Source organism: Jatropha curcas, chromosome 2, assembly GCF_041381405.1.
Source record: "Jatropha curcas cultivar XTBG-Jc1 chromosome 2, XTBG_Jcur_1.0, whole genome shotgun sequence".
In the NCBI taxonomy this organism is placed as follows: Eukaryota; Viridiplantae; Streptophyta; class Magnoliopsida; order Malpighiales; family Euphorbiaceae; genus Jatropha; species Jatropha curcas.
The window spans coordinates 24,697,987-24,753,206 of record NC_143152.1 but is presented as its reverse complement, the minus strand read 5'-3'; the positions used below and the strand labels follow the sequence as shown (position 1 = coordinate 24,753,206).

Genomic DNA, 55,220 nt, shown 5'->3' with positions numbered 1-55,220 from the left:
TCATTGGTCATCTCTGCTTGGTGGTTCTTATGGAAGGGAAGGAATAATATGGTTTATAATGATTCTCCCTTGTCTGCTTCTGCTTTTGTTAAGTTGGCGACCAATATGGCTAGAGATTATCTGGCTTTCTCAAGCGTTTGCCCCAGTTTCACAGTTTCCCCTACTGTTAATACTTGGATTTCTTGGAGTTTGCCTCCCCACTCTTTTGTCAAAGTAAATACTGATGCTTCACTCCCTTACCTTGGAGGATCGGCTTTTGTTGGGGATCTGATAAGGGATGGTTGAGGTAGTTGGATTTCCAGTTTCACTGCTAATGTTGGTACTACAACAGTGCTTGGTGCTGAGTTGTGGGCTTTGCTTCCTGGGATCCGTTTGGCCATAAGTCGAGGCTTGACGCATGTTGTTTCGGAATCAGACAGTTTATTAGCCATCCAATTTCTTCAGGGTGTTTTATTCCTCCCGGCTCAATATCGTTCTTTAGCTGGACATATTCTTCTCTGTCTTCGCTCCTTATCTTAGTTTCATATTGCTCATATTTACTGTGAGGCAAATTCTTGTGCTGATTGATTGGCTCTCTAAGAATGCTGGATCTGCCCCTTCGAGTTTTCAAGTTCATGACACTCCTCCTGCTGGTCTCCGTCCATTGCTGCTTAATGATCTTTCTGGTATTGTGCAGGTTCGTTTGTGTTCTACCTAGTGTTGGCTAGCCTCTCCATTTTCACCAAAAAAAAAAAAAAAAAAAAATTGTTATATTATGACATTGTGCCAAGTAGGATGGATTTTGAGTATATAGCGGTTTATAAATTCAAATTGAAGTATATATATATGAAATTATGTTTCTAATACTATAAAAAATTAGATAATATAAAAGAAAATTTATATTCTTTCCATCCCATAATTCTAGTCCCATTTTCTTTTTTTATTTACCCCAAATTGTTATTTTTTTCCCTTTTTAAAAATGAATAATATTTAAAGTTTATTATATTTTACCTTTATTTAATACGCTTCCTTATCAATAAATAAATAGTCAAATTACTTATTGTCAAATAAATAAATAAATAAATATTTTACCCTTACCTGAATATTATTCCAGATTTGGTGTAGAGGTGTGCAAACTTTAGAAAAAGGAAAAAATATTTAAACTTATTATATTGTTTTAATTATAAATATAATATTAACTTTTATCTCATTTTGAAAAATCTCTCTTATTTGCACATAATTGACACTAAATTTATGAACCAAGACAAAATTGATAAAGACAAAAGTTCTGAACAAAATCATAAAAATTTTAATTTTTTTAGTGATTAAACCAATTAATATCATATTAGAGTCTTATACCTTAATTAATTAAATAATAGATTGTGTGTAAGTGCCATGTAGATATTAGAATGTCCTGGACTATAAGTTCTAGACTCCAATTGATGCTCGTTAATCTCAAATCAAGCCTATTCTTATCTGATATGAAGAAAGAAGAAAAAGAAGATGTTACAGCTGAAAAAGAAAACGAAAAAGAAAAAGAAAAAGCATAAGCTCCAACTTCAATTATTTTTCTTATCACTTTCTACCCTTTCCTTCTTTCAAGTTACAAGTTATTAAGTTAGTAAGTTTTTAGCAGTAAATAAGTTGTTAGGTCAAGTCTTAATTAGCTAGTAATTACTACACTTTTCCCGCCAACTATTTTTGTGTATAAAATCAAGATAGCTGCTTCACAACAAACACCAAATTCATTTTCTCCAAATTAATATGTGATATGATATCATAAGATTCGCTTATCTATACCTGATTTATAAGTCAATTTACATATCAAATTAATGAAAAATAATTTTGCATTGAAACGATTAATGAAAAATAATTTTTCATTAAAACGAAGGTGTTTTTTACAATTTACTGACAAAAAGAATAAAGTGAGAATGAATTTTAAAAGAACTTTGCTTTGATTGATTTGATCTACGTATGGACCCATAGGCTAAATATAGACAAGTGTAATTTTGGTATTAGAACAAGTCGGACCTAGTTCAATTATTCCTCAATTTATGGTGCTGCCACTTTGTATTACTTCAGTTAGCCTGGATGTCTAGTCCTAATAAGACCCATGTTTTTTTTAAATTTCAGGGGAGAAAGCTCAATCTGTTTCAAATGAAGGATTTTAAATTTTAAGTATCGACTGGATATCTTATCTCAGTTCCACTTAAATGGAGTATTAAGAATGCCATCTTGTTAAGATACCAAATCCATAAAGTGCATGTACATTAAGGCATAATTTAGTAGTAAGTGCATGTATGACCTGACAATACATCTAATTTCCAATTCGCCTCTCATATACTCAAAAATTCATAAAGTGCAAATAAAGGAGAAAAGCTAGTTAATTAATTAGTTTTCTTTTTTAAAATAAGTTGAGTACATCATGATATTACTATGAGAATAAGAAATATAAATATAGAAAATTGAAATATTCTCTTTGGAGATGTTATTGATCTTGGTAGAAGAGGTCAATCTTTCGAGTAAAAATTAGTCTATTTTCAAATAAAACGACAAAAGAAACTTTTCAATTGTTCGGAATATTATATTTTCAGAAACTTGTTACAACTTACACTCATAGAAGAGTTTAATATATTAAACTTAATTTAATGGAGGCACATACTGCATTACTAGGCTCCATTGGAAAAAAAAGCTTACCCGAACTTGAAGATCTAAAGTCTCCAACCACAAGCAACTAACAATCCATTTTGTATTTTGAACTATCAGAGAGATAAAAGATCCACATAGAATCTCTTCAATAATGAGGAACAATTCCATGAAATGAGAGAAATTAATAACCCAACTAAGAAGGTACCAAAACAATCAAGGTTTATCAAATATTACAAATATGAGAGATTAAATTCAAGTTTTATTACAAACGATCATTAGTTTAAAAATTATTAAAAAGAAAATTAAATTAAATAAAGAAAAACGGTAGAAAAAGACGGAAAGAAACCACAAAGGGACCGAAAGAAACCACCGCTAACCAAAAAAGATGGTTGATAGTGGTTTCGAAAATAAAATCTATAAAAACACCAAAAAAAGAGAGAGCCAGTGAGACGACTAAGGTTTTATAATATCAATTACACATTAACATTAGTTGGCCTAAGTCCAAATTATTCAAATAATATTAGAGCAGCTCAGGCCTAGTTCAATTATTCCATTTTAATATAATTATAATTATTAATGAAAAATATATTTAGAATTTTTTATATGAGATGCTATATAATTGTGAATATATTTTTGGTTTTATTGATCGATAAAATTATAAGTGTATTACATAGGTTCTCATCTTTATTTTTTTAAATATATTAGAAATAACTGAAAGTAAAGGAGTTTTTTTAGTGTTTTTAGGTAGCGTTTGTTGTTGTTTTTAGTTTTTCATTTAATTTTGATTTTTAGTAATAATTTTTCACTTTCGTTGGTACTCTTGATTAAGGCAGCTATCAGTATATAGTAATAGTAATAGTAACCCAAAAATGTTATGAACATATAGGGAAAAAGCTCATAAAAAAATCAGTTTCAAAAATAAAAAATAAAAAATCAGAAACAGTTTTCTGTTTCTTAAAAATAAAAATAAAAAACAAAAATAGTAACAAACAACCCCTTAGTCTTTTACATATATGTGTTATTCATAATATTATATCACTCGTCCTAATTGACCAATAATGAAAAAAGATTACAAAATAACGAAGAAACTTATTTACAGTCAAAAGTAAAGTGAATTTTAATTATATACTTATATGAATTTAAAGTCATATAAAAAATGTTTATATAATATGGAATATATTATTATGTATGTGTTGTGTTTGCATCAAAGAAAACGAAGAAGCAATATTAACTGCATTATTGATGAGAAAGTATGCAAAGGCATTCCCGGCGTTCGAAAATAACTTTTTAAGTAAATTTTAGTTAAAAGGTTAAACGTTATTTAAATGGTTATTCAGTAACACGTCGTCTAAATTAGATTTTAGAGAATAGGATAGTGTTTTGTAAAAAGTTAACTCATGTAATATTTATCTTTTAACGTTTAATGAAAAACTACTCAGATAGCTAACAGCTAAATGCTACTAAAACAATTAATAGTTATCAAAAGAACTAATTTTACCGAATAGATCAATTATCATTTACCAATTATATTTTGGGCCTATAATTGAATTAAACTCTTCTTGGAATGGCTACATTATATATTCAAGATCTCTCCTTATAATTTAATAGAAGACTAGAGAGGAAATTATAACTAGCTACAACACTTTTTTTTTTTTTTCCTAATTTAAACAATAATAAATAAAAAATAAAATTTCAGCAACAAGCCTCGTTGGTATCACAATCAATCCTTTTTGGTTATTTGGCCCAAGCCAATAGAATTAAAATTAAAAAAATTATTTATATTATTTTGAATAGTAAAATTAAAATTAAAATTAAAAGAGACCACAAAATAAATATGCATTTATTTTAAAATAAATAAATAAATTATGCATTTATTAAAAGGAAATAGAAAATCAAGAGCAAAAGAAGCAATAGCAGCCTTAAAAGCTTTCGAAAAGTCGGTTATTATTTTAAAATTGAATAGAAATGTAGAGAAAACTTTTTATGAACCAACAGAAAATAGAAAGCAAAAGTGTTCCTATTTCCTAAGATAAGCAGAAAGCGAAAACCAACACCACAAGCACCGTCCACTACTGACCTCAAATATCAAGAGAGAGTCTCCTTGTAAAGTAAAGGTGCACCGTCACCGTCATTAAACGGCGCCTTCTAAAAGAGGTAATATCTAGTGCAGGCTTCAACCCTTACATACCGACGAAACTTCCATGTGATGAGACGGTGAGTTGCGTTTCCATTTTCTTCTTCCTTTTTTTCTTTTTTAATTTTTTCTTTTCAAACAAACAGAAAATTGAGTTCTCTGTCTTCTCATGTCTGTTTCTTTTGACGGAATATAGGAGGAAAAAAAAAGAAGAAAAAAAATAGAAAATATTAACTTTTTATTTTTTCTAGAAAAAAATTAGAAAAAAAAAGAAAAGAAAATGTTGGTTGTTGACGATGGTGATGATTCGGTGGAAATGATCCGCACCATCGCCTCTGCTCCTACTTCCTCCTCTCGAATCCTCGATTCTTTCTCCAAAAGGTATTCCTTGAAGATCCCCTCCATTTTTGTTTGTTTCAGTTCTCTGTAGGTTTTATTAGTTTACAAGATTTTTCTATTTCTAAAAAAAATCATTGGAAAATTAATAATAATAACAATCAGTAATAAGGTAGCTAAGATATTTGATGGATTTGATGATTTGGGTTCAGAATTTTCCACCTGTGTTTGGCGGATTTCGGGAGATACTTGGGTTAGGCTTAGACATAGTGTTTCTTTAGCGGTTTACAAACCTCTTTCTATAAGAAAGGTAGAGATTGAAGATAGTTTTTTTTTTTTTTTTGGTTTTTAATTTTTTATAGGGTATTTCTATACTTTTATTATTAGAGTTATATATTGAGTAAAAAAAAAAAAAAACTTTTTTCTTCATTTGTTTGGTTTTTTCTAATTGAATTAGTTAATAAAAAAAAAGTTTGGGGGATATTGAATCTGTTCTTTGATTCTGTTTATTGGTTTTTAAGTTGTCTGATTGATAAATCTAGGGTTTTGATGGAGGAGTGATATTCTGGGAATTGATATATTAATGAGTGTGTTTATGAGGTTGTTCTTTTCTTGAATTTGGTTTCAATTTGGGTTATGGATATATTCAACCACCTACTACCAGCAATAAAACCCACCAAGCATATCAGCTGAAGCATGGGAGATTCTCTCTTCACAGCCTTGTCAATGGAGAATCATCATCCATCCACCCTCTTGTCCATGGATTCCAGTGCCTCCTCTCACGAAGAATTGGATTTAGAGATGAATCGTCAAATCGCACTTTCCCGTCCCCCTGATATCAATTTGCCACTGTCAGCTGAGCGTAGTCCGCCACCACAACAGCCGTGGAATTCAGACCCATGTGATATATTGGATGTTGGTCTTGGTCAGCAGGTTTATGAGACGGAGAGTTTCCTTAACATCCCCAAGGTTGGGAGGAAATGTGCCAAGCGAGTTGATAGTATTTGGGGTGCTTGGTTTTTCTTTAGTTTCTACTTTAAACCTGCTTTGAATGAGAAATCAAAAGCCAAGATTATCCACGAAAGCAATGTAGTTTCTGGGTTCGACAAATCTGACCTCAAGCTTGATGTTTTTATGGTTCAGCATGACATGGAGAACATGTACATGTGGGTTTTCAAGGAGAGGCCTGAGAATGCATTAGGTAAGATGCAGCTGAGAAGCTACATGAATGGTCATTCTCGCCAAGGGGAGCGTCCTTTCCCATTTAGTGTGGATAAGGGGTTTGTCCGATCACATAGAATGCAACGGAAGCATTATCGGGGACTGTCAAATCCTCAGTGTGTGCATGGAATCGAAGTTGTTCCCTCACCCAATCTAATGGGTCTTGATGAGGACGAGAAGAAAAGATGGATGGAACTTACAGGCAGGGATTTGAATTTTACAATCCCACCTGAAGCTAGTGATTTCGGTTCTTGGAGAAATCTTCCAAACACGGATTTTGAACTTGAGAGGCCACCTCCCCCCATAAAGAGCGTCTCTAATTCCCACTCAAAGAAGCTGCTAAATGTGTCTGGTCTTAACTTGTCAACTCAGCCATCCAACCATAGCAATGGTGCTGGGATGGACCTATCACCTGTCAGCAGCAAAAGGAGGAAGGACTTTTTCCCACATGGGAGTGATGATGATTGTTACTTGGCTATTAATCCTCCCTCTGATCAGATGGCAGATAGGGAACTTCACCAAAGTGAGCCACAATGGTTGCATGATTTCAGTGGGGTAATGAAGAATGTTTATGGGCCTGTGACAGCTGCTAAAACAATATATGAGGATGAAGAAAGTTACTTGATTATTATCAGCTTGCCATTTGTGGATCTGCAAAGAGTGAAGGTTGCTTGGAGAAATACCCTTACTCATGGTATAATTAAAGTATCCGGTGTGAGCACATCTGGCATGCCATTCATCAAGAGACATGACAGGACTTTCAAGCTAACAGATCCAACCTCCGAGCATTGCCCGCCTGGGGAGTTTATCAGAGAAATCCAACTTTCAACTAGAATTCCTGAAGATGCTAACATAGAAGCATATTATGATGGCCCGGGATCTGTGCTTGAGATTCTGGTGCCAAAACTTCGTGAAGGACCAGAAGAACATGAGGTTCGTGTTTGCCTTCGTCCTCACCTTGGTGGCAATGATCTCATGTTAACCTAAGATTAGGGCATTTATGGAGGTGAAAACTGCAGTAGTTGGAGCTTTATTGTTTTACTAACCATGTACCATACAGTGTATAATCTATGAAACAAAATGTGCGCCTTAGCTTTATCTCTTGCCATTTTTTTTCACTAATTGCCACGGTTTTTAGCTGTTCGTTGGTTGGCATTTGACTGTAACTTTTGTTGATTCTTGAAATTTATATATTTGATTTGACATTAATATAAAGCAATTAAACCTTGAATATCTTTGCAGAGAATTCAATATAATACTTTACTTTTGCAGTAGCTTTGAGTGATAATACATGAAGCTGTTGATATGGTGGATACTAAAGGTGTAGACTTTATTTGCTTTCTTTGTTTCTGTGTGGCCAATATTTGAATCAGAGCCTGATAAAGTTTCCATTTTTGATTCCGAGGCTTAGGAATTATCTTTTACAGATATACTTTTTTGGCTTTTGTTCAATTTCTGTTTGGAGGTGCAAAGAAAATTTACCATTTGTAGCTGGTAATGTGCAGGAAAAGCTGATAGATATTGTTTTTAGAGGTCAAGAAGAAGATGCTCATAATTGACATGAGATTGGAAATTGGCATTATTTTCCAATTGCACCAGGAAAAGAAATTGGAACTTCCAGCTATAAAACCATTTGAAGCATTCTTCGAGTTTTGGTGGGAATCATATGGAGCTTAGACGGAGAGCAACCAGAAGCAACAACATACAATTTTTTTTAACAAAAAAAAAAAAAGGCAAATTAAAATTGAAAATTTGAACTTTTCTTTGGAATATTGTGGAAGGACACTTGGAAATTTGCAACTTTTTTCCATATTACATTTACGAATGTGAATTGAGAATTGAATTGGTAATCAATTTGATACGTTTTAAATTTTTCTGTTGATGAAAAAATAATTAGAGTTTAACCTTTTCTTTAATCTTTTTTTTTTTTTTTTTTTACAATAATAATTTGATAAGCTGATAGATAATTGAATTTTGTTAATCAAAAAGTCAAAAACGACATACTATAAAGAAAAGAAACATTTTTCTTCCCAACTTACAAATTGCGACATCATATCTAGCTTAAACGGTGATTGGATGAGAAGGACTTCTAAAGTAGTTTCTTTATAGGTACAGACCAAGTCAACGACCGTGTCGTTTACGCGTGGCTTTGTGGGTAAAGATAGGCGGTCGCCACGCGTCTGCTGAGAAGCACAATGGCAATTACTTTCATTTGCCCACTTTTTGAATAAAGGTATTACCTACTTCACTGGACTGAATAATAATTATATTTTTTATTTCAAACGCAATATATATATATATATATATAAATAATTTATTAAATATATATATATATATATATTTAGTAAATTATAAAATTTAATTATTAGAAAAAAAAAGTGACTGAAATTATTATTATTATTATATATAAAGTCTCGTAGATATTTAAAAGAATTTAAATACTTAATTTTTATTTTTATAGAGATTTATTTATTTGGAAATATATAATTTAGAAAATCTATTAAAATATAATAATTAATTCATGATTGCATAAATATATTTAAATCATTTGAAATTTCACACTTAAATCCCTGCAAAAATAAACAAATTAACACTAAGGTAAACAAAATATAAAATAAAAATAAAAATGAAAAAACAAAACCGAGTAAACAACTCAAAAAAAGCAATGAAATGCCACAAATGTTTTTCTTTCAACCGACAATGAAGAAGTTAAAGTAAAAATTTAAGTTAAACTTTTAACTTATATAAAAAAGAAAAATGGACTAGTGAATAAAAAAGAGAATTTTGAACTTTCTATTTATATACGACGACATATAAATATCAAATTCTTAATCAGCAAAAAAAATAATTTTTAAAAGTTAAAATCACTAATTTCACATCAACTTAATTCTTTGAATTTTAAATCAAAATAAGAAAAACCGCATATATAGCCTTTTTTATGATAAATTCGATAGAATCATACAAATAATAAATTGAATTTAAAGACCTCATATATTATGAACTTGAAAATATTGAACTTAACATGAGAAGAAAAATTAAACTTGTATCTTTAAGATTTACTTAAAAATTGAAATCATAATTAAACAAATTAAAAGAAAAAAAATTACTCACGATCTTATCTATCGTTTTTAAATTATATTTTATAATCTATATTTTTAACACATGTTTTTTTAACAACTTTCAAATTATTAAATTTTTAAACTTTCAAATTATTAAATTTTTAAACGTATTATATTTGATTTGAAGTTTAGACTACATACAAATAAAAGTTAGTTTTTATATTTGTAAATTATGAAATTTAAAGATTGTATTGTTTTTTATCACATATTTGATTTCTACCAAAAAAATAACATATAATTTGAATTTGAAAATTAATAAAAAATTTTATATACATGTAAATTATGATAATCTAAAAAATATAATTGAAATAATTAAATTTTTTATATTACCATGATCGAATATAAAACTCACAAAAATAAAAGTCAATTCATTATGAATGAGAGAGAAAAAGTGGATAAAAAAAGAAAAATGTTCAAAAATTCACAAAAGCACATAAATCAAAATACTGAAAATCTATACAATCTCACTTTTTTTTTATAGAGAAAGCCATGGATTCTCCTTTATATTTTATAACATAATGATAATGATTTTTATTAGGGAGTAAGTTATAAACATAGTTAGATCCATGTCATCGGTGGCTCAAATGCAGGTTGATTTCACCTGCTGTTACTTTTTATAGAATAGTAAAATGATTTTGGAGAAAAAAAAAAAACAGAAGATGCAAAAGTATTTTAAAACGTATTTTATCACTTTAAAGGAACCGGAACAGAGCTAATCCTTTAAAAGCAATAATAATAATTATTGACAAGGCATCAAATGCCTTAAAAAAATTTAATCGGTAGACAATATTAAACTTGAAGCAGACTAATATCTGGTAAAATATAAAAATGGCTACAGAAACATCAGGCAAAAACTGTAATCATGATTTCCAAAAGATACATGGCTTTGAATAAAGTTATAATAGAGTTCAAAGCCCAAAAATCAGAGCATAAATCCAATAAACTTCATAAGCAGTTGTTTTAAAGAGACCAAATTAAACGCCTAAGATACTGCAAAAACACATTTAGTCAACTTCCTCAATCTTGGGGCCAGCACCGCTTGCACCAGCAGGAGCATCATCATCCATGGCAGCACCACCCATGTCACCTCCAGCACCCTGATACATTTTAGCAATGATTGGGTTACATATGCTCTCCAACTCCTTCATCTTGTCTTCAAACTCATCAGCCTCAGCTAGCTGGTTGCTGTCAAGCCATTGGATAGCAGCCTCAATTGCATCTTCTATTTTCTTCTTGTCAGCTGGAGAAAGCTTGGCACCAATCTTCTCATCCTTCACTGTGTTCCTCATATTGTACGAGTAATTTTCCAATGCATTCTTAGCCTCAACCTTCTTTTTGTGTTCTTCATCCTCAGACTTGTACTTTTCTGCCTCTTGAACCATCTTCTCGATCTCCTCCTTCGAGAGTCTTCCCTTGTCATTGGTAATGGTGATCTTGTTCTTCTGGCCAGTGGTCTTGTCCTCAGCAGACACATTCAAGATACCATTTGCATCAATGTCGAAGCACACTGTAATTTGTGGAACACCCCTGGGAGCAGGGGGAATGCCAGAGAGCTCGAATTTACCAAGCAAGTTGTTATCCCTTGTCCTTGTTCTTTCTCCTTCATATACCTGAATCAACACACCAGGCTGGTTGTCTGAGTAGGTAGAGAATACTTGTTCCTTCTTGGTGGGAATGGTAGTGTTCCTGGGAATCAACACTGTCATGACGCCACCAGCAGTTTCTAAACCAAGGGAAAGAGGAGTGACATCCAACAAAAGAAGGTCCTGAACTTTCTCATTACCCTCACCACTCAGGATAGCTGCTTGGACCGCAGCACCATAAGCAACAGCCTCATCAGGGTTGATGCTCTTGCAAAGTTCCTTTCCATTAAAGAAGTCCTGCAAAAGCTGCTGGACCTTAGGAATCCTAGTAGAACCACCAACAAGCACAGCATCGTGTACAGTGCTCTTGTCCATCTTGGCATCCCTCAAACACTTCTCAACTGGTTCCATACATTTTCTAAATAAATCCATGTTAAGTTCCTCAAATCTGGCTCGAGTGATGGTGGAGTAAAAGTCAATACCCTCATACAAGGAGTCAATTTCAATGGTGGTCTGTGCAGTTGATGAGAGAGTTCTCTTTGCCCTTTCACAGGATGTCCTGAGCCTCCTAAGGGCTCTGGGGTTTCCACTGATGTCCTTCTTGTGCTTTCTCTTGAACTCTTGGACAAAGTGGTTAACCATCCTATTATCAAAATCTTCACCACCAAGATGTGTATCTCCAGCTGTGGCTTTCACCTCAAATATACCCTCTTCAATTGTGAGTAGAGACACATCGAAAGTACCACCTCCAAGATCAAAAATCAAAACATTCTTTTCACCAACACTAGTGGCCTTCTTGTCAAGACCATAGGCAATAGCAGCAGCCGTGGGCTCATTTATAATACGCATCACATTAAGGCCAGCAATTACTCCAGCGTCTTTGGTAGCCTGACGCTGTGAGTCATTGAAGTAGGCAGGGACAGTAACCACAGCATTTTTCACTGTGGAACCAAGATAAGCCTCTGCAATCTCACGCATTTTTATAAGGACCATAGAAGAGATCTCTTCAGCAGCAAATTGCTTTTCCTCACCCTTGTATGAAACAACAATCATGGGCTTATCGCCAGGACCAGAAATGACCTTGAAAGGCCATAATTTGATGTCACTCTGAACAGAGGCATCAGTGAATCTCCTTCCAATCAACCTCTTTGCATCTGCAATATCAATTTTCATTTAGACAATTCGGCTTAAATTGAGCAGATAAATTGTAAATTACAATATAGATTGCGTAATAGTAAAAAAGATAGATTAAAAAGGCCTCCAAATATAAATAAATTTCAAACACTTGATTAAAGTAAAACAGGTAATTGCCGAAAAAAAAAAGAACTACAGTAACACAAATGGTGACCAAACAGTTGACTAAATGTGATTTGCTAAATTTCATCAGAGTTTTTCACTGTAGCACAAAGTTAAATTACCCATATTTTAATAGCAAAGTATAAATGGCTTCAAACACATTAACTTAACAATTAAAAAAAAAGGCTAGTAATAATCACCTTCATATCAAACTAATAGATTTCAATATACAAAGACATTTTCATTACAAGTTCACAAAAACAATATACAAACACAATATACAAACATTTCATTTGTGATCGCAACTCAATGAAAGGTTATACAATTTATTCAATAACAGATTTCCGCAATTAAAAAAGAACATATATAAACCCCATTATACATTTAACTGTGCACGTTTAAAACACACAGCTAAATACAGAGATGTCATTTAAAATATATGAAACAAAATAAACAAATTACTACCTACAAGGGCATATCAAGGCAATTGCTTATATAGATTCAGAAAACTAACCTAAGAGACAACAGATCTAATCTACCAAACAGATCTACAAGTCAGGAACAACAGATCTTACCAAAAACGGTGTTGATTGGATTCATGGCGACTTGATTCTTAGCAGCATCACCGATCAAGCGCTCCGTATCAGTAAAAGCAACATAAGATGGCGTCGTTCTGTTTCCTTGATCATTAGCAATGATCTCAACACGATCATGTTGCCATACACCAACACACGAGTATGTGGTACCGAGATCGATACCGATCGCCGGACCCTCTCCCTTTCCTGCCATTTACAAAGCGTTTTTTTTTCCCTTCTTTTTTGTTAAAAAATTCAAAGTGATGAAGAGAAAAAAACTAATAAGAACTAGGGTTTCAAGTGGGAGAAACGTGAACAAGAAGTGCTGTATATAGAGTTAGTGCTGAGCTTCGAGAATGTTCGAATTCTTCAGTTTAGGAGCCGTTAGATCCTTGGATATAATCGACGGTTTCGAATTGGTTCCTCATTTTGCGCGCCCGAAAGAAAAGGACTAACTTGTTTTTTGATTTGTTTTCACTCGTTCGACTTAATTCAATTTAAATAAAACGTGGGCCCTTTGTTTAGTTTGAAAATGTATTTAGACCGTTGGATGAAGTTAACGTATCAGATAAGAAAGCATTTTATTAAAGCGGTCGCACAGTGATTCGTCACCGTCAAGAGAGATTCTAATTTCCAAGAGAGTTATTAATTGAGGACCTTTTCTTTGCTGGCGGCCGACACGGACGCCACCATGCACGTGCTTTAAAGGTCAGAGAAAGAGGAAAGTAGACCATTTTGTTTGGCTGGCCCATGGCCTTTAAGCCATCATATCGTAGGCCTAAAGAGGGAAGGAGGCCTGTATCTAATTACAAAGAAGCTGGGCGGGCTATAAATTTATCTTGGGCTAAACAAAATATTCAAAATCGATCAAATCAAACTGACTCGTTACTCGCACAAGCAACTTGATTCATTCAAGAATTGGAAAACCAGCTATTCAGTTTGATTACGGTTTCATTTATATGTAATCTCTCGCTATTTTTCTTAATCTATCTGTAATCTATAGTATATTAATATAGCCCATTGTTCCGGTATAAATAGTCATTATTTGTTCCTCCACCGTGAGCGGAGCAGATTGGAATTGTTTGAGCAGTTCGTGATATATTTTCTTCACTTGTATTAATAGCACTTATTATTCATTCTTGATCATTCTGAAAAATTTAGAAGCCATTTGTTTCGGTTTTTGTTTTTGTTTTTGTTTTTTGGCTTTCAAAAATAAACAAAATGTATTTATTTTAAATTGTTTAATTTCTTTTCTAGCTTTTTTTTTTTCCTAAAAAATTGCTATAAATATTATTAATGCAAAGTAAGCATATTGGTGATTTAATTAAGAGGCGTATCCCCTCGAGTTATGAACGTAAAGGTTTTTAGTCCTTCCCACAAAGTGTACTTTCCAATATTAAATTTGTATTTTATCTTTACAAAAATTGAGATCGCTTACCACTCCAATCGACAAATTATTAAAAGCAATAACAAAAATATTAATTAAAGGCCGTTTATCTAAATTTGTTCCTCAAAATCAAAAGAGAGAGAGCTTTCTTTCCAACGGAATGAACTGTTTATTTTATGTTCTATGGGGCAATGGGTGGAAGACAAAGAATTGCAATGACTAACTAGCAATTTTAGATAAGTAAAGAGATGAAGTATATGTAATAAACTCAAAATTTATATCCTAAATTTAAAATCATAAATCTAAAGAAATGAAGTAAACAAGTGATAAACTCAAAATGTATATCCTAAATTAATTCAAAAAGTAATTTTGAATCAAATTAGACATCTAGCAAAAACCGAAGCACCAAATTGAATATTTATCTTTTATTTTCCTTTTTAATAGAAATTTCAAGTAAATTCCAAATTGAGCAATGCTAGTGATGCCTTTCCTGCAATAACTGCTATACCCAACTGGGATTAGGAAAATGAAAGGGCGACAACCAAAAAAGAGTATTTGCCACATCAATTCAACCTTATCAAGTTTGAAGCAAAGTTTTTGTGTGGTGCAGTTTGATTCCCAGAAAGAGAGACTCAGTAGATTTTATGAAAAGTATATAAAATCTTATCTTTGATATTTGATTTTTGTTTAACATCTAAAATGGAAAAGTGACAATAAAAATTCTCCAAGCTAAGGCCACCATTTGTTACGGCCGTTTGTTTTTAGTTTTTTTATTTATTAGAAATATGAAGTAGTTTTTAGTTTTGATTTTTTTTTTCTGAATTTTTTTTTTTGTTTATAATGTGAAAAATTCTTCCAATTATCAAATCTCTCCCTTATTAAGCCATGAAAGATTTTACTTAATAATAAAAATTCTAAAAATCTAAAATTTCAGACAAAATAACTAAAAATATTTCACAATTTAATTTTGAAATTTCAAAGTTATAGTAACTATTAATTGTTATGTTGAATATGCTAGATTATTTAATAATCTATATGTGACTCATGTGATTAAAGGGCTGGTTCTAATTAAGGTGGCCCAAGATGATGGTTATTGGGTTTAATGTATAAGAGCCAATTAGGGTTTTAATACCCTTTCTCTGCCTTATAAAAGGAAAAGAATCAACAGCTTAGTGAAAACACAGAAAAGAAAACAAAATAGAGAGTGTGAAGGCTGCCTCAAACACATACAGTGATAGCTTGTTTGAGAGAGCTCATAAAAGAAACTTTTGTAGCTGTTGATTATTCTCTGACCATTGAGAGAAAACTTACGGACAAAACGCCAGAGGAAGAAACGTAGATCTGCTGTTATGGAGAGAATCGAATTGCCGCAACGAGGTAACCCATAACATAGATCTGCTGTTATGGATCAAGGTACACTTCCGATTATTGTATATTATTGTCAAACAAATTCTATGAACAATAGATCTGGGCTATATTAAAGATTATTCAACATGTGGTATTAGAATCTGTACTTGTTCTAGATTTGTTTGATAGCGTTTTATTTGGCTTAATTAATGAAAATTAATTTCGTATTATGAAGTTGATTTATATGGTATAAGCGAAGCCAAAATTATAGAAATTTGAAAACTGTTTGTTTTCTTTATGCTCTATAAATTATTATGCTATTATTTATAGAGAATGGTTATGACATATTATTGAGTTATGTAGTTAAAGTTTTGAGATCTTAATTTAATCTCATAAAAGTTTTGCATAAATCAATGTTTAATGAATGGAAAACTTGTTAGTCACCAAAGTGGCATTGTTTGGATTGTTTTAGACATTGATTATGCAGTTTTCAATTGTTCATATTTGTGTGATGCCGTTATATGTCATGAAAGTTAAAATTGAACAATTGAGTTCGTTGATTATAATTTGTTAGGTTACCCAAAGGTAGACCATTAATTATAATCAATGGCATTAAAGAGACTTTTCATTGTACTAATTAATATGAATGTATATCCAAAGATAACATGCATATTGTATGGAGTATTATTGAATAGTTGAATGGAATAAAAAAAAAAAAAAGGTAACTGGATTCCACAAAGGAGCACGGGCGTGCTGTAATGAAGCACGGGCGTGCTTCTCTCTGACTTGCATAAAGGCTCGCAAGTTGCTTCACAATGAAAGTCTATTAAAGTATTTTTCGTCTTGGCATCATTATTGATTAAAGCTATGCATTTAAATATTACCCAAAGGTGAATCTAGATGCATAATTGAAGTTGTTATTGGTTTGAATCTATTTTATGTTTACTCAAAGCATTAACGTATGAGTATATATATAATGTTGCAGCTTCTTTTAACATGTTTGCTATAGGCACTGGGTTGATTAAGTTCAATGGATTGAACTATGCTGATTCGTCCGAACAAATACATTATCAGTTAGGAGTTTTGGACTTGGATTTGGCATTAGTCTCTGAAAAGCCAGCATCCATTACAGAGACCAGCACTGAAGCTGACAAGTCCCGTTATGAGGCTTGGGAGCGGTCTAACAGGCTGAGCTTGAACTTAATGAGGATGACAATGGCTGAAAATGTTAAGCCATCAATGCCCGTAACAGACAATGCTAGAGAGTACATACTGAAAATTAAGGATACTCCCAATCAGACATAGCTGACAAGTCCATCGTAGGATCCTTAATGAGTGAGTTAACGACCAAGAAGTTTGATTGGTCACAATCCATTCATGATCATGTGACAAGCATGCAGAATTTGGCAGCCAAACTGAAATCAATGGGAATGGATGTGAGTGAATCCTTTTTAGTTCAATTTATTATTAACTCACTTCCTCTTGAGTTTGGTCAGTTCCAGGTGAATTACAACACCCTTAAGGAAAAATGGAACATTCAGGAAATCAAGGCCATGTTGATACAAGAGGAAGGGAGATTAAAGAAATTGAAGGAACACTCTATCAATCTGACATTTCATAATGGAACTAGTAGCAGCAATAACAAATCAGGGAAGAAAGGCAATAAAAGGGACAGTTCCCCAATGAAGGTTAATGATGGCCAAATCCGTAAGGAATTGAAGTGCTACTTCTGTAGGAAGAATGGTCACTTCAAGAAGGACTGTCCTAAAAGGAAGATTTGGTTTGAAAAGAAAGGTATATTTTATATTTCAATATGTTTTGAATCAAATCTTATTGAAGTACCTAATAATACCTGGTGGTTAGATTCTGGTGCAACTACTCATGTGTCTCATATTATACAGGGATTTCTTTCGATGCAACCCATAAACGAAACTGAAAAGTTCCTCTTCATGGGAAACAGAATGAAGGCACAAATAAAAGGAATTGAGACTTATAGATTGATCCTGGACACTGGTTGTTATATGGATCTTGAAAAGTGTCTCTATGTTCCTGAATGTGCTAGAAATCTTGTTTCTGTAGGGAGGTTGGATAATGTTGGTTTCAGTTTTAAGATTTGTAATGGTGTTTTTTCATTATACAAACTTAAGTACTATTATGGTTCTGGTACTTTGATTGATGGTTTGTATCGTTTTAATCTTGATGCTGAATTTATTGAATCCCGGTTTAATGTTGAACACAATATAGGTATTAAACGTAGTGCACATAATGAATGTTCTACTTTCTTGTGGCATCAAAGGTTAGGTCACATATCCAAAGAAACGATTTTGAGGTTAGTGAAAGGTGGAATCTTACCTCAATTGGATTTCACTGATTGGGAAGTGTGTATAGATTACATTAAAGGTAAGCAAACTAAGCACACATTAAAGAATCCAGACACAAGAAGCAGTGAATTGCTTGAAATTGTACACACTGATATATGTGGCCCTTTTGATGTTCCCTCTTAGGGTGGTGAAAAAACATTTTATTACCTTTATCGATGATTTCTCATGGTACGGTTATGTATCTTTACTGCATGAAAAAACTCAATTAGTAGGTATCCTTGAGATATTCATTAATAAGGTAGAAAGTCAGTTAAATAGAAAAGTTAAAGTGGTGAGATCTGATAGAGGTGGTGAATATTATGGTAAATTTAATGAAAATGGACAATGTCCAGGTCCATTTGCAAAGTTCCTTGAAAGTCGTGGCATTTGTGCGCAATACATAATGTCAGGTACACCTCAACAGAATGATGTAGCTAAAAGGCGGAATCGTACTCTTATGGAAATGGTTAGGAGTATGCTAAATAATTGTACTGTACCTTTATCATTATGGATGCATGCATTAAAGACTGCAGTATATTTACTTAATAGGGTTCCTAGTAAGGTAGTTCCTAAGACCCCTTCTAAACTGTGGACGGGAAGGAAACCTAGTCTGAGGCATCTTTATGTTTGGGGTTGCCCAGCGGAAGTAAGGATATATAATCCACATGAAAAGAAGCTTGATGCTAGAACGGTTAGTGACTTTTTCATATGATATCCTAAAAAGTCAAAAGGGTACAGATTTTATTGTCCTAACCATAGTACGAGAATTGTTGAGTCTGGTAATGCTCGGTTTATTGAAAATGGCCAAATTAATGGGAGTAGTGAACCACGTAAGGTGAATGTGCAAGAGATTCAGATTGAAAATCCAACTCAGATGGATTTTCCTAATGTCTCTTCTTCGGTTGTTGTTCCACTTGTTGTATCACGGTTTAACAACATGGTTGAACAACAAAACAACATTCCGAACCCACAAAATGACCATGTAAATGATGAACCAACAAATAATGAACAATTCACGAATGATCAAGTGGTTTCACAAGAAATAGCATTACAAAGGTCATAAAGGCAAAGAAGACTAGCTATTTCTAGTGATTATGAGGTTTACTTGTGCATGAATGTGAATTGAGCATTGATAAAGATCCAGTCTCTTTTCAGACAGCCATGGAATGTGATAATTCTGAAAAGTGGTTTAATGCTATGAAGGAAGAAATGCAATCAATGAGTGATAATCAAGTCTGGGATTTAGTCGAGTTGCCTGAGGGGTCAAAACAAGTTGGTTGTAAATGGGTTTTTAAGACCAAACGGGACTCTAAGGGCAACATTGAAAGATATAAGGCCAGACTTGTTGCTAAAGGTTACACTCAGAAGGATGGCATTGATTATAAAGAGACTTTTTCTCCAGTTTCCAAAAAGGACTCTTTAAGAATTATTTTGGCTTTGGTGGCTCATTATGATCTAGAGATTCACCAAATGGATGTAAAGACAGCCTTTCTTAATGGTGACTTAGAGGAGCAAGTATATATGGACCAACCAGAGGGGTTTGTGGTCACAGGAAAGGAAAACTTGGTGTGCAAGTTAAAGAAGTCAATATATGGACTGATGCAAGCTTCCCGTCAATGGTATCTTAAGTTCAATAATACCATCACTTCATATGGTTTTATAGAAAACATTGTTGATCGGTGTATTTATATGAAAGTCAGTGGGAGAAAGCTCATTATATTAGTCCTATATGTTGATGACATTCTTCTTGCTGTGAATGATGTTGGGTTGTTGCATGATGTAAAGGGTTTTCTCTCTAAGAACTTTGAAATGAAAGATATGGGAGAGGCATCCTTTGTGATTGGAATAGAAATATTCCGTAATAGATCACAAGGACTATCACACCCGACTCTAATCTCTAGAGGAATTGTCCGCTTTGGTCACGAGGTTGTGCCCCGGCCTAATCCGACCAACACATACACCCGCCCTCACGGTTTTGTCCCGCAGGTGAAATGGGAAACTTCCCAGGAGGTCACCTATCTTGAGATTTCTGTTAAATGAGCACGCTTAACCCTGGAGTTCTTCCAACTCTTCAGCCACTCCACCAAAAGGCGCCTCTAATGATTAGTTTCTCCCTTTTCAAGATATGATTCGATTCATTCTAGTGTCCCGCATTCCACTACCCTAGCTAGCCTGCCATCTTTAGGATCGCTTTGCCGGGTCGGGATGTCACAAGGACTGTTAGGATTGTCTCAAAGAGCTTACATTGATAAGGTATTAGAGAGATTCATAATGGAAAAATGCTCCGCAGGAATAGTTCCAATTCAGAAAGGAGATAGGTTCAACGCAATGCAATGTCCTAAAAATGATTTGGAACATAAAGAGATAGAGTCTATTCCATATACATCAGTGGTTGGGAGCTTAATGTATGTTCAGACATGTACTCGACCGGATATTAGTTTCCCCATAGCAATGTTAGGGCGATATCAAAGTAATCCCGGGATGGACCATTGGAAAGCTGCAAAGCAAGTACTTAGGTATTTACAAGACACTAAGGATCATATACTCACTTATAGAAAGTCCAGCCATCTAGAAGTGGTGGGATACTCGGATTCAGACTATGCTAGTTGTGTAGATTCGAGAAAGTCTACATTTGGCTACTTGTTTCTTGTAGCTGGAGGAGCAGTATCATGGAAAAGTGGAAAGCAGTCTGTCATTGCTACTTCCACTATGGAGGCTCAATTTTTGGCATGTTTTGAGGCCACTGTTCATGCATTGTGGTTGCAGAACTTTGTCTCAGGTCTAGGCATTGTCGACAGTATAGCTAGACCGTTGAGAATTTACTGTGACAATTCCGCAGCTGTCTTCTTCTCTAAAAATGATAGGTACTCTAAGGGTGCAAAGCACATGGATTTGAAGTACCTATCTGTGAAAGAAGAATTGGAAAAACACAAAGTGTCAATTGAGCATATCGGTACTGATCTGATGATAGCGGATCCGCTAACTAAAAGCTTACCGCCCAAAATCTTCACTGGCCATGTTGATAGAATGGGCATTATAGATAAGTCCTTGTTAGCATGATATTCAGACTTGTGTCTATATATATATATACATATGGGTATTTTGCTCATATTATTGTGACACTTGGGAATTCAATTAAAGGTGTTTTTTTGCTTACTTATGTGTTATCCACATTATAGATGTATACAATAATGGTTTGAGTGAGATAATAATAACAGTTGATTGTAACAATGTATTGTTTGTTGAATAGTTTCTCCATTAAAGTTTTATGAATTGAAGTGGTCTGTGATATATGGAAGGAATCATGTCGTTTAATGACTTGTGAGCGCCATAATCCGATCATCTTAATTCTAATTAAGGTAAACATGATAGATTCAAGAAATGCACATGGGCCAAGTGGGAGATTGTAAGATTATTTAATAATCTATATGTGGCCCATGTGATTAAAGCTCTGGTTTTAATTAAGGTGGCCCAAGATGATAGTTATTGGGCTTAATGGATAAGAGCCAATTAGGGTTTTAATACCCTTCCTTTGCCTTATAAAAGGAAAAGGAATCGACAGCTTAGTGAAAACACAGAAAAGAAAACAAAATAGAGAGTGTGACGGCTACCTCAAACACATACGCTGATAGCTTGTTTGAGAGAGCTCATAAAAGAAACTCTCGTAGTTGTTGATTATTCTCTGACCATTGAGAGAAAACTTACGGACAAAAGGCCAAAGGAAGAAACGTAGATCTGCTGTTACAGAGAGAATCAAATTGCCGCAATGAGTTAACCCATAGCATAGATCTGCAGTTATGGATCAAGGTACGCTTGCGATTATTGTATATTCTTGTCAAACAAATTCTATGAACAATAGATCTGGGCTGTATTAAAGATTATTCAACAGAATAAAAATATAATATTTGAATATTATAATAAATAAATAATACTAAATTACATTAGATTTATATAGATAGAGAAAATAATAATAAATATAAAAATAATAGTAAATAGAGTAGAGATAGAAAAAAAATTGAGAATTTGAATAGAGATAAAAATATATGTTTGTATATTTTGGATAAATAAATGACATCATGGATAAATAAATAATATTAGATTTATATAGATAGATAAAAATAATAATAACAACAATAATTTTATGAGGATAAATCTTATAAAAAATGAAAAAAATGAGAAATGTAGAATTAAAAACAGAAAATACAATTCAGTAAACCGCAATTTATAGTTTCATAAAATTTATTTTTTATTTTAAGAACAATTTTTTTAAAAGCAAAGAAAAAAAATAAACAAGTTTAAACAAACAAGTTTTGTTTATTTTTTAAGGAAAAAAATGAAAACCAAGAAACTTAATCGAAAATAAACATCACCTAATTTTATGAAATTTCAATTCAATTCCATGTTTTAGGGTTTGGTAACCAAACTAAAATGTAGAATTCAATTTTGTAGAATTAGTTATAATTAAAATCAAATTTGGTGGAATTTGAAATAAATTTCATATAATTAACATAATATATTTGTAGGACTAAACTTATAACATGTACAGTAAATATTCTATATAATTATCGACTATTTACATTCTAATTATAGTAATTATCTAAAAAAATTCACATCTCTTCAAATTATTGAATATTTCAACTTTGAAATAAACCAATTAAATAAATTATTTAATTTAAAAAAACTAAAAATAAAAACAATAAAAAATTACACGTAAAAAAATAATACCAGATGTTTTAATATTAAATTTTTAATATCTAAGTCTATTATTATGCACTTACTAATGACATTATGTTTGTTATTAAGTAAACCTCCTTTATTGTCAGCATATGAATTAATTTTATATTGATTGTTAGAATTTTTTTAAATCAAATTTATTAATTAGTATATTATTAATTGGCTTTTATAGTTGATAATGATCCATTAAAATTATTAGACATAAGACTTTTTAATTTAATTAAAAATATTGTTTCTAAATATTATTGTCGGATTTTTTTTTAAAAAAAATTATTATTGAGGGTATTTAGAAAAATAAGTACAAATGAAATTCATATCAAATAACTATAAAATGGAATTTTATTAAATTCTGCATTTCAAGTTATACTAAATCAAACAACTCTAATAGAATTCAATTAAACATTATCATTAGTATTAGGCTATTCGCAATTTGCATCCAAAATTATGTCAGTTATAGAACTCAGCTATAAGCTTTTTGTTTCTTAAATTCAATAAATTTCAATTGTGATTTTGATTTTTGAAATTGTTTTTTTATAATAAAGTAATAATTTTTAATCCATAGAGAGTAGCATGAGTAGGTTTAAGTTTAGTTGAATAATTTCAATAAAGTCAAGAGTTTAATACACGTAAAAGTATTTATAAACAGTAATAGGCCATGAATTAAAATTAAAGAGGCTAGAATAATTTCAACAATTAAAGGAGAGCGAAATTAAAAAAAAAAAAAAAAAAAAACTATTTTAAAAGCTAAAGAAAAGATTTCAATTTTGAATGGAATAATTTTTTAAAAAAAATTTTGATTAAGGGGTGGGGGCCACCCATGGCCCCCCTCCCTCCATCATTCCTTAAGAGACTATCGTCGACTAATGTATAACGGTGATTTTAAACTAAAATTGATTGACGTACTAGAATAAATTCTGAATAAAATGTTTATTGCGAGTATTTTTTTCATTAATGAGGATTAAACCCTCGACTTCACTTAAATGAGAAGAGTGCCGAATCACTCATCTCAATACTCGTCGATCGAAAATTAATTTTTTTTTTAAATTCTTTGACTTCATGTTTATTCACATTCGAACAAGGGTTTAGTTTCTTTCTTTTTGTAAGTGTGAATAAAATTTTGTATTCACATTTTGCCCTAGTAGTCTGTTCTTATTTGTCATTCTTCACTTGGACTAGAGCAATGAGAATTAATATTGATATGAAAATGACCAGGACTTTCAGTCTAGTCTAGTATTTGCTTCTACCGTCATTAGTATTTTTTCCCCATCTAGACCTTCCTCCAAGATGACCTTAAATATTCCAGGGGCATTATTTTATTGTTGAATTCTAATTTTAATTGTTTTATTGTTAAATTTCAGTTGTCTAAAAATATATAATATTATCAAAATTTATGTAAAATCGGTTATCTGTAAAGTTCAGAATATATTTATATATTCAACCAAAGTAAATTAATGAATAATAAAAAAAAGTGATAAAAATAGACGAACAAACAAAAACTGTTTTAAAAAATTTACATATTCATTTTTAAATATTTAAATAAAACTATGTTATCTCTTAATGCGGTGGGCAACGCGGAGCAGCACTCTTCTAGAAGGAGATCTTAGCACTGGATTCCAGACACGAGTGTTTTTTCGTGGGTGTTCTTCGGCCAACTTTGGCTCCTCGCCTAATAATCCAATTAGATTAAGAATTTCTAAACTATAAATAGGATTGAAAACCACTTTAGTTCTTTTTATGGTTTAGTTTGTAAATTAATATGACAATATATCTAAATTTTCAAATGAAGGTGTCCGAATACAAAGGCGTTTTTAGGTGATTTTGTAACAAGTTCTATAATTCGAAGTATTTTTGTAGTTAAAGCTAAAATATTTACATAAAAAATTTTTTTTTTACATGAAATATCATAAATTTAAATTTTATAATAATTATACAACATGACACTATTGACAATATTATAATAATTTAAATTTTAATAATTTTTTTTAAAAAAAAAACTTCCTATGAAGTAATGAAAATTTTAATTTTATCCTTTAAAATAACAAATTTTTTTTTTTTTTATTTTGTCCCTTAACTTTTGAAAAAATTTTTAATCCCTCATCTTCAATTTCTGGCTCCATCAGTAAAAACCATCATCTTGGTAGAAATATAGAAAGACTTTTTCCTACTTTTAAATAAAGGTATCATTTGAACTAACAAAAAATTCCCTGAAAATTATTTACCATTAAGTAACTACTAATTATTACTATTACTTCTAACATTTTTTTTCACCCAACCCAAAAACCTTTATATAAAGCCTCACAATCCTAAATCTTTTTGTAAAATTTTAAGATGTCAGCAACAAAGGCAAGCGATCCAAGAAAAGCATTATGGCTCATGCGCCTAAGCTCCGCGTTAAGAACCTTACTTGCCTGCACCATCGTCGGTTGCACCACCCTCTACGGTCCTGCACCGCTCCGCCACTTTTTATCATACCCATCCATTTCTTATGTTACAACAATTCTAATTGTATCAGATTCTACACTCGGCGACACTCTTAGAGGCAGTTTCCATGCTTTATACGCTAGCATTCAAGCAATTATTCCTTCTATGTTAATTTTATGGGTTATCGGACCGGCTAGGTTCACTGTTGCGTTAGCAGCGGCGTCAGTGGCGATTACTTCCTTGGCGGTGGCTTTTCCGGCGTCAACTCCTTTGATGGCTAAGAGAATTGCATTTGCACAGATTGTGACCGTTTATGTTGGAGCAGTTATTTATGGTACAAGAACAGAGGGGGTGATGCACCCGCTTCATGTCGCTTCAAGTACGGCCTTGGGGGCTTTGGCTTCTGTATTGGCTCTGCTGCTTCCATATCCTCGGCTAGCTTACTGTGAGGTATTTAAATTAATTAATTTGCACCGGTCACGTGGCACTGAATGTTAAAATTTGACTAGTAAGAGACTATTCAGCAAAATTAGCTATTTTATTAACTGTTAGACAGCGTTTCATTAATATTAATAAAATGAGTAATATTAAATAATTTGATCTTTTAAACTCTAAATTAAAACTATTTACTGAACACCGTAAATAATTAAATATAGACATGAATCATATTGAAGCTGTAACTATTATAAAAATTAAATAATTAGGTTCCTATAGATAAAATTAAAAAAAGTGATGAAAATTGTAAAAATAATTCAAAATAATTAATTTTTTAATTTTCATTTAGACATTATAATTCATTATAATAATAATAGAAGCCTTTCTGTAATTTTCCTTATCCTATGGTACTCGATGACTGTGTAAAGAGCCCTCCATGCCAGGAGAGGAATAAATACTACAGTCTAAACTATTAGAGAGCTTTAGAATATTCTGAGCAAAACGTTCTAATTATCTTATTACACAGTGCTACAGAGGAGTATTTTTGTACTCCACAGCATCGTTGATAGTTGTGTTTGTTGGCAATAATGCCAGAGAATATTTCCTCTTGGTGACGCTGCTCATTTCTTTCTTTATGCTCTTCAAATTTTACAATTTTTAGGAACAATAATAATTAATTAATTAAATATCTAAAATACGCAAGACACTACGTTTCTAAGTTTAAGGATTCGATTTCTAGATGGCTGAGAGCTAATAGTAACGGCTAATAGTTGTTACTTGTGATTGTTTAGCATCCCTCCATTCATAAATATAAGTTAAATATAATTTGTTTAAGATTTTTGCACCGTGATTGAAAAAATAATTAAGTCCTCTAAATCATAAATTTAAACTACTTTTTATCCCCGTGTCATTAATAATACATGTATTTAATATATTATAAGATAAAATTAAAAAAAATTTATTAATTACTCTTTAATATTCTCGAAACGATTTATATTTACGAAAAGAGGAAGTAAAATTTAGCAATGATTGATTTATATTTATGAAAAGAGGAAGTACAATTTAGCAATGATTAATGTTGAATGTAAAATGACCATTATATAATTATTTTTAATCATGTGCATAAATATACCCATATACGTTGCAGAAAAAATCTAGCGACACTCCAAACTCTACAAGTGACCTATTATGTCCCTGAGGTTTTAAATTTTGCTAATATTGTATTCATCTCTATACTGGCAATAATATTTTTTCTGGTGTTTTTGCATTTACATGCATGATATTCACTTAAAGTGTGATTGGTATAATTTTTAGAACAATAATTTCACAATTTTCAACGTCTAATAAATATTTAATTGATTTAATTTTTATTTTAAAAACTTTAATTGATCTAATTTTAAAAGTTTGAGTATTCAATAAAATAATTTTTGCAAATTGAATTTTATAAATAAAAGTGTTCAATAGGTTCAAATAAAAGTTGAGGGTGCCACAAGATTTTTTACTTAAAATATATTGATGAATTTATGCATGGGACAATTATTTTCATATATTATCATGCATCATATATTTTTTATTTTTAAAGTGATATATTATTCTTCTGTTTTAATATATCATATAAACAATATATTGATTAAATTATTTAATAATTATTTTATTTTTAAATAATTATAAATAAAATAATCATATAAAAGTTTTTAATTTGAAAAAAAGAGGAGATTATCAATAATTCTTTTAATAATGTTAATATATTCCAACTATAATATGAATATAAATAAATTAGTAGCTGATACAAATCTCAAAATGAAGTTAATTGAGATTTTTATCAACTCCTTAGAGATATTGTTTAATACATCCTGTATTTATATATGTGCATTCTCTTTTTCATTCATCTATATGGATTGATGAATAGAAGGCATGTTATTTCTATAACACTCAAGTGTATTTGATAATTTTTCTATTTTAAAAAATTTGAAAGTTACAAAAAAAATAGAAAGAATATACTAGTTTAACTATAATAAATGAATCAAAATTTCATTTAGGAGCTTTTAGAATTTTTAATTCAAATGTATTTACTCTACATCTAATGTTTTTTTTTCTCTATTTATATTTACTTTTTTCATTTTTTACATAATTTTTTAACTGAACGGTTTGTCTTTTCCTTACACGCAAATTGAACGAAAAAATAAAAAGAAAACTCGTAGAAGCCTTAACACATGAATATATGTATATATATGCAGGTGAACAAAACATGCAGATTATACGTTGAGAATGCTTCAAAGAGAATTAACCTCTTTATGGAGGCCTTCAATGCCCAAGACAACCAAACTGCGAGACATTTCATTTCACAGGCAGAACTCTTATCAGAAACAGGAATCAAACACCTCCAAACCATAAAAAATGCTCAAGTCAGTCATACCTACATGTCTGTATTTTCCTAGATATAAAGCTTTCTCACAATTTCAGTTTGCTAATTCAAATCTGCATTTTCACAAACAGAGAGGTATCATCTGGGAAAAGCCGCAGATCAATTTCTCAAAGCCTAATTGCATCGACCCAGTTCAAGTTTTGCAGCAATTAGAAATACCAATAAAAGGAATGGAAATTGCTCTTACCTCTCGCTCTGCATTTCCTGTTAGTGTAATCAATGAAGGGCTTACAGAAGTATTACTGAGCATGAAAGGTAAAATAGGCTTAAAATTAGAGCAAGCAAAGTGTTTTGCACCTTTTGATGCAACAACAGAACCAGAGACAACGGGGGAATTTTCAGACAACCCTCTTTGGAGTCGCACAACTATTGCCGCGAACCACGAGGAATTGCCTGATTTCTTCTTCTTATACTGTATGGAACTTCTGCAATGGGACTCGCATATCAGTCGAAGTCCAGAATGCACTGTAAGGAACAAACAGAAAGTAGAAATTAATAATGGAAAAGATCAAGTAATTAAGGGTATCCTCCAAAGGATTTGGAAAGGCACCGGTATGATATTAAGCAGGGAAAGATGGATGTTTGCGGTCAAATGTTCACTTTCTCTGGGTTTTGCTGTTCTATTTGGACTGATATTTGATAAAGAAAACGCATACTGGTCAGGACTAACTATTGCCATTACTTTTGCGGAAGGAAGGGAACCTACATTTACGCTTGCAAATGCTCGTGCACAAGGGACTGCAATGGGGTCAGTCTACGGAATCCTGTGTTCGTTCATTTTCAGAAGATCTTTGGACTTGAGGTTCTTACTTCTTCTCCCTTGGATCATTTTCACCAGTTTTCTCAGGCATAGCAGAATGTATGGACAAGCCGGCGGGATTTCAGCTGTTACAGGAGCAATGTTAATCTTGGGCAGGCAAAATTATGGCTCTCCCAGCCAGTTTGCAATTGCAAGAATCACGGAGGCTTGCATTGGATTAATATGCTTCATTACAATAGAGATCCTACTGCAACCAGCAAGAGCAGCAACTCTCGCAAAAACTGAACTTGTCTGTAGTCTGAGGGCAATCAGAGATTGCATTGAGGATATTGCTCTTTTATCTGATAAAAGGAGCATTTCCTCATCACTTCCTCTAGATTTAAGAGAAAAGCAGAAGACTCTGGATTCTCGTATCAACCAAATGGAGAAATTCATTGTTGAAGCTGCATTAGAGCCTAATTTTTGGTTCTTGCCTTTTCATGATGTTTGTTATGATAAAGTCTTAAGATCTTTAAGAAAGATGCAAGACCTCTGGCTATTTTCAGCCTATAACACTGAGATTTTCTCAGAAATATCAGAAAAGTTAGGACTAGATTGGGAGGAGCTAGCAGAACATATTGAATATGATCTAGATCATTTTCAACGAAAGATTTGCCCTTCACTGAGATGCCTTGAAGAGTTGATCTCAATCAAGTCTATGGCAGCGCTTGAAAATGAGCGGCAGAAGAAAAGCATGACTCATGACATTGAATTGGGAAAATCAACAAAAATAAATGTGTCTACAAATCAGAGTCTAGAGGAGTTTGCAGTTCCAGAGATTGTGAATTCTTTCCTTGAAAATTCAAGGGAAATAGCTAGAAAGGTTAATGCGTCCAAAGGTGAGCAGAAGCTTAAGAGTTGGATGATACTTTGCTTAAATGGCCTAGGGTTCTGCATCAAGAATTTGCTCAGAGAGACGATAGAGATTGAGAAAGAAATAGACAAACTAATTGCATGGGAGAATCCCACAAGGCACATTAACTTTGCATGAAATTTACATTAAAATCAAGGTTCTGCATGCAAAACAGTATATCTCTACCACCATGTAATATCATAAATATGGGTCATATACAATGTAGTATTTTTTTGCTTTTTGTTTAGACAAAAAAAAAAGGATGGAAGTTCAAAGTTCCTTACCAGTGTTCACAGATTGCCCAAACAACCCAAGATACATTCTCATCACATAAGAAATCCTTAAAACTTTTCCTGGGAACATTATCTAGCAGTTCCAACAAACATGTTCAGAATTGCCTGCAACACCAAATGGGCATTGCCACCAGCACCAAGTCCATGACCAATAAGATACAAGTGGACCAGCATCTCATCTATCGTTATTATTTTTTCACACAATTTCGGAGAGTAGTATACAATCTGAGCTTGTGGATGTGAAGACTTAATAAGAAGTGAAGATAAGAAACTTATGAAAATAGCAGCAAAAAAATTACATCCATAGGTGCAACCAGCTGTTTTAACATAATCAAATTATATCCTTTGATGAAACATCTTGGTCCACATAACTAGCACATAGAATGTCTACCTACCATAATCATAACAAAAAGGGAAGAAACCTTAGTTTCCTTCATATTTAGGATCAGCCATCACATAATGATACGCTATTACCAGTACAAAAATAAAGATGCCAAGAAAATTGGCAAAGAATCCCAGGTCCTGATCATCAAACATCTGTAAAATCCAAAAATAACAACATAACTATCAGTATCATGCTCAAAATATCATACATTTAACAAAGTTAAAAAAAATTATGTCAATATAACTAGCAGTATTGGCTCCAAATAATTGGTTACCTCATACTCAAAACTACAATTCTACAACAGCAGACAAATAGACAGATTGCAACTGATTTACAAATTCACATGTCCTAAGGAACTCAAGAATATGAAGGGATACATGAAATACTTCAAAGCAAGGTTAATCAATTAAAAGCCCAATTAACAGGCACAAGAAATTAGGCTCCTTTCATTTTTATATTCTTTTTCCAAAAGGTTTTCACAAGAACATTAAAAAAACAGACTTTTCGATTCATTTCATTTGAATGGTAGTCACACAAACAACTTTGTTCCCAATAATTAGGCTATCAAATCTCTATAAAAAAGGGAAAATTTTGTAGAATTCAATTTCATTTTCATGTTTATTACATAAAAATGACAAACCCACTCTGATGAATTCAATTTTATACAAATTCAAAAAAAAAAAAAAAAAAAAAAAAAAACCATATTCTATCGTTTACAAATGAATTGAACTCTATATTTCAAGTTCATGAATTCTAGAATTTGATTTTCAAATTCTATAATGAAAATCCAAATACGTTCAGAAGCCAATTTCTTACGACAACAATTGATTTGTATATGTATATACCTATAAATCAATAACACTATAAGCCAGTTCAATGATTAGTTAATCGTGCAATAATTGAAATTATAATAATAAAAGCTAATCAATTTAAAGATTCAAACACGGATCGGAAACAATTATGAAATCTCTAATTGAGGACATCGAGAAATTAGCAAATGAAATCGAAGATCTAGAAACCTAGCTTTGTTTGATTCTTAAAATTTTGAGAGAGAAAAGAGAGTAGATTGAGAAGCTTACGGTGGCTCACAGCGCAAAATGGGAGAAGATCGCGGAATTTCAATCTCCGATGCAGTGAAACAGCTGAACTGAGCTCAAGAAGACTTCTAAGAGTCAAGACCGGTAGAAACTGCACTTAATATGAGCCATGAGGAGATCGCGAGAGAGAGCGAGTGACTGCAATGATGTCGTTTAGCTGATGCGGCGACGAGCAAAAGTCGTGTCGTAATTGCTTTAAGTAATAAAAACAATGTGGCTGCTGGGATTCGAGCCCAGGTCTCCACGGCCACAACGTGGAATTCTTACCACTAAACTACAGCCACCAAGTTGTGGTATTGTTTATTTTACAACTAAGTATATCTTAGCCATAAAAAAGATTAACAGCCACTAATGGTCCTCCTCTTAAAGCCTTCTGCACTTGATTGTGCCTGCATTTCAATTTGTAATTTAAAAATACTTCAACTTTAATTTTGTAATACTAAAAATGTCTTTCGACTAGCCGTATAACTTGGATCGGAATATTCCAATCCATTTCGAAATTTCAATCCAAATATTAATTTGGAATGGAATTTTGGATTATGAAATTTAAAATGAAATACATTTTTTAAAATATTGGTATATGAAATATGGAATGGACATTAATTTCATATTTCAATTCATATACCGAATTTTTATTTTATTATACTTTAATTTATAATTACATATTTTAAAATAAAAATATTAAATTAAAGATAAAATAAAATATTTTAATTCTTCATATTTTTTAAGAAAACTTCTATTTAATTCTAAAACTACTTAGTTTAATAGAATATTTTAACCTCAACCCTAGTTAGTAATTAATATATACTATGTGCTTGAATACTCATATATATATTTTTTTTGGGTTAGTTATAATTTTCTTACTTTTTTTATTAGATTATATGATTTGAAATATTTTAGTTTACTTAGACTTATAATAGGTTTTTTTTTTTTTTTTTTGTGGATTTAACACTTTTTAATGGATTTGATGACTACGTATGTTGATACATCCTTATGTCAATATTATTATCTTTTGTTGATTTTATAATAATAATAATATTATTATTACTAATTATTAAGCTGTTAATTATATAAACTGAATTATTAAATGTTAAGGGTAAAATATACCTATCATCTATAAACACAACATGTAAGACTAAATATTTTGATTTTTAGTTATATATGATATTAATGTATTATTTTTAAAATTTAATTATATCTTTTTAGTATGTATATATAAAATATGATGATTATTCCTTGTTAATTTTAAAAATTTACATCTTAAAAGATATCATAATATGTTAGATTTATATTTGGTTAAGAAATTTGGAACTACTGAATTTCAATGGAATGGTATGAAATAAAATTTTAAATTTAAAAAAAATATTTGGAACGGAATGAAATGCAATTTCAAATTCCAAAATATTTTGGAACAGAATTGGAATGAGGGTCATTTCATACGGTCTGAATTACACTCATGTCTTTGACCATTTTAATTAATTTTTCGACATCGGGTTGCAAATAGTATGTCACGTGACATATAAAAAATAAAATATTGTGGCATTTTTTTTGTTTTAAAAATAATTTTAAATAATAAAAACATTAAACCAAATCAATTAATTAACTTTTTTATATTAAAAAAAATTCCTTAGTTTGGCGATTGACACCTTAACCTTGCAATATAGATTTCTTTGGAATTTTATCAAAACCAAACCACCATTATCAAACTGTTAAACGAAAAGCTGATAGATATGAAAAGATCCAATAGTTAATTTTACAAATCTTTAAAATGAATCTGCATATAGAAAACGACACAAACTTGTTTTTTTTAATCTAACAACAAAAACTTCGTTATGATAAAATAAACAAACTTCATCATGATAAAATAAATAGAAAATGCATTTCTACCAATAAAATCATTAAAGCGTTTTCAAAATCTAAACAAATCCAATTTTTCTTTCAACGATTCAGAAGAATGAGTTAAAATTATTTGTGGGAAAAAAATAAAACCAACAATCCAAAAAATAAAAGCCTATGATTAATCATTAAAGATGCCTAGTATACAACTGTGTAGGAAAAAAAAAGCAACTATTTTTTAACGATGGTTTAATTTTTTATTACTTAAAATTATTTTTAAAACAAAAAAATTATAATATGTCACCTAGACAATGTTTTAATTTTTTATATGCTACGTGTCATACCACTTGGCAATCCAGTGCTGGAAAATTAATTAAAACGGCCAAAGACATTTTTAGTAGTACAAAATTAATGTTAAAGTATTTTTAAGTTATAAATTGAAGTGTAGGCACAGTTAAGTGCTGAGATCCTAATTTAAAGGACCATCAATGAATTTAATCTTGATAGGATTATATTGTCAAATAGAAAGATGAGGGGTCCAAGTGAATCGGGAAGAGAAAACGTTACAATTAGAATATAGGGGAAATGTATTCAATTATGAAAAGGATAAAAACGTAAATATAATCTCTAGAAATAGGAATGTCAAATGGGTCACGAGAGGATTATCAAAAGTTACCTCATTCAACGTTTATTAAAACAATTAATTTTATCAGAAAAATATGATCCGAGAGAAAACTGTACGAGAGGGAAAACCCTAATGAGATTTCATCAGAGGAGGAGGATCGTATGAATGTCAATAGAGATTCCTTGCCATAACCCAAACAGGATGGATCAATTTTTTAGGGACAATGTCCTATATGGTATGGATGTTGATACGGACTTGATCCTTTAAATGACATTAACTTTTTGCTCTCCCCTAGTCATATTAGTATTGATAGACTAGAGCGATATTGGAGGTGTGAATATCGAAGGATTTGCAGAGTAGCTTGGCAAGCAAGTGGTTAAAGGCAGCTGTTGTTCACTTGTGGGATAGAAATATTAGATCTAAGGCTTTATGTGCAAAAATCCAATCGATGTGGAACCCCAATGGTCACCAAGTTCTTGATCTTGGTAACAGTTTCTTTCTCGTAAAATTTGATCAAGAGGTTGACTTCTATAAAGCAGTTCTTGATGGTCCTTGGACAATGGCGGGTGATTACCATATGGTGCACCCTTAGAGCCCAAGTTTTAGTATCCAAAAATTTTCGATTAAGTCAACCATTGTATGGATTAAATTACTTGGCCTACCTCTTTACCTGTACCACAAGAAGGTGCTTAGAGCTGTTGGAGATGTGGTGGGTAGGATCATAAGGGTTGATTATAATACAGATGATATTTGATAAACTGATAGGAAATAAACAAAAATAAAAGAGAGAAGAGATGCTCAAAAGTACAGGTGTATAATTAAGCAAGATGACAGCCTTTATATAGGCTTACAAAGAGCAAAATAAAATCTTAACTGAAAGAGAAATTTGCTGCAACATGACCATGTTCTGCTGAACATTATTAACAAAATTCCTAGAGAATAGGACAAAGCTTTGACTAAGAAAACAAACATTGAAAACAACTCAATAACAGTAACAATTAAACTAAATTATTCAACAGTCCCTCCCTTAAACTGAACTTAAAAGCTTCAGTTTAAAGCTTTGCATCTTCTCTACTGCAAACACCCATCAAAATCCTCAAATTCAGGAAGGAATGTAACTTGAGAGGCTTTGTAAATATGTCAGCAAGCTGCTCTTCACTTGCACAATACTTCAATTCAATTTTTCCTTCATTACACAAATCTTTCAAAAAATAATACTTCACGTCAATATGCTTGCTCCTTCCATATAGTACTGGATTCTTGGACAGCTTGATTGCTGAACTGTTATCACAGAAAATTATGGTAGCTCCTTCTTGATTGAGCTGCAACTCTTCAAGAATTCTCCTTATCCAAATGGCTTGACAAGCACAAGGCGTAGCAACAACAAATTCTGCTTTTGTACTTGACAAAGTGACAATGGGCTGCTTCTTGGAAGACCATGAAACAGGTCCAGTTCTGAACATAAAAATGTATCCTGAAGTGCTCCTTCTATCATCTTGATCTCCTGCATAATCACTGTCAGTAAAGCCAATTAATTTTGACTCTTCATTGGCTTTATAAAACAAACCGAAATCCTTTGTTCCTTGCAGGTAACGAAGAATTCTCTTTGCGGCAAGCAAGTGCATTTCAGTTGGACTCTCCATAAATCTGCTTATAAGACTCACTGCATACATGATGTCCGGTCTTGTCCCGGTCAAGTACATGAGACTACCTACAATTTGCCTATAAAGAGTGTTGTCCACCTTCTTTCCTTCGGGATCTTTGTGAAGTTTTAAACCAAACTCAGATGGAGTTGATGCAGGATTACAATCCTTCATCTGAAATTTATCCAAAATTTCTTGCACATATTTCTTTTGACAAACAAAAAACCCCATCTTAGATTGCACTACATCTAAGCCTAGAAAATATTGCATCTTTCCAAGGTCTGACATCTCAAATTCAGCCATCATAGATGTCTTGAATTTTTCAAACATTCCACTGTCATTTCCGGTAAATATAAGATCGTCTACATATAAGCAAACAATAAGCATTTGGCCCTCATTCCCAATTTTAACAAAAAGAGAATGCTCATATGGACATTTTTGAAAGTCATTTTTCAAAAAATAAGTTTCGATGCGACTATACCAAGCCCGCGGGGCTTGTTTTAATCCATAAAGAGCCTTTTTTAATTTATAGACCTTATGCTCATGTCCAATCTTAATATAACCAGGGGGTTGATCAATAAATACCTGCTCTTCCAAATTACCGTGCAAGAAAGCGGATTTGACATCCAATTGGAAAATAGGCCAAGAATTTTGTGCTGCCAGTGTTATTACCAAACAAATTGTATCATGCCGTGCAACTGGAGCAAAAATTTCAGTGTAATCAACCCCATACTCTTGCTTGTATCCCTTCGCCACTTTACACCAATAGTTTTGTGCCCTTTTGGAAGGTCACAAAGTTGCCAAGTATTATTTCTTTCGATGGCTTCAATCTCATCATCCATTGCCTTCCTCCATTTAGATTCTTTGACAGCACTTTCAAAAGTTGTGGGATCACAATCTGCAAATAAAGCAAAATGAGTGACAGATTCTTCATTGTAATTTACTCCAGTTACCTCATAATCTTTCATCCAAGCAGGCCTTTTTCGTGTACGTAGGGAAGATTGAGCTGAAATTGCTACTGCCTCGCTTGTTGGGGAATGAATTTTAGAAGTTACTGAACTTTCTTCAGCTGTGGGAACATTATTTTCTGAAATTTCAGTTGGCTGCTCCTCTTTTGTGACTTCATCATCAAGAATAATTGGAGTTGGCTGCTGCCCATTCCAATCCCAAATGCTTTCTTCATCAAAAACCACATCTCTGCTAGTCACAATCTACTTTGTCAATGGATTGAACAATTTAAATGCTTTGGATGTCTCACTAACACCCAAAAAAATACACTTGTCACTCTTGTCATCAAGTTTTTTTCTTTTTTCATTTGGGATATGTGCTATGTTATGCACCCAAAAATTTTGAAATAATCCACAGCTGGTTTTCTACCGTTCCAAGATTCTTCCGGTGTCATATTTTTAATAGCAAAAGAAGGAATTCTGTTCAGTAAATGAATGCTCCAAAGTATAGCTTCAGGCCAAAAAGTCTTTGGAATTCCTCCCCTAGCAAGCAAGCATCTCATCATGTTAAGGATGGTTCTGTTCTTTCTTTCGGATATATCGTTCTGCTGTGGTGTATAAGCAGTGGTAAGCTCTTTACGGATCCCTTGAGCTTCACAAAAACTCTCAAAGTCATTTGAGCAGTACTCACCACCACGATCCTTGCGAAGAGATTTTATTGCTTTCCCACTTTCTTTCTCAACACGTGCCTTGAAACTTTTAAAAATTCCAAAAGCTTCAGACTTTGCCTGTAAAAAATAAACCCACGTTTTCCGACTATAATCATCAATGAAGGTAATTAGATATCTTTTACCTCCATTTGAAAATGGTTTTATCGGTCCACAAATGTAGGAATGAATCAGCTCCAAAACATCTTTCGCTCTCCATGACTTTCCTTGAGAGAATTGAGAACGAGGTTCTTTACCAACAACACATTCTTCACAAACTTTTGATGGAGCATTGATTTGAGGGAGTCCACTAACCATATTTTTTTGATAAAGAGTTTTTAATCCATTAAAACTCAAATGGCCATAACGAAAATGCCACAACCAGGAAATCTCTTTCACTTTAGCAATAAAACAAGATTGAACAAATTCAATTTTCAAAGGGAACAATCTTTTTGAGTTCATTGGAACCACAGCAATGGCTCCTCTAGAAGGATCATATATTTCACAAGCTCCATTTTGAATAGTGATTATATAACCCTTTTCTTGCAATTGTTCAGCACTTAATAAATTGCTTTTCAAGCTAGGAACATAAAGCACATTAGCTATTTTTTCTATAAAACCATTCTTGGTTCTAATATTAATGTCACCCTTCTCCTTCGCATCTACAGAAGATAAATCACCAAAACTTACTGTAGATTGAAAATTTTCATTTAAATAAGCAAAAGAAGACTTACTTCCACACATGTGATTGCTGTAGCCGGTATCAACATACCAAATATCGGAGTCAGGTTTATCATTTGTTTGAACAGCCATCAAAAAAGTTTCTCCTTCATCATTTTCTGCATAATTCGACTACTGTCCTTTATCAGTATCATTTGGCAACTTGGTGCGACATTCGGAGCGATAGTGACCAAATTTATGACACTTATAACACTCAATTTTGGATTTGTCATATTGTTGATCATGTCCTCTTCCTTTGTTCTGTTCAACACCTTTATAATTTCTGCTACTATTATCATTGCCTCGACCTCCTCTTCCTCTTCCTCTACCTCTCCCTCTACCCCTACCTCTTAAATTTGAGGAGGGAATAAAGGTAGAAGCTTTCAAAGCTTGTTGTTCCATGTTTGAACTTCAGTTCATTTTCTGCTCATGCACCAATAAAGAGCTTTGCAATTCGTCGAGGGACATTAGATCTATGTCTTTTGACTCTTCAATAGAGCACACAACATAGTCATACTTTGGTGTTAGAGAGCGTAAAATTTTCTCCACAATGGTCACGTCATCCATCTTCTTACCATGGAATCGCATCTTGTTGCATATCTCCATAGTTCTAGAGCAATAACTAGTTACAAATTCAGCATCATTCATCTGTAGAGTTTCAAAGTCTCTTCTCAAAGCTTGAAGCTGGGCACGTTTCACTCTAGCTGTGCCTTGATACTTCTTCTTCATTGAATCCCATATATCCTTGGAAGTTTCTTTACAAAGAATAGTTTCCAATATGGAACGTTCAATAGCTTGAAAGAGATAATTCTTTGCCTTCAAATCTTTCAGCTTTCTTGCTTCAAACTCTGTCTTTTGGGCATCCATCAAATTTTCACCTTCTGCTGGTGCACAGATTCTGTTTTCGACGATTGTCCAGTATTCTTTTGAACGCAGGAAGTTTTCCATCAACATGCTCCAATGATCATAGTGGCCATCAAAACGTGGAATTGCTGCTTGCACAAAATTTGTTTCTGTAGCCATGAAACAAATAATAAAGCTACTGCTCTTTTTTTCTATCTAACCTCACGTGTTTCACTCTCTTAGGCTCTCTTTTCTCTCTTTGAACCAGGCTCAAGGCTCTGATACCACTGATAAACTGATAGGAAATAAACAAAAATAAAAGAGAGAAGAGATGCTCAAAAGTACTGGTGTATAATTAAGCAAGATGACAGCCTTTATATAGGCTTACAAAGAGCAAAATAAAATCTTAACTGAAAGAGAAATTTGCTGCAACATGACCATGTTCTGCTGAACATTATTAACAAAATTCCTAGAGAATAGGACAAAGCTTTGACTAAGAAAACAAACATTGAAAACAACTTAATAACAGTAACAATTAAACTAAATTATTCAACAATATTCTCAGGGGGAAATATGCTAAGATAGTTGTCATGGTGGAAAAAATAACAAGCCCAAAGCATTCAAAATCAGATTGAGTTCTTCATCTACTACAAAATACCAACTTCATAGTTTCAAACCAACATAATATAAACAGAAGAAGGACAGTAATTGCAGTAACTTACAACTAATTTCTATAACTTCTCATTTTCAAAATCCCTAAATTAAAATCCTGCTAAAAGGAGGAAACCCAAATTTATATAATTTCTATAATTATATTTTTCTTATGATTCTATAATCACAGAAAAGAAAAAAACAAAAAAAGATGAAACTTCAATGCAAAAATCAAAGAAGACTTAACATAAAATAAAAAAAGACAACTCAACTCTACATCACTTATTCATTTCTTATCTCTGAATCAGTTGAAACTTAAAGCGAAGATGAGAATCAAAGAAGCGACGAAGATGGGATTTTGATAAGGAGACTAAAGTGAGCTGGGTGTCAACAGTGAGATCAATCGGTAACTCTGAGATGATTGAGGAAGAAGGAGAAAGACTTTATTTAAAACTAAGAATATCAGATTGATCAAAACGTGAGAAAAACGTAGGAGAGGGGAGGAGCGACACAGAGAAAAGGAAGAGAATGAAAGTAGGAAGAGAATGAAAGTATACAACCTAGATAAAACAACACTTTAAAACGACGCAGCATCAAAACTTTGGTTTGGTTCGGTTAACCAAAACTTTTTTCTCAACTTTTTTCTCAAAAAATCAAGCCGCATCGAAAGCCAACCTTTTCTTAAATAAAAACTACAAACCAAATCAAAATCGAAAAATCGATCTAAATAACCGAATTACATCGTTCGGCACGGTTTTTCTTGATGATAATCAAATCACCAATTCCTTTAACATTTACAAAACTATAATTTGATCAAACATTAATGTTGAAATGAAATTCACCTCACTAACTAAAGTTTCCAATTCTGCCACTGCTGATAAAACTATTTTGAGAGACCAATCAGATCACCACCTGATTGACATAGACTTTCACTATTAATTCCATAAAAAGTGTACATAAATATACATGGATTTCATTATTGTTTTATTTTAGCTACTTACTTATCATACTACTTTATACTCTATTTGTCCGAATTATAAGTTGCTTTAAGATGATTATTTTATTCCAAAATATGAGAGTATTTTAAAGATTAATAAATAAATTTTTTTCAATTTTACCCTTATTTATATTAGATACAATATATTGATGTGAGATAAATAGTAATTTGGTTAATTTATTCATAATTTTGTTATAATTTGAAAGAATTAATTACTTCTTTAATCCCGTAAAAATCTTAACTGACTTATAGTAAGATATAGGGAATATTATATTAAAAGTTCACTGTTTATTAATATTTTTTCAACATTTAAAGTTAGGAGACTTTAAAATGTGAATTTTAAAATTTTTGATTATAAAAAAGTTTATTTTCAACGTCAATTATATGAATGATCATAAATTTCCATAATAATATTTTATGTTATTTTTTACTAATTTCTGATATTATTTTTCATTAATTTTTAAATTTTTCTTTTAACGTCTCACTCTTTTAACTTTATAAACATATAGATACATAGATATGCGATGAATCATTCTTCAACTTTATAGACATATAGATACATAGATATGGATGTAAATATTTTATTTCATACAGTCAATAATTTTTACAATGAAAAATAATCAAATTAAAAATCTTTAGCATGAAGTTTGCTTTTTCCATAGAAAATATAAAATTTTGCCTGTAATTTGAAGCGATACAATTTACTATATTATTACAATAATGCTAATATATATAAGATAACTTTATGTTCATAAAATAATCTTTTATCAAGAAATCTTTATAGTAATAACATAGACTTCCATCAAATAAAGAAAGATAACATCATAACAACAATAATAATCTTTATTATTATTATTATTCTTAAAAAAGAAAAAAAAAAAAAAAAGGAAAACCCTTTGCTTTTCCCGCCTGTGATGTGATAATTTGACTATTCGACTTCGTAATTCGTTCCTGCAAAATTCATCAATAATCAATAAGCAATATCACAAAACGTCTAAATTGAACCTGTGTTCTTTCTCTTCTGCACAGGACATAACTTACAGTACATTTTCCATGGCTGATTCTGATGGATCCGATCGCAACCCCAACGAGGACAACATCTCCTTTTCTTATTTTCGAAAAACAGTTAAAAACAGTGTTTTCTCTACTTTCTCAATTCAATTCCTTTCTTCTATTTCAGTCTAAATTCGCTTACTCTCTTAATTTTTCGGAGGAAAAGGTGACATTGCGCGATTGGTGGTTGATAAAACCCGATGACGATTTCGAAGGGAAGAGACTTGCTGTTGCTGGCTCCGCTTATGGAAAGTAAGACATTTCTTCTTATTCTTCTTCGCTTAGGGTTTATGCCATTTGGGTCTTCCTGAAATAAATTTCTCCAGCGATTGCTTTAGTCGGTTTCAACTTTTAATTGATTGATTGCTTTTTTCTTTTCTTTCCTTTTTTCTTTCATAAGAATTTAACTAGTAATATTATGCGTTAGGGAAAAAGCAGGTCGTGTGTTTCGTACTGCACCCATTACCAAAAGATATGATGTGTCTACTCTTGAAACAGCTGATGGGATAGTTGTCATTCTTCAAGGGTTCATTAATAGGCCACGCACTATTGAAAATGGGTTTCCCTCCGAGGTTTGCAGATTTTTATCTAAAATTTTTGTGTCATTCTTCAGGCATCATAGTGGATAATATTTTTGGATTAGTATTGGGATGCAATGTTTGTAACTTTTCTTTTAGCATAACAGTGCTGTATAATTATAAATAGTTAATTTTGGAGATTTAACTGTCAATATGTTTATCTAGTTTTATCTGCAATTTCTTATATCATGAGCAATTGTTTTCATGTAAAGGAAATTTTCTCTGGAAAATGGTTAAAAGAAAAAATTCCAGAAGCATGCTGATGTTCTTATTTTTTTATTTTTATTTTTCTAGCATTTCTCAAGCCTGCATGGTAATTGACAGAAGGCACACGCTGTTTATTGCAACTTCACAGAACTGTTATCGGTTTTTGATTATCAAAATTTAAGTTTACATTGTGTTTCATTCTAAACAGGTTTTCAAATATTTCTTGTTTGGCTTTCCTCCACATTGGGAAGAATATGCTGAGAATTGCTTTGAAGAAGCTGTTAATTGTGGTATTGACTTCCAAACACCTCTGGTTTATGCAAATGAACCCCTGATCCTGGCTGCAAAATTCCAGTTCTCTTAGATCACTTGATTTTGTCTTGGGGCTACCTGAAAATTCTGGAAATTTTACTAAAATTATATTCTGTATTTTCTACCTTCCTATGTAATATGAAGTTGCAGGTGTTACAGACCCAAAAAAAGTTACATCAATTTCAAGTCCTAGTAAATGCAGTGACATCAGAGAAGATGAATATCATATCAAGGTTACAGAGGAGAATTCCAGTGGTGTGTCTGAGAAGTTTGCTGCTGATGCTTCAAAAGGTTATAATTTCAATAATGACACAACTCAATTAGAAGTTTATTTCAGGAAAAATTGAATGTCAATACCCATACTTGTGTCCTTGTCGATAAACTCGTGCTAAAGCTTTTAGTACGCAAAATGAATCTTGTCCTACTCTCTTAGCAGGTCCAAAAGAAAACATTGTTGATAATGTGGAGTGTGATGCCTCAAAGAACCTTTCACCATCATCATGTTGTCTTATAGATGATGCTAGTTTGATGAAGGATAACGTAACAGAAGCAAGAAGTCCGAGCTTTCACACAGTAGAATCTTCTAAAAAGAGAGATGATTTAGAAAGCGGTAAGAAATGCAAGCATAGTTTCATTAGGAAGTCAAAGAATAGTGTATCAGCTACTTTAGAAAGTATCATTCTTGAGAATGATGAATCAAAAGAATGTCAAGTATCCAACAGTGCTTATATGAACAATCTTGGTGTATCCAGCTTTGACAAGACAGTAACAATTGGAGCTGAAGGTGTGGTCTTGGCTGTCTCCAATAAGCCAAAGAGTAAAAAGAAGAAGGAAAATCAAAATGAACGAACCAAATATAGGTTACGAAGTGCAATGAGAAATATCTCGATTGATTCTTTGCCTCAAGGACATGAGGCCATATCAGGACTTGTTAATGATGAAGTAATATGTCAAGAGTTGTTTGCATCACCAACTATTGGAGATTCTAGCATTTTAAATCAACCTTCGTGTAATCCTGAGGATGCTACAATGTTTTCTGCTGTGCAGACTGTTGCAGTGCTGGATGATTTTACCCCACCTATGATAGAAAGTGAACTGGTGGTTGCTATTCCTATTACTTCTTCACATCCACAATGTATTAGAGGCCTGGCAGATTTGAAAGATAATCAGAAGCAGAAGGCTGTGCCTGGGTGCTCAATGAAGCACAAAAACAAAGAAGTTATGTCAGAGGTTGAGGACCTAGATGGAAAGAAACTGGAGAAATGTTCACATCCTACTCTGCAGGCAGAAGAGGCCAGACCAAATGAGACACCAAAAGCTCTAGGAAGGTTCAGAAATTTGTCTAAGAATTCGAGAATGAAAGAGAAAAATGAACAAATATCTACCAAGGAAGAAGGTTCAACCATGAAGAAAGCTAGAAGAAAGATTACTTTTGATAGACTTGTAAGCTCTTCTAAATCTTCCATTCTTTGTTGTTTTCTTTCGCTTATAGCCAATCGCTCCATGCTTATATGGCGCCTGGCTATGTTACTTAACTAAAGCACCTTTAGTGAGAGTTGATTATGTACTGGCATGTTCTAACAGCCATCTGGATCGATGTTTTGGTCATCAAGATGAATGTGTCTTTGGTCATGAGCTTTTTTTGCTGATGCTTGAATATTGGAGCCTTAATTAGTACATTACGTTCTCCTTTGTAGTGAAAATTTGCCTTGGCAGAAAGTATCCTATTGTTTAAGAAATAGAAGATATGATATATTAAATAAATGAGTTGGCTGAAGCAGAACCGGCTTTTTTTCTATAACTGGTCATTAACTTTAGAATTGTATTTGGTGTATGCATCATTTCAGAGATGGAGTGACCAAGGATCATGAAGAAACTCACTGTATTTTTTAGAATTCCAGTTCATTATCTCTGGGATATTGTAATTCAGGTTTTTCTTTTTGTAATGTGATTCAATAGGGAAAAGATTGGAGAAACTTCTAGTTAATTGTAGACGTACAAACATATGTAAGTAACAATTCGTACTTTCAACATATGTAAGTTGCAGGAATTTCAACTTCCTCTACATAGACTCTCATTCATATCATAACTAAGTGATTTCGTGGGTAAGATTAAGATGTTTGAACTCTTCTGCTGTAAATGTTCTCAAAAGCAAATGCTTCATATTGGCAGTGTTAGCATCTGTTCTATAGTCTAATGTATCAAATACAAAGACACATTCTATTATCTATTCATTTTGGCCCTTTTTTTTGTTTGAACATGTTTGTGTATTTGAATTCAATCTTGCTATTGGCATTCATGTTGTTTTTGATTATTAAGTGTTTTTAGTTTTTACTGTCTATTTTTTGATGAGTTTTTCATCATCTCTGTTCTCAATTTGCAACTTTTGCTCCGAATGCAATCAGCATGCTGCTATTATCTCTGTATGTATGTTCTTTTTTTCCCCTTACTCTATGTATTTTCCTCTTAATTTTACTCAGGTAAGTCCACTTACTAGGAAAAGCAAAGAGAAAACATGTATTCTCTCTCCAGAATACTTAAATCTTAAAAGATCAAGATCAGGTGAGTTTGCCATTGCATAATGGAGTGATCTTCATAGCATTAAAAATTATCACATTTAACCATACTTCTATTGGGGAAAAGAGGTTTCCCTGCACCATTCATGTTTTCTTTCTTTGTTGGGTTATTTACCAAAAATCCCCTGAGGTTTGCCCTAATGTGTACTTTGTTCCTTCTGTTTCAAAATTAGTGTATACTACTAGTTGAAGAGTACAGTATTTGTAGGGAGTAGGCACTAAAATGCTCTATAGTATAATCATTCAGGGTCTAAAATGCAATTATATTTTAAAATTTAAAGACCAAATTGTGGTCTAATTTGAAAACTTCAGCATTCTGAAGTATTCATAATTTTATAATCAAGAATTTAGTCTTGAGTCATTATTAGATCTCAGGTTCCAATATTACTAATTTTGAAATAGTAGGAGTTGAAGTTTGCCAGGTATTAACAATCAAGGAAGACCTCAGGTTTCATATTGTAATAACCCTATATTTTTCCTGTTACTTTTACAGCTTTTCTTTTGGGTGTGGCTATGTATTACTAGATAAGAAATGAATCATGGCTCTTAAAATGTTCTGTATTTCTTTTCAGCCAAGTATACAGTTTGAAGAAAATGTGCATGGGTGTTTTTATTTGGTTCATGTTTTGACAATCTTACTTGACATCTATGTGCATGAGGGATGTTTTTAAAAAATTTCAGGAAGTCAAAACTAACTGCTCTTCTTCCACTATTTGGGCTAAATTAAAGTTTTTGAATTCCTGAATTTTTTTCAAATGACTATTTTAAAGCATGTTTCCCCTTGTATTTGTGGAAATCAATAATAAATATTTGTTTGTGTTGGATGTCTGTAAACCCTGCATAATGACATTTTCCCTTGTTCCTGCTCACTGTTTGACCAATTTTGTGTATGTTGCAGGAAGACTGCTTTTACCTTCCCTAGATTTCTGGCGCAACCAAATACCAATTTATGATTCGGTTAGTTATCTATCTGTCATATTCATATTTTGCATATTGTGTACTCTTGGTTTTGACAGCGTCTGCATTGTTTCAGCAAAAAATTTCTGATGTCAAACCTACTTTGTTGTCTGTCAAGAATTCACCAGACCAGGGCAGCATTTCATCCCTGTTTTTGAAAATCCTATTCAGCAACATTGTTCTTTACCATTTAAATTTTGAGAAATACTTAAGAGGACAGGATAAATATGAGAACTTTGAAAAGTTAGGCTCTTTACTTTTTATGTAGATAAATTTTGATGTGGACATGATGTATGCAATAACGATTTGTTGGGATATGGGTAGTGTTAGCACACGGTTTTTGTTTGCACATGGTTCGCATTCCACCTCAAAAGAGACTGGTTGTTATCTGGTCAATTTGCACGGTTTTTTAAGATTCTAACAAGGATTCAGTTAAAGCTACAAGCAATAGAACAAAGCTTTGATAAGTTATACGAACCATTTTTACCAGATTCAAGCAAATGATATTGCAAAATTCGTGGTGTAGAGGTTCTTTTGAGGTGATTTTTTTGGCTTGCCAGTGGTTTATGAGTAAGATGACATTAGCTTTCCTTCATTTCAGAAACGTAGTATCACTGGAATTCAGGAAGAAAAAAAATTATCTGGAGGTATGTCTTTTCTTGAACTATGACAGTTTGTGTGGATGAAATGAAGGCAATATTTCATTTGTGTTGTATAGTGATGATACCACAGTTTTTAAGGACAAGATACTGCACTCTTAAACAAAAATACTGCTTTGGTTGCTCAACCAGCTATTCAGCATGTAATTATCAAGAATTAACTTGCTCTATTTTCTCCTTTGTTGGGGGGTAGGTCCATGTGGCAGCAACTTATTCTTTGTTCTTTTAACATAGGATACTATGTTTTAAATGACTAATGATTGATTATTTCTTTGTCCATCCCAAAAAAGTGTCTGCTATTCCTTTTCTGACAGTTCCAAATTGCATGACCATTTCTATGAAATAAAAAATATGAATGGTGCATTTATTATGATATAAGGAGTAAGGGGCATTAAAGGAAGAATATATTTAAACTATGAGTAGCAATATATATATTTTATTTAAATTACGTGAAAAAAGAGAAGGTGATAACTTTGGTGGGACCCCCCCTGTCTGTTCCTTGAATATGCAATATCGTATGCTTGCATGAAGCTCATTTGGACAATGCATAATTTAATAATTTCGAGGTTTTGTATGCCCTTCCGGTTTTGGCAATAATTAACATCAATGTTAAAAGTTATTCATATAATTGACACAAATCGAAGATTTTGTTATGATTTAATTGAACCAAAGGCTTTTGATATCTGGAGTGCTTATTCTTGCATCTCTTTAGGAGTTGCAATGTTGATATGGTTCTTTTTTCGTTTTACTATTGCATGCAATTACTACTGTACTTTTGAATGATTTGTACAATTATACCAGCTAATCATTTGGTAGCCCAACATATTGTCAGGGAGTAAATCTGAGCCTCACAAGAAGCAAAAGAGAAGGTAATTCACCGAGTTCTATTGACAAAAATGAGCATAGGGATATGCATGGATGCCATACTTCTGGTCACAGCCGCATGAAATTCATAATGAAGAAAGGAAGATAGGAGCTGGGGGATGGGCAAATGTATGTACATAGGAATGATCTAGTATGTATTGTTGTATATAGTGAGCTTTCCAGACTGTTTCTTTTGAAATTCATATCCTTTATAGCGTTCAATGTGGCTTTAATGGATATGCTCTTCGTTCTTCAGCACAGAACTTGTGGTTAGCGCCATGAGAGAAGTTTAACAGTGATCATGATTTATCTCAAATTTCTAGCCTTTTGTCCAGAAAAAATCCATCAGGCACATCTGTATATGAGATGCTATCTTTTGTTAGAAAGAAAAAAAGGTTATTCCTCTGTAATTTCCTTCTGGTAATATTGGCAATAATGAGATTAGAGTTTTGCATTGGTTTACTGATTCACTTAATTGGAGAGAGCTTCCCTTCAATATTTAATTCCACTGTCATCAAAGTTCAATTCTTCCTAATGTTGCTGTTCATTGATTAAATTCAGAGTGCTTTATCTTTAGAAAAATTCAAACAAAAAAAAAAAAAAAGAAAGAAATTTTCTAAAAAGAAAAAATTCCTTCAAAACAAATCTTCTATTAATAAACGGTCAATTTTTAGCAAGTAATACAAGTGTACATAATCAACCGATCTCAGAAAGTAGTTTTTCAAGTGCATCGGTTGCAAGAGGGATATAGAGGCAATCTTGGCCATCACTGCGCCGTCTGATCTTGACCAATTCATGATCTTTGAATTCTGTCAAATGGGAGTTGAGAGTAACCTGGCTACTTACAAGGAAGCGCTCTCGGGAGACTGTATATAGATTATCAAAAGGCATGCCTGAAGATTACAAATGAAATGGAACATATAAGATTTAAAATATGAAACATAAAGCTTTAAAGCCTATGTAGTTTAGCCACTTACCTTCTTCTTCGGAGTGCGACAATTGATATTCTGCAAGAATTTTGAACACACTCTGAGCATTAGGGGTTAAACTCTGTAAGACTATTGCAGCTGTTTTGGCATTTTGGGCTGTGCTGCTGTGTGCAAGAACCAAAGGAAAGAACATTCCTTCCACCTTATATGGTGCAAAGGTTGGAATATGATACCAATACCAGTTAAATTGAGTGTGAACCATCTTCTTGTCCCACACTAGCAACAAAACCAGGATGTAATTATCAGGTTCAAAGATGGAGAAACTAAATCTGATGATTGACCATAATACCCAAAAATGGACAAAAAGAGAAAAAAAAAAAAAAAAAAGTAACAAAAAGCTCAATTTTTTTTTGTGGAAATAAAGATATCTTCTCAAAAAACATTCTCTAATTCTTAGGATGCTTAGAAAATTTGGATAACAGAAAATGGAAAATCTGGATAACATGGAAAATCTGGATAACAAAACATTCCAAGTGGAAAAGTAAGCAACTTTCAAGGAAAATGACTTCATGTGTTAACAAATTATTAGTGGATGGAGGCATGAATTGGTGATCAATCCACATTACTGAGATGCTCAAACAATATTTATTTTCAGGTTTCGGAGTTAACTAGATATAATTAACAAGCCACTTAGCTAGACATTATTTCTCCTAATCAAGTAGTTGTGAACATCAAACTGTCAATAAATATAAAATAAATTAAACTAAAATCAACTATGTTCCATTCCCTATAAGCATTTGGAGGAGAAACCATGAAGTGCAAAGTTTCTTGAATAAGAACCTCGTTTAAGTCTAACAATCATTGAACAATTTTGGTCAAAAGGGCCATATGAGAAGCAATAGAGTTACTAACAAGATTTCAAACAAAGCAAGAAGAAGATCAACAGGCAACTATGGATATGCCACAGATAGCAACACATTGTCCACAGATACCTGATTATGACAATATTACACTTACAGAGGGGTGCATTGACATGATCAATAGAGGCAATGATACGAATATGTGAACAAGAAGCAATTCGTGCAAGGTACTGTTGGCTCTCAGTGTCTCTTAACCCAGGTCCATCAATGTTATGAATGACAACACATAGAAAAGAATCAATTTCCTCCACATCCGATCTATCCAAAAATGTGAGAAGATCATCCACAGACCGAGAACTAAATGGCTGATGAACCTTAGGCAAAGTCGATGAAGTCTTTCGTTTGGTTTTCAATTGATCCAACCAAAGTTCAGCTAAGGCTATAATGACCTAAAGCATCACAATATTTTAACTAAGCATGAGGTAAACAAAAAGAAAAATTGAATAACCTAGAATGCCTCCGATGCTCATGCCTCAAATTTCAAAAAAAAAAGAAAAAAAAAAAAAATGCTAAGCAAGCAAATATAAAGAAGAGGAATGGTCTTAAATGAGACAGGAGGAAAATGGTGACTTTCTTATTTATATGGTATATGCTTGCAATGCTCTAGACATAGAGGCCATCACATTCATGCTGGCATTTATGCACCATGCAATGACCATATGCAAATTAATCAGTCAATCTAGAATTATGTTTGACTAAATGGTACCTGTTTCAGATTAATTGACTGAAGATAGCCATTGATTACCACTACAGGATACTCTGATAACGTTGTAGATGCGAAATCTTCAATCAAGGCCTTCTTAGATCCAAATCCATACATTAGAAGGCCAAAACCACACCTAATAAAGAACAAACAAAAAAATTAATGAGATGCATGTACAAATTTTGCTTAACTGTCTTAAGTGAAACAACAAATGCAAAAGACAAATGTCTAAAACTCATGCAGCCAACTATTGATAAACCACAAACTAGTTGCAACATAGGGAGAGAAACGGTGTTTCAGACTAGAAGCAGTAATCCCCTAAATTATCAAGGAGTGCATCTCTTTGGCTCAATTTTGGATATGACTTTAGAGCTATTTCTCAAAACTGCATTTCAATTTATTTCTTTTTTGAATTGCTACTGGAAGACCATTGTTAGAGAAAATTTAAGAAATCTTGCTTTCCTTAAACCATGGTTTGCTACGCCTTGGATATGGCAAATACAATTTGCCAAAAGCAGCCAGACCATAGAGACAAAGCGGCAATATGTAAATCCTCTTATTGATATGAACAAAAATTTTCAATTCCTCCTGAACTTAAATCCATCATTTTTCCAAACTGGAGGACTATTAATTGCTCCATCTGACCAATGCTATTCTGCTACTATTTGAGTTTCATTAAAGTATTTCCGTAAAATTTTAACAAACACAAGTAAAAACTTTCGAGAATGCAGTAACATATAATCAAAAAATTGAAAATGCGAATAACAGCAAAAACTACCTAAGCTCAAAGACCCATCTGGAATATAGCTTCTTATAACTATTCATAAGAGCAATTATCTCTTTCTCATGCTTTGGTTCAATACTAGCTGTTGCTGCTCTCAACTCCTGCAGGTAATAATAACAAGAAAAAAAAAATGCCATTAATCCTTTGGAGGAAAAAAAAGAAAAAAAGAGAGAATACTACAAATGGTAAAGAGAACTGTGACAAGATTAAGAATGAAACCTGTTCATCGACTAGATCAATGTCGGATATTTTACGGGCCGATTTCTTAGCCGAACTGCCCAATTCTTTTGCCAGAAAGTAATTCCTTGAGAACTCAAATTCCTCTTCCTCACCATCGTTAATTTCCATGATTGAACAAACAAAAAATAGTATACAGGGATTGAGTAAGCACAAAAGAAGAAGAGGCAACAGTGGCGGGCGATGTTTGTTGTCGTCGGGACGAGCGCGGTGATTTGGTGTGATTTTATAAGGGCAAAATAGTAAATTTCATTCTCCTGCTTTTCAGTTTTCAAAGGTTCGGTGTAAATTATGCATCTTGGACGGTAATTTCTACGCGGAGATAATTATATTTTGTCCGAACTTTTACTTTTTTATTTTATTTTTTATTTTAATGTAATAATTGAGTATTTAAATTTATAAAATTTTACAATTAAATATCTTCTAATCCTAATGACATGATAAATCAAAAGAATGATTCTGCAATTATGGGACCAAATTTATATAACGTGGCAGCCTACTTGGGGTGAATGAGTTGGACTAATTGCCAAATAATCCATTGATGATGTTAAGAAATTTAAATAAATAGAGGTAAAACAAAAGTGTCAGATAGAAACAAGATAAAAGCACAATGTTAACTTAATGGTGGCTCAAAATGAGTGTTTATTAAATGACAAACGACCTTGCTTAAATATCTAATACAAAACAGAAATTCAAATTTACATGTCTCAATATCCCTGAGATGGTGCTAAAGAGATGGTCTATCTAAACAAACTTAATTAAATATCTAACTGTCCTAAAACATAACAATTTGATTATGAATAAGTAAAACAGTCCTAGATCAACAGAAAAACTTATCTTGACAATCCTTCCCTAAATTGAACTGCTGAAAAAGCAGTTCAATTTACTTCCTTCTTGTCCAGAACTCCAAGCATCCTTCGAAGTCTTTCAAAAGCTTCCAGCTTCAGAGGTTTTGTCAATATGTCTGCAAGCTGCTCACTACTTCCACAGAACTCAAGTTTCACAACACCATCTTTTGTTAAATCTCGAATGAAATAAAATCTTACATGGATGTGTTTGCTACGACCATGAAAAACTGGATTCTTGGCTAATTTAATTGTTGAAGTATTGTCACAGAATAAAGTAACACACTTACATTTATCATAACCAAGACTGCTAAAAACTCTTTGCATCCACACACACTGACAGGCACAAGCTGCAACAGCCACATACTCCGCTTCTGTAGTTGACAAAGTTACAATAGGTTGTTTTCGTGACTGATAGGTGTTATTTTCATAGTGTTTTTAATATAGTTTTTATTAGAATTTCAGTAAGTTTTTATTACTTTAATTTGATTTTAATTCACTTCTAGTATAATTGTGTTCAAAGCTTCCTTGATTCTTAATCCGTTTGATCTAAGAGAAAATTGTAGGAATTTGGCGCAGAAAAGAACTTTACAATGCAAGACACTTAGCTTCTAGCACACCCAGGCCGTGCCAGAAGGCACAACCGTGCTAGAAGCTAAGGAAACCAAAGGAGAGACAGAAGAGAGCACGGCTAGGGTGGTGTCAAAAGGCACGGCCGTGCTACAAAGGGACCAGGGCGTGTCAAGCCTAGCACGCCCATGGCAATCCTAGGCAGACTTCCAGAAGAAAGCACGCCCTGCCTGTGCTTGGTAGCACGCCCGTGCCTCAGGGAATCATTAGGTCGTGCTGCCTAGCACACCCCGTGCTTCACTAGCCAGACTTCCAGACTAAAGCACACCCAGCCCGTGCCATGAAGCACGCCCGTGCTGCGCAGGCGGAACCATCGTGAACTAAATACGCAAATCAAGTTTTTTCTCACATGGGCCGACCTCGGGGAGTTTCCTAAACACACTAAACAAGACCTAGACCTATTTTGGGAGAAAAAAGAGTCCTAATCAAGAGGAAATCAAAAGCCTAAACAGTCATGATCTCCTACAAAGGATTTTGCACTAAATAAGGATTCTATTTCCTAAAAGGAATCAGACTCATCTCTAGGAGCTCTATATAAAGAGGGAAACTTCTCATTGCTAGGGATCTCGTTTTTTGTGCAATTCTTTACATAATTCTCTCTCTCTAAAAGACTTCAAGCATCAAATAATTGTGCCAAGAATCAAGGAAGCCATCCACATAGTTGTGATACAGTTTTTATTCTAAACTCTTCATCTTGTTTCTTTCTTTTATTATTGTCTTTAAATATGATGAATGATTCAAGTATGATTGAGTTTAATTTAATTACTATGTCCAGCTAAACTCTTATACTAGGGATTTGATGTAATTTAATTAGATTCCAGTTTATAATATTAGATTTGTTTTTCTTTGTTCTCATTATAAATTACTATTGTGCTTAATGCTTCCAGGCATAAAATTTCCCCTGGATTGAGTTATTTCAATAATCACATTTGGGAGAAGGGTTATTGATATGAAAAAGATAATAATTTACTTGAGAATAATAACTTGATGCGGAAGCTATATGGTTTGACTCAAGGGTGGTTTTCATAAGTTAATAAATTATTAAGTTGTGAACTCACAAAACAACCATAAAACCTAATGATCTGATTTATGTTTAATTTCACTATTAAAAGATAGGTAATTAAACTGGATTAGAATAGCTAACAATAAATCGGGAGAGCTTGTTAGTAACTTTAGGGTTGTTTCTCCTACTTGAACAATTAAAGTTGATTAATGAACTAATAGAATAAGTTGGATAGAATAAAGTGAAATCAAATTCCCTAGTAGCTTAATTCCCTGGTTTCTTTTCACCTGAATTTTGTGTTTGATCTCTTCTGTTTTTACTTTAAAGTTTATTTACCTTATAGCAATTCTCTCTTATCATCGTCTAAATAATAATAGGTTAACATAATTTTGGTAATTGATAAACAATCCCTGTGGATACGATACTCTCTTACTCTATATTACTTGTTGCGATTTCGTACACTTGCGAAAACCGTTATCAGTGACGACCAAGAAACTGCTCCTGCACTCAACATAAACACAAAACTAGTTGTGTTTCAAGAATCATTGATATTTCCAGCATAGTCACTATCACAGAAACCCACCAGGTCATCAAGCACTTCTCTTCTATAGTATATCCCCATATTGACAGTCCCTCTAAGATATTGCACAACCCTTTTAGCTGCTGCCCAATGTGCTTCTTTAGGATGAGCCATGAATCGACTGATAAGGCAAACCACATACCTAAGATTCAGTCTAGTGATAGTCAAATACATTAGGTTGCCAATGAGTTGTTTATATCGGGTTCCATCAACCTCAGCTCCACCTCCTTCCTTTGACAACTTTGAGCCAGGCTCAATTGGATTTCTCACCGGATTACTATCTACCATTCCAAATCTGTCCAGTACTTCCTTGGCATACTTACTTTGGCACAAATGTATACCTTTCTTGTTTTGGCTCACTTCTACTCCCAAGAAATATTTCATCTCTCCCAGATCAGTCATCTCGAACTCACTCATCATGGAACTCTTAAATTCTTCAATCAAAACTTCATCATTACTGGTAAAAATAAGATCATCAACGTAGAGACTAATGATCAGAATTTTACCTTCTTTTGTAATCTTCACGAATAGTGTGTGTTCATAGCTGCATTTTTCAAAGCCAGCTTTGATGAAGTATCCCTCAATTCTGCTGAACCAAGCTCTCAGTGTCTAAAGCATACAACGCCTTCTTTAATTTGTAAACCTCATGTTCTTCTCCTTTCTTTATGTAACCAAGGGGCTGATCCACAAACACCGACTCACTTAATTTTCCATGCAAAAACGCGCTTTTGACATCAAGCTAAAATACGGTCCAACCCTTTTGAGCAGCCAAAGTTATCACCATTCTTTTTGTGTCCCCAACGAGCCATAAGAGCATATACTTCATTGTAGTCAATGCCATGTTTTTGGGCGTATCCCTTAGCTACTAGGCGCGCTTTACACTTGTCAAGCTCTCCTTTTTCATTGAACTTGGTTTTTAAACACCCATTTCACTCCAATTTTCTTTGCCCCTGTAGGTAGATCAACAAGTTCCCATGTATCATTCT

General features: G+C 32.7%; 6 protein-coding genes and 1 non-coding gene across 14 annotated transcripts; 3 read left to right on the top strand and 4 right to left on the bottom strand.

Annotated features, from left to right (window-relative positions):
- Positions 1-4,647: 4,647 nt before the first annotated feature.
- Positions 4,648-7,554, top strand: LOC105636279 (uncharacterized). Its single transcript, XM_012219522.4, has 2 exons — positions 4,648-5,143; positions 5,763-7,554. Exon 2 carries the CDS (start codon positions 5,795-5,797, stop codon positions 7,304-7,306), a length of 1,512 nt encoding a protein of 503 aa, XP_012074912.1. The 5' UTR covers positions 4,648-5,143; positions 5,763-5,794; the 3' UTR covers positions 7,307-7,554.
- Positions 7,555-10,281: 2,727 nt separating this feature from the next.
- On the bottom strand, positions 10,282-13,212 carry LOC105636278 (heat shock 70 kDa protein 1). Its single transcript, XM_012219521.4, has 2 exons — positions 12,893-13,212; positions 10,282-12,175 (listed from the first exon to the last, which is right to left on the bottom strand). The coding sequence occupies exons 1-2, from the start codon at positions 13,104-13,106 to the stop codon at positions 10,443-10,445; spliced, it is 1,947 nt and encodes a 648-aa protein (XP_012074911.1). The 5' UTR covers positions 13,107-13,212; the 3' UTR covers positions 10,282-10,442.
- Positions 13,213-25,048: 11,836 nt separating this feature from the next.
- Positions 25,049-29,926, top strand: LOC105636371 (fusaric acid resistance family protein). Its single transcript, XM_012219629.4, is given in 4 exon segments — positions 25,049-25,591; positions 27,814-27,981; positions 28,073-29,782; positions 29,784-29,926. Coding segments are annotated over 4 exon segments (2,487 nt in total). The 3' UTR covers positions 29,850-29,926.
- A 273-nt stretch (positions 29,927-30,199) lies between these two features.
- Positions 30,200-30,483, bottom strand: LOC105636277 (dolichyl-diphosphooligosaccharide-protein glycosyltransferase subunit). Its single transcript, XM_012219520.3, has one exon. It carries the CDS (start codon positions 30,481-30,483, stop codon positions 30,370-30,372), a length of 114 nt encoding a protein of 37 aa, XP_012074910.1. The 3' UTR covers positions 30,200-30,369.
- Positions 30,484-31,640: 1,157 nt separating this feature from the next.
- Positions 31,641-31,712, bottom strand: TRNAH-GUG (transfer RNA histidin (anticodon GUG)). Its single transcript has one exon. It is a non-coding gene; the product is annotated as a tRNA-His (tRNA).
- Positions 31,713-41,294: 9,582 nt separating this feature from the next.
- LOC105636276 (dentin sialophosphoprotein-like protein) lies at positions 41,295-48,078 on the top strand. Of its 8 annotated transcripts, XM_089717927.1 has the most exons (10): positions 41,297-41,522; positions 41,617-41,702; positions 41,878-42,022; positions 42,444-42,525; positions 42,692-42,838; positions 42,981-43,990; positions 45,028-45,109; positions 46,022-46,080; positions 46,682-46,727; positions 47,572-48,078. In XM_089717927.1, the coding sequence occupies exons 1-10, from the start codon at positions 41,451-41,453 to the stop codon at positions 47,610-47,612; spliced, it is 1,770 nt and encodes a 589-aa protein (XP_089574053.1). In that variant the 5' UTR covers positions 41,297-41,450; the 3' UTR covers positions 47,613-48,078. The 8 variants fall into 8 exon arrangements, with proteins under 8 accessions (XP_020535843.1, XP_089574053.1, XP_020535844.1 ...); XM_020680184.3 differs by lacking the exon at positions 46,682-46,727 and having other exon boundaries at positions 41,295-41,522; XM_020680183.3 differs by having other exon boundaries at positions 41,309-41,702.
- A 155-nt stretch (positions 48,079-48,233) lies between these two features.
- ORC2 (origin recognition complex second largest subunit 2) lies at positions 48,234-51,389 on the bottom strand. The gene is made up of 6 exons (XM_012219514.4): positions 51,159-51,389; positions 50,934-51,040; positions 50,159-50,291; positions 49,550-49,841; positions 48,581-48,808; positions 48,234-48,496 (listed from the first exon to the last, which is right to left on the bottom strand). Exons 1-6 carry the CDS (start codon positions 51,285-51,287, stop codon positions 48,300-48,302), a joined length of 1,086 nt encoding a protein of 361 aa, XP_012074904.1. The 5' UTR covers positions 51,288-51,389; the 3' UTR covers positions 48,234-48,299.
- Between the last annotated feature and the right edge of the window lie 3,831 nt (positions 51,390-55,220).

Excerpts from the sequence above, each read along its gene's own strand:
- LOC105636279 (XM_012219522.4), top strand. The coding sequence starts at position 5,795 with ATGGGAGATTCTCTCTTCACAGCCTTGTCAATGGAGAATCATCATCCA.
- LOC105636278 (XM_012219521.4), bottom strand. The coding sequence starts at position 13,106 with ATGGCAGGAAAGGGAGAGGGTCCGGCGATCGGTATCGATCTCGGTACC. Across the intron at positions 12,176-12,892 it reads TCCAATCAACACCGTTTTTG|ATGCAAAGAGGTTGATTGGA; the intron begins GTAAGATCTGTT and ends TTGATATTGCAG.
- LOC105636277 (XM_012219520.3), bottom strand. The coding sequence starts at position 30,483 with ATGTTTGATGATCAGGACCTGGGATTCTTTGCCAATTTTCTTGGCATC.
- LOC105636276 (XM_020680181.3), top strand. The coding sequence starts at position 41,464 with ATGGATCCGATCGCAACCCCAACGAGGACAACATCTCCTTTTCTTATT. Across the intron at positions 42,839-42,980 it reads TGCTGCTGATGCTTCAAAAG|CAGGTCCAAAAGAAAACATT; the intron begins GTTATAATTTCA and ends CTACTCTCTTAG. Across the intron at positions 46,081-47,571 it reads AAATACCAATTTATGATTCG|GGAGTAAATCTGAGCCTCAC; the intron begins GTTAGTTATCTA and ends ACATATTGTCAG.
- ORC2 (XM_012219514.4), bottom strand. The coding sequence starts at position 51,287 with ATGGAAATTAACGATGGTGAGGAAGAGGAATTTGAGTTCTCAAGGAAT. Across the intron at positions 51,041-51,158 it reads TTGATCTAGTCGATGAACAG|GAGTTGAGAGCAGCAACAGC; the intron begins GTTTCATTCTTA and ends TATTACCTGCAG. Across the intron at positions 48,497-48,580 it reads GTCGCACTCCGAAGAAGAAG|GCATGCCTTTTGATAATCTA; the intron begins GTAAGTGGCTAA and ends TGTAATCTTCAG.